Source organism: Xiphophorus hellerii, chromosome 4 (assembly GCF_003331165.1).
Source record: "Xiphophorus hellerii strain 12219 chromosome 4, Xiphophorus_hellerii-4.1, whole genome shotgun sequence".
In the NCBI taxonomy this organism is placed as follows: Eukaryota; Metazoa; Chordata; class Actinopteri; order Cyprinodontiformes; family Poeciliidae; genus Xiphophorus; species Xiphophorus hellerii.
Window position 1 is genome coordinate 25,366,627 of NC_045675.1, and position 72,089 is coordinate 25,438,715.

Sequence of the window (72,089 nt, forward strand, 5' to 3'; positions counted from 1 at the left end):
GGCCAAAGCACGCTGAATCCAGATCAGGCAGTGACCAACAGAATTTCGAAGCCTCACTCGAGCATTTCCTAACTCCTATGATTGAAATGTGGGTATTTTTGGAAATCTGCATGAATATAAGTTCTTCCATCCATTCATTGAATAATCTATTCTTCTTACCTCTGTTTACTGAAACCTGGTAAAATCTGAGTTTGCGGGAGACTAGAGCTAGAGATCTATGGGCTGACCTGCTAAGAAAGACAGATTCAAGAAGAGAAACCAATCAGAATTTTTTAAGACTGATTTTAGTCTTGAAACTGACTCTTAACAAAGAAACTTAACTACACAACAGGATACACAAAGATCAACAATGAGAAAATTCAGACTGTCCAGACTGCACCACAGAGCTAACAGCATCCCCGTCTCAGTGGAGTCTGAGGACACAGACAGACAGACAGACAGAGAGAGAGAGAGAGAGAGAGAGAGAACGGCGTTTGAAGTTAAGTCTGCTAAGCACCAGTACATCTGGCTGACAAGCAGAGAACAGAGATCCGACAGAACCAGAGCAGAAACCCAAGTTGCTTTGGAGAGAGTAAAGAGTCATCTAACCCCACAGCAGGAACGCTCACCCTGTTTTATAATTCAGATTGTTTCCTGGTATCAGAAGCAAATGATGCAAATTTGGAAGTAAATAGAATCAAACATTATTCATGCTGTTTTCCAGACTATTTTCTAGCACAACCTCTTTAATAATTCAGGAGGAAAAACAGACCATTTTAATTTCTGATTATTTTATAAGAGCAGTAAGACCAAAGCTGTATAATGCAAAATAAAGAATCTCTAAATGTTTCAAGAAGGAATTCATAAAGGTTGACAATTGATTTAAAAAAATATGAATCACTACAACACAATGTAACAGACCTCTTTCAGTATTTTTCAACTAAAGTTTGTAACTTGGCCATCTTAGTTCATCTTAACTAAGTGGTGGCTAAACAAAGAGACATTTTGAACATCTGTAATAAAAGTAAACCTATTTGAAATAACCAGTAACAATGATTATGCGGAGTAGCTTAAGAAAACAAAATCCACCCGTCATCCTCCCTACGTGCAATGAAGTCAAGTCAGATATTTGGCTCTAAATTCACTCTGTGTGTACGGAAATGGCAGACTCTTTAAAAGAGGGCCTAAAATGATAATTCCAGTTAATAAAAAGAGCCTTGATCTTTATTTAACCACTTCAAAGACAAATCTGCTGATGTTTGGGATGGAGCTTGTTCCACAGGCAGGAACTCTTGTTGCACAAGGCTGTGCTTCCAGCTGTTTGCTTCTGAACAGGAGATGTGAATAAGTAATTACACTTCCTGCATAAAGAGGGTTTAAGTCTGTTTACATGGAATACATAAATCAGCTACTGTATTAAACTTCATAGAATGACTTTAATGATTCATGTACTCATTGCGGGCCTATGGCAGTGTCAATACAGCTTTTAAGTATTTCAACGGTTGTATAACATTGAGTTCTTCTCAAAGCAAAGCAGAAATAATTTAGCCCTGCTTAAAGAGGGCAATAAATTAGCCATACTTGTGCAAATTCTCTGGAACATGTTTGCATTGAATTTAGAATTTTGTCATCAGGAAACAACCAGAGAATTTTTAAATATTTAAATTTAAGTTCAATAGACTCTCTTGTTGTTTAATTAGAAGTTCTGACTAGCTAATTGGTTAATATATAATGCATGACAATATTAAATTTTTGCAACAATTTTTGGGGTAAATATACCACCTTTTATCAAGTCGTATGCTGTAAGTTGCTTTAAAATTATGCATGTTTTCAACTTAGTCCTACTCACCAGTCATAGCACTTCTACACTAGCTAATGTAGCAGACTGTCTGAGAAGATGCAATGGAGTGCTAGTTTAGAGTCTCCTAAAGGAAAATACTTTATACCTCCAGTTATTTTTTGTTTTTTTTATTCAGGGATAAAATTGTTACATTTTGCACAAACTGACTTGTAAATTCTGAAGTTTATGTGGATTTGCTTTTTCAAGAAATAAAATGCAATAAAAAAAAATCATAAAGATTTTAAATAAAATCACTTAAAATGTAAATGAAAGTTTATAATGGCCATTTTTCCTGCAAAAATCAGCCAATATTTCATTAACACAAAAATATTGTCAGGGATTGAAACTTAACAAATTGGTGATAATCTTTAAATAGCATTCTTTAAATCCTCTCAAAAACAGGAAATGTAAACATTACAGTGCAAAACTTTATTAAGTTACACATAAAAACTAAGAGTGAATCAATCAGTCCTCTTTAGAAATAGTCTATCTTGATGCTATCATTTTCTCTGCATTCTGCTGGAATTATCTGAGGCTGTAAGTGAAAAGACAGGAAAACATATTACTGCCTATTGCAATTGTTGCAATATTTTAGACACATTGTTAACTTTAGATCAGGTTATTTGGGAATAACCACTACGACGTGGCACAATAATGAAGCCACTAAGCAGGTTTATGGAGCTGATTGCTACCAATGAGTTCATGCATTTCAGCTGAAGGTAAAAGTGAAAAAAGAAAACAATATTTTTCAGGTAAACAAAGTAATGAAGGTCAGAGACTGTTGTACTGGGAATGTTAGTCTGGGAATTAGATTCTCCCAGATCAGCAAACAGGGGAGCTGCTGTTTGTTTCCAGCTACTTCTTCATTAATAACATTAACACCAAAGTGTTTGTCAGTTTTCAGCTTGTAAAACAGCAAGGTACATCAGGTTATAAATGACTCACGCAAATATCCCAGGATGACCTGCTTCCTGATGTCACGTCGTGTTTGCTTTCCTTCAGTCTGTTGTTGCCAACTCTCCACTCTTTGGAAGAAGACTCTCTTTTTGTGTTTTGCTGCAGACTGGTTAGAAACTTCCCTGCACACATGTGACCTTCACCTTGCACTGGATGCATACTGTCTTTAACTTTTCAGTAGCCACAACAAGAAAGTCTCATAGTCTATTTCTACAAACCCACAAGCATTTGATTATCAAAATACTCATCGTCCTAAAGATCAAATTGCTTCATTATCATTAAGACCTTCAAGACTGTTCAAAAATAACCAGATCTCAGCCAACAAAAACTTTATTCCACAACTGATGGAACCATAATACTTTTCCGCCTAGAGTACTGACCAAAAAGCATCATGGATTTTCATGAATATCTGTCTAAGCAACCCGTCAATGTCCAATTTGGAGTTGTGTGCGCTGCACAAAAGGTGGAAGCCCTCTTCCACTAGGAACACAGTCCATACTGATCTTTGTGTTTAAGTGGCAGGATCATAGCACTGAACCTGTTGGCTTGTGCATCGCGGATTGTGAGGTTCAGATACTCGAGAACCTTTTGGTTGCAGCTGAAGCTGGCTTGCTTGGCTTTCATTTGGTTGGGAAGTAAATTTAGTTGTGATCTCATTAAATAAATATTAGGCTTCTTTTTAGACTGGTGGAAAGTGATGGTACATGTGGTTGCAATGGTAATAAATGTAACTTAAATGTTTTAATCAAGTAATGGGACAGAAATATTGAGTCAACTTAAGTTAGTTTATTTTTCATTTATGTCTGTTGTTGAGCTCTGGTTAAATAAAAAGATAGTAAAAACAAATGTGTCGGGAATCCTAAACCCGAACCACATTTCTCTGGATGAAGAAGAGCATGTTTTCTTCTGTATCTGGGAATAAAAACCTCTGGTTTCTGCCCCTGTCGCGTTTTTTGATGAGCACAGACCTGTCTGATCACAGTAATGGATCGTTGCTGGCAGCGCTGTCGCTGTGATGTTGTGTGTTTTGTTTTTTACTCTGAGCAGAAACAGAAAATCTTTCATTTGACCGGTCAAGAGTAGCATATTTGCTACATCAGAGTGAGTCTACACGTCGCTGCAGGACGCATTTCCATCTGTCCTGATCTGCGTCAGCTCCGTTTTCCACAAAGGCACGACCCAAATCAAGAAAAGCACTCGATCTGTTCTGCATACTCAAGGATGTTTTTGTTTTATTTCGACTGTAAAATTTTGAAGCACACCGTCGACAATCTTTGTGGGAAAAGAAATTGCTCTGTTGCTTCTGCATGTTAGCCGTAATGTTGTTGTTGTGAAAAATGTAGACAAGAAACATTGGGTTAGCATAAAGTGTATGCCCTCGTAGAGCATCCCTGACCTTAGACCAGCCCAGATGAACCATTACCATCAAACTGACGTGAAACGGCTGTAAGGTGCATTAACAGCATGTTCCTCCTTTAATGAGGAGCACTGTATCTTGCCCAGTTCCTTTCATTAACATAATATTAGCATTGAAAAGGCTCAAAGTAAGTGCATTTTTCTGAATAATGCAAGTAAAAGACATGTCGTCCTCTATGCGTCTTTTCCACACGCTTTTGAGCTGCTTTTCCTCTCTGAAGTAAATGTCTCTAAAAGCTTTTTTGGGGGGGGGGGTGCAGTGCAGTGGAGTGGACAACAAAGCAGAGCAAGAGGAGGCTATAGTGCCAAAAGAAACAGAATGGTGACAAATTATGAACAACTCATTACACTGAGATGGTAGATTGTAGCAAAACACAATCAGACATGGAGGGGGCATCTCCTGGGAGTGTCGAAAGGTGCTAATAACTCTGTCAACGACGAAACGAGTCGCATTCAATTTCCCTACAGAACAAAAACCTCGTTAATACTTTAATGTCTGAAGAAATAGGATTTTTCTCCGGTCTTTCCACTCCGCTTGGTTTAGTAATTTAAATTGTTTGAAAAACATAATTAAGATAAACTGATGTAGAAAAGGCATGATGTGCAAGTACTGTTGAGTCCATAATTATTCATACCCCTTGGGAGATTTAGGTTTAAAGTGACCCAGCCTGATTTCTGGCTGGATCTGATTGAGAATCTGTGGAAAGAGCTAAAGATGAGGGAGATGGCGAGAGGCCTTCCAACCTCGAAGACTTAAAAGTAAATTAAATAGCTTTGATGTAAATAAAGGACTCGTTATTGATTCTATATTGCATTGTGATTTTGTGTTTGTTATGATGTAAAGCACTTTGAAATGCCTTGCTGCTGAAATGTGCTATACAAATAAAATTTGATTGATTGATTGATTGATTGTTATTGATTATTAAGAAGGGCATAAGTACTTGTCAATGTTTTTTTTTCAATATGTCAATAAAAATTGACATTGCTTTATTGTAAATTATACCTGCTTATTTCCTTCCAGAAACAAACTTCTTGGCTAAATGAAAATTAATTCAAATCCCGATCTGGCAGTAGAAGAAGTTTTTGGGGGATTGTTTTTAGATATAAACATTTTGCCGACGAGTCGTTTCAGCTTTCAGTTTAGGTTTTAAACGACTTTTTGTTCAGACTACAAGGAAGGCCAGCTTTACCTCTGAAATCCAAACATTTGGATGATTTGCACTGTTTTGACTATGTGATCACATTGATTTTCTGTGATCACACGCCATCAACCAGTCTACAGTTTATAGCGATTTTTTATTTTTTTTCTAGAGTGTGCAAAAATCTTTTTTGAAAGTGCCAGCGGACAATTTATGTCTGTTTCTTTGAACAGCTGGTGTCCATGTTGTCCTCCAGAGTTCTCCGCTCTATCAGCATCAACATTGTTCAGGACGTCTGCTTTCAGTTTTTTGCTGGATTTTTGGTGCACTGAAGATATTCAGATTTTTAAAAAAAAATCACATTTAAAAATAGCCTCAGTTTTGGTTTGCAGCTACATTATCTGTGAATTTATATGTTCTAATTTTTTAACACATAAGAATACCAAAGAATATGAAACCAGGCTATAACCTAGATACCTCATACTATCCTGAAATATTCATAACTCTTTATTTTTACCCACCAAATTACTCATAATACTACTCTGTCTACAATATTAACAATAAATCCTTATCACCAGGTTTTTCTGTTTCCACCAAAAAGCTTTGGTCTCTCCTGATCTTAAGGAAAGAAAATTTGTCTGATGGTGTGTCAATGGAGATACGTAACCATTTAAAATATTGCAGGAAAGTTTAAAATGCTGCACTTCTGCTTTTAATCTGCTTTAGCTGGGAGATAATCAAGTCAAAATATAAGATTCAACATTTATCAAAAGTGAGGTTTGCATTTGAAGAGCACAAGAGCCCCATCTCTAATATTCTATTTGCTTTAATATTGCCACGTAAAGCTACAGTGTCATGAATCGATACTTGATGCAGAGCTGGGTTCGCAGCCGCTATTTATCTGTAAGTGCTGACGTTTGTTAGCTTTGATAAATCCCGTTTGAAATGTTTGTGTAACCTCAGTTTGGAGCGCTGCTCATAAGTGATAAGAGATCAAAAGTACAGGCTGGGATTGTAAACAGCGTTGCCTGATTCTCTCGGGTCTGCTGAGATAAAATTCAGAAAACAACAGAGGAAGAACCAAACATGTATTTAAACAATATTCTTGCCCCTACCTTAATTGCTGGTTGTGAAGAGCAAGGCGGTTTTCAGGTGTGTTTACTTATTAAGCCAGTGGAAAATGTAAGCCCTGGTTTTGTCTTAAAATAGCTGAGTTGTATTTCAATTACATAAAAGCATTCATTTTTGATTCATATACTTTAATTTATATCATCGATTAGAAAACATAACTATGACACTGTGCTGCACTCTGTATTGGTGGATAAAATGAGGTCATTTTTTCCCTTTTTAATTTAAATTTAATTTTCCATAGAAGAATAACAAAGTGATGTTTGCTAAAGGAACGTTGAACTGATAATAAGTCCATCCATATTGTTCTTGACATATCGGAACAATATGGATTGACTGGACGGCTATCATATTGTTTATTCTTATTGGATAAAATCCATCAATCATAAGATTAGTCATGTTGACAATAAACTTTAACTTATGCTTGTTTTGGTGTTTTTTAATTTGTTGGTACTGAGAGCATCACTAAATCTCGATATACTGAAAGATATGATCAAATATGCTGTTCAGTGATAAAAATGCATGGCTTAAAATAACAGCTGTACTGAAGCAGCATGCTTGATCTCAAGTTTTATTTTCAGAAAAGTAGTTGTAATTTTGGGGATATGTGCAGTGACTGGTCTGTTGCCAAGAATTTTTAACACTTGGTCATTTTTATCATTGCTTCAATAAATATAGCCAATCTCAAATCAACACTACTGTACTTTATCATCTTCTTTCTTCCAGTTTTAGTTTTAGGGAAATAAAAAGAAAAAAAATCCCACGTCATTAAACTTAAAATACAGTTACCTAGAAGGTGAAAACAGACTAATAAATGTGGTTTTGAAGAGTTTCCTCGCTCAGCGAAGCATGATTAGTTAGATCAGATGAAGTGGAAATAAGCAGCCACTAAGACAAAATAATATTTGAGGTTTTGGTTTGGCTCTTGCATCCGGAAAGGTCACGTTCCCAGAGCTGTGGTTGAGTTGGAAGCAGCAGTGAAGGAAATAAAAAAGGACCAGCCAAAAACTTTATTTAAAAAGAGAGATATTAGCATTAGAAGAAAGGTACCATGAGTCCACTCTCTGCCGTTTAGCTACGGAGCTTAACGATCAGCCTCTCTGAGGGCCTGCAATGCCCCCCAATGCCCGCCCATGCCTCTGGGCCTGGCCTCTCAGTTTCTCTCGTGTCTGGTGAAACGGTGTAACCCTCTACTCGTCTCTCGGATTGAGTTATCAGCTGTTTGGATGCCATGGTGTGAAAGAGAGCCTCCGTGTGGGCCAGCACATGTTTCCCTGGTGGCATCATCAAATCCCTGTGGCTGGACTCCCCACTTTGCTTAATATCCCTTGTCAACAACTGCTTTGGGTTCACTTCTCGCCACTGGTATTCTAATCAGTGACTATTATGAGCTAAACAGTTACACCGGCCCTGAGGCCAGCTGCTGGCCATGTTTAGATGGGCTTGGATGCACGCCTGAATTGCGAGGGCCTGCCAGCATGGGGGCAGTGCAGTTTGTCAGACGCTTCACAAATGGACTCAGACTCACCTTAAAAACACTTAGAAATTTATTCGTCTTTGGTGTAAGGGCCAGAAGAAGATTCCTGCTTCAGTGGTTAAAAGTTTACTCTTGCCATGATTAGTCTGGGCAGTTTGTCATGCAATAATTGACTTTTGTGACCTGGTTAAAAATAGAAATACACCATTTGCTACATATGCAGGAGTATTATTTGCTACTTTAAGTAGCACTGTACTAGTAAAGAATTGATCTTAAACTCTTTCTGATTAAAAATGAGTTAAAGTGTCTAACTGTGTTTCTCTAAATTTGTTCTGTATGTTATCAAACATTTATGAGATTTGACTCTATAATGACAAAACACACAAAGCTATAGCATTTAGAAAATAATAGATTTATCTTTTTACCTAATGTTTGTAGAACAAGAATATTTCATTGTTTCTCTTTTATTTATTCTTCATTGCTAGTAAGGGAGGTTTACAGTCAGAAATCTCTTGATATTTATTACCTTATTTGTATCATGAAGTGACGGTAAATTAACATTTATAATCTGTTGATAAACTTATTATTCTGCTGGAAACAGTCATGAGAATAAGCAGACATGATGTAGCTTTAAATCATATTTCTGTTTCAATAAAAAATCACATTGACTTTTATTGGAGTTGTTCCCATCAGTGTTTCTTTCTTCATATTACATTTTTGTTTTCATGGCCAGTTTTTGTTTCTAACTATATTTTCTATTTTCTTGCCAATATCTGTTTACTGTTTGTTTATTTCTTGCAGCACTGGAGGAATAATCAAATTGAAGAGAACAGAAACGGTGTACTCAGTAAATATTATATGACAAAAAGGTTTAAAAAGAAAACTCAAACCTGCCCACCCACTTCACCTCACTAAGATCAACACCATCCACACTAAGACTTTTCAATATTTTATTGATCAACTTAGAACAATTAAAACATAATGCACAATAATAGTATATCATACCATTAGCCACATTGGCCATGATTTCCATTATATACATGAGATGTTTCCTATGTGCCAAATAAGCTTCAATATAATAACAGATGAAAATAACATTGCAACATGATAGCTGCTCTAACTACATGTTTTAGCATTTCTCTGTGAAATGTAACCCGCTAACTGCTTCTTCTACAAAAGAAAGAATCTTCTTTGTTCACTTGAGTGTTCACTTTACTGGTCGCCCTCCCCAATATGGTGGACATGTTGATGCGAGACACTCAATGTGGCATCTAGTCATTCTTTCTCCAATGGGCCACAATGCAGCTTCTGCTAAGATGCACTGCCTTGTTGCTACTGTAGCCCAACCTTTCAGGATTTGTATGCAGCCATGGATGGAAGTAGATGAGTATTTCTTCAGCTTTAATACACATAATGTGGAGGGCAGTGAATAACTCTATTCCATAATAATTAAAATCATCATTTATAAACTTAAATTTGTTGATCTGAAACGATAAAGCAAAAACTGAAGAAATCTAGAAGGGTAAGAAAACCTTTTTGGTCCTCACGTCAAACTATCCTGCATGTCAGTCCTTCTTAGTTACTAATTTCCCTTCAGAGTTGCATGAAAACATCACTTGCCACAATTTAATTGATCTATCAAAGATGTGTTTTTTTGTCACATTGCTCAGCTTAAGAATTTGCACACTTGAGCTGTTTCCTCTCACCGAATGAGAGACTGTGTGAAAGTCAGAAAGTGATGGGCAGTGGGCGGCTTGCCAGCGTCTGTGATAAGTGGTCTACTGCAGGGCTATGAGTGTGGAGAAACCAGATAGTGGAGCCGGCAGCACTCAGCATGTTAGAGGTGAGAGACTGAGGCAGCAAGGGCAAAACACTGACAACAGCATTACTTCTAAGTGGACAGCTTGAAGATATTAACGCGAGACACTGTTTGGCCGTGTGTAGCGTTAATGATACATGAAGCAGAAGTGGTGCTGAGAGAAAATTTAACTAGGCGATTGTAAGTCAAGGTGAAACTCCCAACAGCGAGTCCCAGACTTCCGTTTGCGCTCTGGCCTTTTTTGTTTCTAACTGTCTCAGAAAGCACAAACCACGTTTGCGACTGTGGCAGGGTTTTTATCTCACAGTGAGTTTCTGTTACAAGTTTCAAGTCATGCAACATCTTTGAAACCACGCTCTGCTTTGATTGGCCGCCTTTAGAAACATCCTGTGGTGCTGCGTTTAGCTTTTCGCTCTCATTCTGACAGCAGCTAACGGGCACTTTTGAAGCTTTTCTCGATGTCTGAAACATGTCACTTATTGTCAATAACTTTTCTTAAAAGACTGTTTCACATAACCTTTGTAGATGTATAGAATAGTCAGAAATGTTGCAGAAGGGATCAGCTGCAGCAAATCTTTAATTGAAATAGCCAGTCGTTGTTAATGTGGAGATGTTTAAAGTTTAGTCCAGAGCTCTGGAACGCGGATGTGATTTGATCGCATTCCAGATCCTTGGAAGACTGCGTGCTGTCCTGAATTTATTGCAGTGGGTGGAGTGAGGTAATTAGAGCTATCGATCTGGCTAAATGATAGCCTTCTTAGTGCTGAAGGGCATGCGCTCAGCAAGCCCTGGTGTTATCTGATGACCCATAAAATCAATGGCGTGGCAGGTGATTTACCTCATTCGATTTAGTTCAGAACCGAGTGGGTTCGCATGAACGAAAACAGCACACAACGCCGTGCACTGTGTACCGCACTCAATATAGGCATGCACGAACTCTGCACAGTTCCCTCTGCGGTATACATGAATACAAAAAACCTCATCTCGTCTTCAGTCCTGCATGTAGGTGCTTGTTCCCTTGGAAACCACATTTTGCTCTGGTCCATAATGAACTCAGTTCTTTAGTTTCCTGCTGAGCAGCTGATGAAAAAAAAAAAAAAAAGATCATTACATGGAGGAGACATTTAAAATGTCAGTAAGATGTCAGGCTGCTCTCACCTACTTTGTACATCCCTCTTCCTTTTTTTAATAGACAGTTTACATTGTAATAACAAGGCAGTACTTCTCTGCAAACCACGGATACTTATAAACCTGCAATTTTCAGGATTGCAGTCTAACCTTTATTTTATCATCTTAAAGTTGCACCTGGTTCCCCCCGGTAAAGATGAGTAAAAGAAAAACCTTAAAGTAAAACACATTTCTTATTGCAGTAACATAATCTTACACTGAGAAATTGAGAAAAACCCAGGCTTTAAATTAAGAATATTGATTGAGTTGGGGAGAAATACATGTGTAGAAATAATTATTTTTAACAGAATTACTAGGGGCTCAAGAACAGTATTATTTAATTTGTGAATTCATCTATTTGCAGATTTTTCTGTGGAATGTCTCTCCAAGCTGTTTGCAGGAAATCTGCCTATCTGTGGTTAATTTTGTAATGCATATCTAAACTATTAGAAAGAAGATGCAGCTTGTGAATGCAATGCTAGTTGATATTCACAGAACTACAATTATTTTCCTTGGTGCTGATTGGCTGTACCCTAAGAGCAGAAATAAGGAAGACCACACATATTGGCATCCATGCTAGTGCCAAGAAAGTTTCCACTCTGTGTATTAATAAATATATTTTCCCTAAAACTGCCTATTAAAATAGGCAGATTTAAGCATTTTTGTAGGGGGTCTGAAAATAGCTGTATGCGGTATTTGTACCCTTAAAAATCTATTTTAAATAAACAAAACTGAACTATTTTTTTCAAAATATGCTTTTTACTGTTGGACAATGCCTCCTATGTTGCAAATTAAATTGTTGCAGAACTGGAAAACTCCTCCATTGACAGAGTGCTGCATCCTAGGAGCACAAAGGAATGTTATCATAGATCCTTCCTCCCAGCAAACTCAGTAATGCCTTATTTCTGCTGAGCAGTACGGATTTTGTAAATTTTCTGTTGGGGGTTTTTTATATGCAAATATACATGCATATACTGTATATACTTTTTCTTAAATTTCTACTCAGCGGCTCATTTCTGTGAATCAAAGTATGGTACGCTATTTTGAATAACTGCACAGCATTTTGTCTTATGCTATACAAACCTCCTATTCGTTACGTTTTTCATATTATTACTTTTGTGTGAATCTGCATACTTTGACTTGCCTGTCACTGTTCTGATGGTACACCTGAATTCCCCCACTGAGGGACAATGAGGATTATTTCTACTCTAGATTTATTTTATTTTTTTAAGTTGAACTTCTAATTAGTAATCCGTGACTCTCTGATCTCTGGAGTATAAATAATACATGTCACTGAGACTCATTTTTTTTAGCCACATAGTTCTAAATTTATTAATCTGTGCTTTCAGCAGCCCACCCACATCGTGGCCACTGTCCCAGTTGGGAATAGAGTGAAGGTTGTAATTTTATTGGCTGTGGTCTGCCAGAAAGGTTTATGTACCCGTGCTTCCTTTGGAGGTTAACTTTTGCCGCTTCTTGCTCTGCCGTTAAATCAGTCTGACAGTTAGTGAGAAAAAGATGAAGTATTATCAATCTCCACCTGAGGCAGCTTCATATAAACTCATCAGAACTTAAAAATTGCATTACAGAAATTCTCCAAAGCCTTATGCAACTGCCAATGGCACCAGGTCTTGTTTGACTTCAAAACTTAAAACCTGGCATTTTCTAGTTTGGAGGTAGCCATCCATGTTGATTTCATCCTTCCCAGACTGGAGTTTCCCTGTTATTATAGCATTGGAAAGTCACAAAAGAGCTGCCACAACAGAGTCTCTGATGCTTGTTGTTGTTTAGTGACTGAATTTAGCATGAGCAAACCAAAAAGCAAATGAAACACAGACAAGAAACTGCAGTAAAAGAGCTTTACATTCTTTTTACTTCACCACCAAACCACCACTTTGTTCATTGTAATTTATAGTAGGCCAAGAGTCAGTTTTCCTTTTCACCAGTTAGTCTGCCCAATTTGTACCCATTAACAAACCATTTAGCATACATGTACTGAGTTATTGCAAATCTCGTTAAATATTTTTATTGGATTACAGACATAAATATTCATATACAGTAAGTGCTGAAATGTCACATTTATGATATATTGTATATTTTCTACAGATTTTATCTTGCACTGTGGCTCTGATCCCCAGTTGGGGCAGTCAACTTCTATTTATTTAGATACAATAGATTATCACCCATAAGCACCCTCTTCTTTGAAGATATGATTTGCTGGACCACATCTTCTTACAGCAGACTATAAACAAAATTTATGGGAAAATGACGTTATATCATTGGTAGTCATTTTGTGCGTGAAATGTCTATAAGAAGATGCGAAGTGATTCGTGGTCAGAATCAAATGCACCAATGTTTTCAGGTAAAAACAGCAAACGTATGCGGCGGCCAATTGACCAGCACCACTTATTGTTTCCATACCAACGTCACCAACAAAAAACCAGCAGCAATTACCAGATTGTTCCACTTACTCCTGAGGCCGCCACAGAATGGCAGATACATGTAGGGGTGCACCACCACAAAGCATGTTTAAGCCTCGAGTTATTCTCCATAAAACCACCTTAACGCCCGGATGTAAGCAACTCATTTCTCTGGAAATCGAAAGAGTTGGTGTGGCCCGGAGCCAGGGTTTCTCTGGTCAAAACAGAAAGGATTGGTTCTCAGTTAGACACCGGCTCTAACCACAGCTGTGGAAAAGGCTCCCGTGTTGGCCGTGTGTGTGTGTGTGGGTAAAACACTCATTCGCTTGTTAAAAGCAGAGAAGGTCTCTCCATCGTCATGAGGTCCTCTTTCACTCTCCGGCTGATGGACAGGATCAGGTCACTTTGTTGACCTTCTTTTCCAACGGCAGCCACTTGGATGGTAATCACAAAAAATAACACCAGCCCCCTAAAGAGCGTTAGCCTGAGCCGGCCTGTGGACCTGGTCACAATGAGAGCTCTCTAAATGGGCTTATTAATCACAAACAGCACAAGAAGCAAAGCCGTTCTGAATTCATTATGGATCTGTTATAGCAGACTCAATCATTAGGTATCAACAAGGGTGGACGGCAAACACTGACACCTCATGAGCGCCTCGTGCCACATTCCAGCGCCATGAAGCACAATAACACTTCATCTAAGCACCATTTACAAAACGCTGCTGTGAAAATATTCTAATTATGTTTCATATCAAGGTATTACAGTGCATTATCATTTTGCATTTAAAGACCAAACTTAAACCAAAAGACCTGGCTCTGTTAAAAACAGATTTTTTTCTGTTTTCATAGTGTATCTTTTCAGCTGCTTCTCAGCTTTGATTAGGCCCCGTACCTACACACCAGCCAACAGCACATGCTAATGTAGAGATTACACAAAAAAGGCCTTCACCTTTTTTGATCAGGCACTGCTCATGTCTGTGTTTGTCTCTTTTGATAAGGTCCTTTCATCTTGTTTGCATTGATTAGAGGCTGACGAGTCACAGTGATACTTAAGGGCTCTATTCATGTCTGCTGCCCCCACGACACACACTGGGCCCATTGTGGCGAGGAATGTCTCCTTTCAAGGCCTGAACTCGCTTGTGAAAGCATGTCAATAATCCTGAGTCAGTGGGCGCTTTAGACCGCCACAGCGACCGTCCAACTGAACACACCGCGGTGGAAATCCAGCCCCCAGTGCTGCACTCCTCTAATTCAAAGCAACTGGGATGGCTGGAAGTGGCGGCAGTTGAATGGATGAAGTAATTAATCTCATGGATGCTGGAATATAAACAGCCTCACAAAGGTGATGTCACTCTCAAAGGAAGAGAAAAACAGCATTAATCAATTTCACCCCTTGCTTATAGCCCACAACGTCCAAAAAAGGGTCTTCAGGCTAGATTTTTTTTTTTTAGCAGTGCAGAGACAATTTGTTTTTTACACTTCAGTCCTCCATCAGAGTGAGCATGGTGCGATTTTGTTAAGGATTCCTACACCGCCTGGAAACACTGAGAAAGTCTGGGTCTGATTTAAGCATGTTCAATGTCTTGATGAGCATCCATCCATCCACATTTGTCTTTAGCCGTTCGTTTGTTCGTTCGTTCGTTCAATCATCAGTTTGTCTGCTTTTGACATTAGCCATCAATCTAACTACTTTTGATATTATCCGTCCGTCTGTCCATACATCCATTTGTCCTCTTTAGACATAAGCCATCCATCCATCCATCCATCCATCCATCCATCCATCCATCCATCCATCCATCCATCCAGTGGTAATCCTAGGCTGAGTTTTATAGACCCCTATTTCTTGTACAAAATGAGAAGAAGAAAGTATAACCAACTGAAACTGTGGTTTGGATTATTTATTTGCGCAGAGAATGTGATATCATAAGCCGATTAAATGTGAATTTACTCTTTAGAGGCCACTAACCCTATTAAAAATATACATCAATCATATTTATTTAATGGCTGCTTTAAGTTGGTGTTGGGGTGGCGAGGCAGTGGAGGCCAAAGGAATCCACTGACGAAGCTTCTGCAGAGATGAGGGTGCAAAGAACCAATCATTGCTCTGTAAAGAATTAAAAGCACCTCTGCAAATAGCCTCAATATTTGTGCAGTGCCTCGGAGTGGGAGTTTCACAGCGTCTGGGTTTCCAGTGCAAATAAACAGTGCAGAGGTCTAGAAGGGCGGAGCGGCCCCACTTCTCCCAGCGGTGAAGCCCACTTCTTTGTTGTTCCTTAATCTAGGCCACTCTCTATTGAGTGGGATGAAAAGTGAATCTTTGTGTGTGTGCGTGTGTGTGTGTGTGTGTGTGTTTGTGTGAATACGCGTGTGTTTGTGCGTGTGTGACGCATCCATGACCGGCTACGTGTCAGATGAAGCCGTACGATAATGTCTGTTTGTATGCGGTTCTTGAATCAGAGGCTCGGGCCTGTGGAGACCGTCGCTGTGTTTGCCAGTTCCCAGATAACCCACATCCTTACACAGGGCCTACACATACCAATCCCAGGAAGCTCAGCGCAGAGCAAACTGTCAAATATCTGCGCCACTGACCAACAGCTCCACTTAAATCAACACTACAAGCCCACTTGACTACAGATATGATGAATGGATGATGATGTTGGAAATCTAGCAGCTCTCCATCCTCTGCCCACCGAGGCACCGATCTTATGAATATGTGTCCCATGTTTGTGTGTTAATGCTCCTCTTGAGTAGTGTATGTAATAATGTCTTTCACGCTGATTCTGTTGAAATAGTGTGTAGTGTTAAAGTAAAGGAGAAGTAAACGTCCTGCAACTGTTGATTCATTAGTGGAACTCCAATCTGCAGTCTCGTTTTTGCAAACTGGACTTGACTCTCTTTTTTTGCATGCTATGTCTTGTGCCTAGTTGTGAAGATTTGTATGCACACCCCAAATAAAAATCCCATTTGGATCTAATAATATATAAGCAGGATAAGCTCAAATGTATGATGAGATTTATTTTACTTTCAAATTAAAATAAAATGATTCGTACAGGCAAAAGTGACAACGGAAACCGTCAGCAAATACAAAAATAAGCCAATCTGAGAAGTGGTTTCTGAGCATGACACAGGCTTCCTCAAATCATCTTGCCATCGTTTTGCAAGAGAAGTGAACTAAACAGTTGAAATTGTGCAAATGATTGGGAACACATTGAGCAATGCGGTTTTATTGGATTTTAGTGCCACTGCTCTTTTCAGGAACTGGAAAGAAAAAATGAACTGTGGTCTAACACCATTAATTCGTTTAGCGCACACAGTCACACTTGGCTATTTAATCACTTTAAGGGTGCTAGTAGAGTAAAAGAGCCTAGGTAGCAGGTGGATATCTTTGAATCTATGAAGAAATTGAAACTGTTGACTAAATTACAGCAGGAAATGTAATTAGTGGAACCTTGTTAACGAGCTGAGTGCTGTAGCCTCACTTGTAGTGCTGCCATGTATTGCCAAATGCACTCATAACACAGAATAACATAACAAAACGTAAACTTTTACCTGTTATCCGTTTCAATGCTTAAGATGCCTGACATTGCAGGGATTCTGAAATTTTCATTCAGACATTATGTCCTCTGAGGAAACTTGGATGTTCAAAAGCAGACTTGAGTTTAATCTTGTTCAAATGTCTGTTGCCTCTTAGAGTCTGTGATTGCGACTGCTACTGGAACAATTAATCATTTGCAGAAGTTTTATGTGAAACCCTTCTTTAAAGTCTCCCAGCCAGTGTGTCACCCTGCGACATGCCCTCAGTACATGAGTTATTATCCCAACTGATGTCGCCACATCTGCAGGAGGGATCCATTTGTTGCTAGGCAGCAGCCGAAGCACGCAGCGTGCTAGCTACAGCTCAAATGCAGTACTTTGCGCACTTCATTGTGCTTCATAAAAATGATGAAGTATTCCAAAGCGGTGTTTTGGTCTGGGAAGAACAAAATGTTCCAAAGTGAATCCAATTGCATTATTTTTATTAGCATCTTGATTTTCATTATATAATATTTGATTTATTTTCCACAATCCTCTAATCTGTAGCTTAGGTTTGTTGTGATGAGTATAGGGGATTTTTCACTTACAAACCATATTCTTAAGAGGTGTGCATTCATTTTAGATAAAAATAATCAATGTGTCTATTTTCATTTATTTTTTTTACACCAGATTAAGTTCAACATTTAACAGCCTTTATAAACCAGTAAAGCCACAAATGTCGTGAAGGCCAACCAAACCTGGTCCACTAACAGAAATCCAGTGCTTAAATCAAAACACGAGGAGCCTAAATGGACTCCTAGATAAACAAACAAATGCAGTTTTAAAGGAAATTGAGGGCAGAAACAGATGAGCGAAAGGAGCCAATGTTTGAGTGAGGTAAAAGCTTTGTTTTGCAGCAAATGTTTTCATGGGGGATGGGGGGTTGAAGAGTGAGGGGCATGGGGGGAATCAAACTGATATTTAAGCCCCTACTAGCTTTTTTTTTTCCTGCTTTTGTTTTATGCAGGGCTCTTTTTACCACATGGTAGTGACAGATTGTTTGAGCTGAAAGGAAAAGCCATTCGAAGCTAATTAAGCAGCCATTCCAGGCACTGTTCGCAGGCAGGAGGGAGAGTAGCACAGGCATTTGTCAGCGCGGTACCCAACGTGGGTTTAATTGACAACGGCGACTCATGACTGACAGCGCTTCCAGCACTCAGCCAATCGTAAGCGGCGCAGGAGGACAGCTGGGTTCCCATTGGATAGAGAGCAGTGAGGCGGAGGTAGAGGCCCCCACGTGGGGTGTGTAGAGTGAGCAGCACATGATAGGCGGAGGCACGGAGGTGTTGTAGTCTTCCTATTGATGGTGATAGGAAAGCTTGTACACGCTTAAGTTCTCGTTAGAAATAGGTCGATCAATTCAAGTCACTCAAAGGGCGCTCTGCTGTAGATAAAGCATCTTTTTATATTCTGCGAATTTGAGGTTTTAATAAATTGAGTTGAGTTGTTTTTGGTTTGATAGCCAAGGGAGCATGTTTTTTTTCCTTTGTATATTTTTCTCTTTCTTGTAGAAGTGTTATCGTCACGTTCCAATACTAATATTTATTTTAGGGTGACGTTGCTTTAATTTATATATGTTCACCTGGCATTTTATTTGCTTAAATAAGCATACCTCTTGGGGTGACGTTCACACCACAGACGTCCTTGGACGACCAGAGTTTAATAGATGTAGACGGCATTTGCTCTGCTTCGCTGAAATGGACGAACATATAAATTATTACCTTTGTTTTGAACAAGTTGTTGAACGCTCAGAATGTCACTTCACATCCAAAATGGCGACCGTGTGAGGTCACTGTATTTGTCCAATGAGGACGTCTGTTTTTCTTCCAACCCCACGTGGGGACGCCGCTCAGTGATTGGTTGCTCGTGCTGAGCTCCGACGAGGAGCCTGATTGGTTGGTGCGGGGCCCTCTCTCAGCAGTGAGGTCCTCGTGTCAGTGCACAGTCTGTGTGTGGTACAGCGCGCGGCGGAGGAACTGGGTACCCAACGGCAGGCTGGCGGTGAATTTCACAACGCTCGATATTTTAACACAAAATAACTGGTTCGGTCGACAGTTCATACTATCAGGAGCTACTGGAGAGCTGGCGTACTGCTGCAGGATCTAACTTGGCCTGTTTTGAAGTTGTCTGCGGTCGAGGACTCGTCCAGCGTCCGATCGGACGGACGGACGGAGCGACGCTCTCCGCTTCGGAATCGCCGGGCTTTTAAAGGACTCTCAAGGGGCCGAACAAGACGAAGCGTACGAACACAGGAACGACGGAAAGACATCTTTGTTTTGCTTTTTAAGTCTCCAGTGGCGGTGGAAAGTCGACGATATTCCGCAGTGTGTGGATACTATTTCTTACCTGTATAGAGGAGGGAGGAATCGGTCGAGACAAAGGTAAAAAAAAAAGGGCTTCACGGAGAGAGCCGCTAACGAGGCGAGTGGTGGTGAGGCTTTTATGGGAGCAGACTTCTTGTTTTCTGATCACCTCGGACCACCAAAACACTGTAGATGTTCTCTCGTATTATGAAGGAGAACTCAGTGCATTTATAAGAAAAGCGAAGCATCGTGTTCCTGTGGGTGTATTCAAAACTAAAACTTTGGGATTTATTCTTATACTTGAGGAAATTTATCACGTTTTTCTCACTGCGATGCACACTAAACCGACTGGTAAAGAATCTGTCATATCTAGGGAAATATTTTCAAAATCGCCCCCAAAGAGCGACTTTATTTTATTTATTTTTTTACGTAACCGACTCCGCGGTTAGGTCACTAAGGTGAAATTGGTGTCGCTTTGTGTTTTTGTTTATGTGATCCAGCTCCTGAGCGGTGCCCCGTTTTCTTGTTTGTTTAGGTCCAAAGCGAGGCTGAGGAGGGGACACGTCCACTGGTCGGGGTCTGAAAGTGCGCCTGGCAGCCCAGAGAAAGGCTTTGTCCTGCCGCCATCCTGCGTTTACAGGGGAGGGGGTGGCGGTGATTTACCGCACCTTCTCTGGGATTTACGACAAAAAAAACAAAAAAACAAAAAAAAAGGTGGGGGGGAGAAAAACACATCGATTCCCTTGTGTAAAAGGCTCGACATGTATCCACAAGGCCGGCATCCGGTGAGTAGCTGTCTTTGTCACTGTTTGTGCATTGATGCAAATAAAGCACCCTTTTAAAAAAATAGCTTATTGCCTGAGAATTGAGCTGTTGCTATTTGTGGCTTGAGTTGGTGCCAAGGGGTGTTGCACCTTGTGTATGGTTTAAATCCTTGTGCAATTTGTTGTCAAAACGACAAAAGCCATTTATGCAGTAGTTCTGTGTGGATGGATTAAGTGGGTGACTTATTGGTAGATCACAGATGAAGGCAGCCTTCTTTCTGTTCTGCTTCTTGAGGCTCGGCATACGCATAAAAAGCCACGAAGAGATAAAGAACTGGGTTTAGCGAGAAAAAGCAGGAGGTGGTGGCAGGAAAGTTATCTGCTCATGATGTTTACACCTGCGGTGTTTCCACTCTTTCAGGCACCTCACCAACCAGGGCAGCCTGGCTTCAAGTTCACGGTGGCAGAGTCCTGCGATAGGATCAAAGACGAATTTCAGTTCCTGCAGGCCCAGTACCACAGGTAATGACTAACTAACTGTAAACAGCTCTGGCTTCCTGGAAACAATAGGAAGAGGAAGCTGCTACTGGTCGCTCCTTTATTGTAGCCTCATGCACCCCAAGCCGACACTTGCGGCGTATAAAATCTAAACTGCTTTCTCACGTTTACTATAAACAGTTGATGGTGTTTGCTTTTCTAATGGCTCTCTGTTCGGGTCATAATCAGTAAACACCTTCTCTCTTTTTGTTTTTCTTTCTTCCTACAAGTCTCAAAGTTGAGTACGATAAACTTGCCAACGAAAAGACTGAAATGCAGCGCCACTATGTCATGGTAAGTGCAATAATTGTAAGCCATGAATCTGATTTAATGCCGTGCCCTCCCATTTGCCTCGGGTGAAAAGTCACAGGTGGTGCAACCTAGTTGTTTTTCCAAGATCTTGTTAGATTGTTGACTCACGCTTGTTTTCATTGGACGAGGAGGAGCAGGGTGGGGGTTAAGGGCCCGTTGAAATTCTAGACAGGGTCAAATGTCCAGCTATTGATCGTAGGGTGTGCTGACCCCGTCCCATCTGTCTCTCTGGGTTCCTCCAATTCCCCCCACCTCCACCCTAACACACCTAACAGGATCCAAAGGAAGTTAATGGCTCCTCTGCTGGCTTTGTGCATGAATCAGTGGGTTTCCTGTGTGTGTCTTATTGTTTTATTTTAGTAACCTCCTCAGAGTGAAACAAGTGTCACAACCACAGCTTTCTCAGACAGGGGAAGAGTGTGAGTCTGCTCAGACTTGCTGCCAACATGCTTCCTGTTTGATCAGATGTCAAGTGGACAGCTCTAAGTACATGTGTTAGAGCCGCATGTGCCCCAAGTGACCACCTTTGAACAGCTTTTGTTATTCTCCCCCTCTGGTGAAACTCCCAACAATTATTTTCATCAAAATTTCTAACCTAAGAATCATAATTCATGTGCAGTCTCTCAGATTGATGTTGCAAAATTTTAAGTTAGTCAACAGCTGGGCCTAGTAATATTAGCTGTAATTTGTCCAAGATTCAGTTTAATTAGAAGTTTTCCTGCTGCTCAGTGTAAAACAGTGAACGAAACATGGTGGGATATTACTGCTTGTATTAAAAGATTATTAGTATTTTAAGTCATAAATGCTTGCAACTGCTTTTAAGACAAGGTTTAATGTAAAAGTACACTCAGATAATTTGTACTATACTCAGTTCAGAGTTCATAACAGGGACAAAAACAGATGGTTTTGTAAACATGACCCAACTCAAAGGTTCTTGCCAACACAAGCTTCACAGAGCAATCTGTCTCCCTACTGGTGTATCCATATAATATTATTGTTTGTGATAAAGAACTAATGACGGACAAGGTGTCGATTTCACTTTTTTGAATCTACTTTTTGTTCTGGTAGGGTGTTATTAGCAGCTATAAATTGTGTATCTTTGGTAAACAACTACACTTTAGTTTGGATCTGGTCAGTTTGGCTTTTGACCATTACAGAAAGTGGGGTTTTTTTTTGTCAGGTCTTTGAGGTCATAGGTTGGGGTTGTGTTTAAAGACATACTGTCACTCAGACGAAACCAGTCCTCTGTTGCTGCTACAGTAAAAAGTACACAAATATCGTCGACTGTTTTGGTCAAAGTTGTTCTGCTTTTTTCGTTCACTCCTTTCCTAAAGCATCTGATCAGCATCTCCTTTATCCTCCTGAGACCCAGCAATACATTTTTGTCCTCTGTGGAGGACATAGGTTTTTTTGTTCATAACTCTGAAACCATACATGCCACTGTGTTAAATCCTGTTGGTCCTTAGAGAGGACATCCTGGGCCTCGAAATGTGTTCATATTTGCCACAAGAGAGTCCCGATGTCCTCTCCAAAGGACATACTGTAATAAATAAATAATAACATGTTTTGAAACTTTTTCAATTGTAGTGATGTTTTTTCACTCCAAAGAGTCATGTAGTGAAAAAAAAAAAAAATTCAAAAACTTTTTTTTTTCTGGGTCTCAGGAGGATAAGGTTAAATAAAATAAAAATATCTTAGTCTTTCATTTTCTCATTACTGGGTCAAAACGAATTACCTACAACCACTTGTGTTAAACCTATTAGGGTGTGTATTTGAGGATAAATACCTGCCTTTGAGTCTGACGTATTTTTGAAGTGAAAAGTTTGAGGTTTAATGTTTTGTCTCTCTTTATTTTTCAGTACTATGAGATGTCCTATGGACTCAACATTGAGATGCACAAACAGGTATGTGGCCACATCAGATATGGTCTATGTACATCCAAAACACTTATGTTTTTGTTTTTTCCTCCCCTAGTGTTTGAAGAGTATAAACATGTGCATGCATGCATATCTGACCTTAGTTCCTGCCCTTATCCCTAAATGCTTTTCAGAGGCGTACCCATACAGGCTTCCTGTTGTAGAAATGCTGACAGGTTAAACAACATTAAGGGCACACTCTCTGATGAGGCGGTTGATGAGATTAAAGTAGCTGGCAGACAAACTGGCGATGTATGCTTTCGAGTGGTTTGTCTTAAGCTGCTGGGGGTTTTTTCTACCAGTAGATGTTTGAATTTCCATGGCTAAGGAATTTAAAAGCTCACCTAATTAGCGGACAAGCTGCTATCACCCCATAGATGAACTGGAAGAATATCCAGTTTGTTTCACACCACCTAAAGAGTCTTTTCGGTAGAAGAGAAGTCGTTTCTGTGTTTCACAGCCATCTTGTTAGTTTGTTTCTGTCTTGTTTCACACGTCGAAAGAAGCAACAGTAACTTCAGTGGAGCTTTACAGAAATGCGTGAACAATAGAATATAATAGTGACTCATTTAGATGGCTTGCTGAAATTCATTATTCACAATCCTCTACCTGAAACTGCCCTGGAGCTCCCAGGAGTTGAGGCAGCACACACAACGACTTTGGTGTGCAGCTCAGTGACGTCTCATTAGAAATGTTTAGCATGCAACGCCCTCATCAGGCTCCAACGAATGGATAAGAGACAGTTGTTGATTCAAGTTAAGTTTTTTAATAGTTTGTCAAAAGAAAAGAGGAAAAAAATTCAATTTGTGGCATAAATAATACAAAGGCTCATGATGTGAAGAGAACTGAGTCAACGCTAATGAGGGAAATGCCAAGATACTTGAAAGAATCTGGATAAAGAATCAAATGAACCGCTGAATGGACTTTTGCTTTCTGCAGGAATACCTTAGAGAAATGGGAAGCTTGATAGATGGTGACTTAGTTTGACTTTTGGACTTTTTATGTAAATGATCAATGTGTCAACATGAAGTTAGCTTTCCCTGGCTTCTGGTGAATTTTTATTTTTGTAAGCCTTGGCTTAAATTATCTGGGTTACAGCCTAGTGGAAACTGTGGACAAGCAAAAATTGCATCATCTGTTTATCTTTCCCACACTGCCCCCTCATGCATTCATTCACATAAATGTGCCCACATACTCGTCGTTTTCCAAGTATTCGGTTTGCGAATACTGATGCATGGCTTATTGTAGTAGATGCTTTTATAATAGTAGGAAGTAATCAGCTTAAATTAAGTCAACATAATCAGTAAAACTTGTGGTTTTTCTCTGCCCAGTGGTAGCTTTATGACCACTATACAGAAAATGTAAGAAAAAAAGAGTAAAAAAAGATCGGTGACCTAATCATTCTGTACCTCATAACTTAAGACAGACCTACAGATATCACACCAGTAACAAATCTCTTCATGACATGTTGAAGAGGTAAATTCAACCAATTGATTCAGGTATGTTGGAGCAGGGATGCATCTAAAAGTTTCAGGACAGTATTTCTGAAGTTGGAGACCCCCTCACTCAACCTTTTTTTTAATTAATTTTTTTATTTTAAGCGTCTACTACAGACGGTGGCGTTGTGTCGTGAAACTCGTAGAAGTGAATCATTTAAGACTGTAAGTGGTGTGTTATGTCAATGGAAGATATAAGCAGGGGATTTAAAACTCAGTTCATGGCTGTTGTTGAGCATGAGATCAAAAGTATAAACAAATAAAAGTATGTTGGCTGTAGTGGAATAGATAAACCTGTGAGTTTGTGAGGATTGCCAACCTCATCTCTCCTGTTTGCACCAAAAATAAAAGTTTCTCACCCCGAATGTGACATGATGTCATGTAAAAACCAAAGACGACATTCTTTTAGACCCCGTTAACTCCTCTGTTAACATTTTCAGAAGCAGACCTATCTTTTTTCAGGGGCAGTATTATGTAAAGTAGACTCATTTTCTTTAGCTTTACATTCATGTTATAATGTTATTGTAAAGTTACTCCATGTTATCCAAAACCTAGATGGAGTGTTACTTAGATTTTTTTCGTGCATATTTGAGAAATCCTTGAATCTCCCTGAATCAACCATTCAGTTGTGCAAAAATGAAAGATGGAGATCCTCCTTTGTGACTCCCCCACTCAGCTCCTTCAGACTAGCCAGCAGCAATTGGCAAACACCTGGTGCAATTGCACATCAGCTTAGCTCATTATATGAGCTACTTCTCAGTTCAGCACCGGCTTAAAACGTTGTTAAAGGGTCAATAGAGGAGCCATGTTGGGATGACATCCTGAAGGTGGACTTTCAGAAAGAGCAGTAGTTTTTTTTTTTTTTTTTAAGAGATAGAGGCCCGATTTCAAGGCGTTAAATTATAAAGTCAAATTTCTTTCAAGTCATATTAGATGTATGTAGTATTTTTATAACAACTGAAGTTAACATAGTTACTTCATTGTGCTATAAAATGGCACTATGTGCCTGGAAAACACATAATACTTCCCCTTTTTAAACTTTTTATTGCTTCCTTAGATCTATTTTTTTTGCCTCCCCGTTTGTACCGTCGTATTTTTTCATCGCCTCTCCCACCACCGCAGCAAGGGGACGTGAAAGATGGCCCCCGTGTCATTAGCCGCACAATATGATGTACGAGAGTGGCAGTACGTGAGAGAGGCGGGGGGCGAGATGAAGAATGGTGGGGTGGAGGCCTTGTGGCCGTGAGATCCAGAAGGTTAATGGCATCGGCGGGAGGGGAGCCCGGTTGGAGGAGCAGCATGTTGCTCTAGTTGGCGCGCGCTACGCTAACTAGATGCGTTTTCTGATCATCAAGGCAGCCAAGCCTGCCCCTTTCTGGGTTTTTTATCAACATTAAAGCAGGTAGGAGTGATACGTGGCCCAAACGAGTGGGAAGAAAGCGTGGATGTAATCTGGAGACTAGGCGTTCCGGGGTAAATGGGTTAATCGACTTGTCCTGTGCATCTCCTTTGTTTGTCAATAAGCCCAGCGGAGAGCTCTCTGAATAATTTATTGCTCCTGCCACCCTCCTTCCTTTTTCTTTCTCCCTCTCCCTTCCCTGCTGAACAAGTGTTTGTGATGACATCAGCGAGAGGTAAACAGACGGCCCCTCGCCGTCACCGTTGTTCATACGAACGGCTGCAGGCTGGATTATTGGAAGCAGGCGGGCGTGTTACTTTGCTTGCGTTGAAGATTTATTGTAATGTGAAAAAAAAAAAAAACACATTATAAATTCACTTTGTTGTTACCCCAACAAATCTGGACTAAAAAGGAACTCATGCATAAACACAAACACACACACATATCTATAAATATCCCAACATAGAAACACTGTTTGTGTCTACTTCACAAACATACAGTAATTGAGGTTCCAGCACACTGTTTCCCCTCTGTGCTGCTGCTGCTGAGCAGAGCGGTTGTCATGAAAGGGAAGGTGCATGTGTATGCGAGTGTGTGGCTGCGGCTGCCGGGAGGTAATTTGTTTTGACAGTGTCTCTTATGATGGCAAAAAGTGCAGGGTGGAGGTAATCACCCTTGCTTGCTGTCAATAAGTGATTTTAATTAGCGCAGCTCATTAGGCTGCCTCAGCAACATGCCCTGCTGACTGTGGTGGAGGTGTGTGTGAGTGGGGTGGACGGGTGTGGGGGGGTTGCTTTGTTTTCAACTCCCTCTGCTCTCTGTCTGTCTGGATGTTTATCACTTTCATGCCTCCTTATGTTTTAAGCTTAGCTTTTTGCCTGTCCATTCCAATTAGAGCTAGGATTAAATGGAATCATAGGGATTCAAAGTGAACTTATAGCATTTTCATAGATACACCGATTATCCGATTCGTCACTTGTTGAATGAGCGAAGGCGGTGGTGGGAGAAAGTGTTTTATCGGGTCTGTTTCCTGGAGAAAGGAGGAACAGGGAGGAAGGAGAAACGGAGCTTGTGCAAATGAATAATTTATAGTGGATTCCTGGAATTGTTTGCCAAGGTGATGATGGTCGATCTGTCTCAAAGCCAAAACAAACTGAGTAGGAGAACACACACACACACGCACACGCCCACACACACACACCCACGCTCAGGGGAGTTTGATGAGGTTACTCGGGGCTGTGAGACGTGCTTTATTTTGATAGCAAGGCCGAAGAAGTTGGTGAAGGAGTGTTGCACTATTATTGTTTGGGGTGTATGTTTCCTAACTGGCTGGTGTTAGGATTCAAACGGAGGAATGTTATCTGTCACAGATGCTCTGCTTCCATAGGTTTCCCTGCAGAAATGTTGCTTCTTTCTCTGCATATTGGCTCTAACTAAATTGTCACGCACATGCAAAATGTTCCTCATGCATTCGTAATGAACAAGGTACCTCTAAGTGGCTCTTTCTTCCTCTTGCCCTGGCTGAGAAGATAATTCCCAAACAGCCATCTCTGCCTCCTCATCATATGCCACTTGTTTTCCTCGCCAATTGAATTCTCGTCAGAGACTCGGCTCTCCACTCGGGGGGCTAATGCCTGGAGCGACAAACAGCCAAACGGCTTTCAACGCGCCATTGACAGAGGGATGCGGTGGAGAGAGCGGGCCTCTCCAAGCTCTGGTGCTCCTAGACAACGCTGAGTACCTGTAATTGTGGAGCAGCAGAGAAAAGCTTCAGCTGGCTCAAAGGCCTCTGTTTCCAGCGGCTTTAAGTGACTATAAACCTGTCTCTGCTGCTGAAAGCTCTGTGGAAAAATGGTTACTTCAAAAAAAAAAAATGAAGTGGTCCTGTTTTGGCTTCTGTAAGCCCACAGCGGGTGTTTTCTGCATGTTCATGTTTAGCTGTCAGGAATCTGTCCAAACACACTTGTCCTCATTACCCTCACTGGGTGGGTGAACAGAGGAACGAAATCGGGAAAGGACGGAGAAAATAGTGCAACTAAGTACATTGACTCTTTCTATTTATTTTTTACTTTAAAGCCACATATAGAGGTGGGCAGTATGGACTTGGGATCTTATTATGATATTTTATTGAACTATTATGCTCATCATGAAGATTACAATAAAAAAAAACAACTTATTTTTTAGGTAACTGTATGTTTGTGACTGCATGGCACAGCAATCGTAGTGCCACAAACAAATATTATCCTTAAAAATATTACCATTTGAAATAGGCTTTTTCACTTGTCCACTTAAAGTGTGAGTTTTATCACTAAACTGTTCACAGTAACTGCCTTTTATCATATTTTCAAAGTCATTGATACTTACTGATACAGAACAAACAGTGGACAAAATAACAAATATGACATTTCCTATCGTACTGCCGGCTTCCTTTTATATCTACCATCAGTAAGTGAAAGCTTATCCATGAATCAAAATTGTTACCACTCTAATCCCCAGATGAGTTTTGGGCTGAAGTCAACATGGGGGTCAAAAGTCTTCAGAACATTTAACTACAAATAGCAGCTTTTTTTTTTCACGTTACTCCAGTACTTTTCTCTGCCACACCACCAGATAATAAATTCAACAAAAAACGGCGGAGTGCAGCGCCTGAATTCCACAAACGTTTCTGGCCTCAAACGGTGGCCCTGAAGTGGTGATTGGCTGTGAGCAAATGGATGTCTTTGTGCGTAATGCAGTTGCGTTAATAGCCGAGTGTATCAGCATACAGCTGTTTCTACAAGCCCCGTGCTGCTCCCCCTGCAGCCATTTCCAGGCAAGTGGCGTAACACTGAAACACATTCACCCTGCCAGTGTCATTGTATAAACCCCCCACCCCCCAGTAATGATGATGCTTTATGAGTCTCCATAGAGTCCCCCACCCTTCCTCCATGTCAGCTTGCCATCCTCCCGCCCCCCACACCGCCTCCTCGGCCGCCTCCGCATTCCCAGTTATCCCTCATTAATTTCCCGTGCCGATCAGATCGACAGGCCGAAAATTCAATTTAATGACCTGCCTCTGTGCTGCTCCTAATATGATTTTACAGGCTGTTCTGGTCAGAGCCCCTCAGCCCAATTTACATAACGATAAGCCGTGCCAGATAGCGTTGCCCCGGCAACAGAAGAGGGGAGGACAAGAGAAGGAAAAAGGAAGAGGAAGGGCATAGAAGAGAGGAGTGGAATTAGCATGAAAGGGGTGTGAAGAAGCTTTGGGAGGGAGAAAGCGCCGTCCGTTTGAGGTCAAACAGGGGTTGTGAGATAAATCCTGACAGGACAGCAAAGGTCTGCCCCTCTCCTCCCTCCCCTCTTCGTCTCCTGCTCCCCCTGAAAATGAAAAGGGTGACAGAGGTTTTCCAGAAAGCTACTGGCACCTCCTGTGTCTCCAGCCTTTTCACATTCAAACAAGGTTAAGGAGTAAATGAGCGGAATGCAGCGGCGTCCAAAATGGCGGGAAGGATCTCTTCAACCCACACACACCTGCTGGGCCTCCACCCCTAATCTCTCAGAATCAATTAGTTCACCTCCCCTGGTTCAGTCAAACCGCATTACCTTAGTGTCAAATCAGAGGATTTCTCTCCTCCATTCATCACCACTTCCACCCCCTTTCACTCCGCTTCCCACTTTTGTGTTCCTCTTGTGCTCGACTCTGTTCCTCGACTCTGCGGAAAGTGCAGGATTTAAAAAGGGAAATTGGCTCGGGCAAAATGTCATGGGACCTCCGAGTGCAGTAAGACGGGCAGCGCAGCATATCCATTTGCCCAAATGCGCTGTAAAGTGCATTATGTACATTGAGCCCCCGCAGTATCAGCTTACTCTGCCGGCTAATATTATGTGGTCGATACCAAAGATGGCTCTGATAGATAGGGCTGGAGAGTTAACCTGTCTGCTTCAGCATGCCCTCCCCCTGCCCCCCTCTCTCTTTATAGGCCATAATTATGAAGTATGGACCTCATTAGGCTCTCTCCAGCCAGATGGTATTAGCATATTTCAGCCTCCTAATGAAATAAAGACTTGAGCTTAATGGAAGCATCGGAGAGGAAGGGGGGGGGGAGTAAATTTGTTCTTGGGCGGTCCCAATTTAGTTAGAAATATAATTTGGTTAGAAAGTGCACGTTTTACCCAGATGGACGCTGCAAACAGTTTGGTTTTATAGGTAATTAAACTGTTCAGTCTGTTGGTGCATGCAGCGCATCGTAAGCGTGCTCTTCTAATATTTTCTTTCTTCTCTCCCGCAGACGGAAATTGCCAAACGCCTCAATGCAATTCTGGCTCAGATCATGCCGTTCTTGTCACAAGAGGTGAGTTTTAGCCGTGCAAGCTGCACCTTAAAGGAAATAAGCTAGTTTCTGCCATGCTGTACATGAGGAATTCAAAATATTAAAATAGAGGTTGTTGCTCAATAGCTGATTGGTTGCTTCCAACAGATTAAGTTTTAACAGAGATGGGTAGAGAATCCAAAAATCGTACTTGAGTATGAGTAGCAGTACTTCAGCATGTTACTCAAGTGAAAGTAAAAAGTAGCTGTCCAAGAAATTACTCAAGTAAGAGTAGAAAAGTATTTGGTAAAAATGAAACCCCAGTACTGAGTAACTGATTAAAATAGCAATAATTTAATATTTTAAGATTATGTCATCAGATCAAAGTATAAATTTATCAAGGTCAAAATGAAAATAATTCATTACAAAGTAACAAAACCAGGCAAAAGAGAAAAAAAAAAATCCAAATTAGCTTCTTTCATTATCAATATAAACATCGTTCATTTATCATGATAACGATCAAATCTAAATCTTATAATTGTATCATGATAAATGATAAACAATGCAATAAATGCCCAGCCCTGGCATTTGCAGTAAAAATACTCCTAAAAGTACATTTTTTCCCCATAAAGTTAATTAACTTAAAGTAAACAACTCTGATTATTAATTTTACTGTTCTGACCTCAGTTTATTCCCACCTGGGTTTACTTTTGTGCATATCCTTTAGATTTAAGCACATATTATAGACTTTTCTTCCTTGTTTTAAGGCGGAGTGAAGGGTCTATTTTCTACTTCGAGAAGCAGCAGACGTCTGAATGTGTTCTCTTTAGCTGCACTCTTCTCTATCTTGTGTCTGATCTTTTGTGTTTGTGTCCTGCAGCATCAACAGCAGGTGGCTCAAGCTGTTGAGAGGGCTAAGCAGGTGACAATGACTGAGCTGAATGCTATCATCGGGGTACGTGGACTTCCCAATCTGCCTCTGACTGTGTGTATACCCCCTCTTCTTCTTTCATTTAATCCAGAAGCAGGGACAAAACTGCATTCACAGAGGAGGAGCGGCACTTCTCATACATTTATCGACCACTAAAGGGTGCTACATTATGCTTTTGGATTAATTTCAACCCTATCTTCATCTGAAGGGCTACATTTAAGAGAAATTTTGGAAAGGAGTTCTAATCTGGTAGAAAAATTGGAATAATTGATACAAATCTGCAGCAGTGTTGCTGTTTCTGTTTATTTTTAAGCTGTGCCATGGTCCTTTCACTTGTGCAGACTTGTCCCTGTCTTGAGTGGTTTATTAATTTTAGAACATAAAATGTTTGCCATGATCTGTCAATGTGGCGTTCACCACTGTAATTTCTCTGATTGTTGCCATTTTCAGCTCATAGGGAGCCTCTGCTCTGAAGCGGTCTTCCAGCTGGTATCAGATTATAGAGTTTCTCACATTTCACTTTGCTTGCTCTTTAATTACATGAAGGTTTTCAGCCAACTGGCTTACCTTTACCTCTTGACCAGAGAATTAAAGTGTTCAGGTCAGGACTAGGTTTGGGATTGCAGCCGAGATAACAGGGACTGCGCAGGTGTTGAACATCTGTAAAATAGATGGGATTAAAGTTTAGGTTGCGCAGATTGACCCAGTGTGGAGAGCGGGGACGTCTCCTGTTGGTCGCACTTGTGAGAAATGTCTATTTACTTGATGGTTTGTACAGCTGCGGGTCTAACATTTACAAGGTTTAATGTTTCTTCCGTTCCAGGTTTACAATGATGGCTTAACTGACCTGTGAAGTAAATCCAGTCTTTTGATTTTACAGGTTTTAATCAGAAAACCTCAAACTTTTTATCTAAAATGTCGTTGGTTGTAGCTTTTCTCACTCTATTTACAATACAGGAAAATATCTGGATTTCAATGGACTGGAGTTTATTATCAAAAACTTTGAACCAAATGTGACCAAAACAATTACTGACCCTTAGTTTCCACTAAAGGATGGTCACTTTCAGACAAGTAGACTTTAGATACGCTCTGGTTTTATTTGAAGCTTGAAATCTGCGCGGCTGCAGCGAGGACTGCAGACTACAAAGCAGACACCGAGAAATTGTTCTGCCTTCTTCTCCTCCGTTTTGCATAGTTTTCTAGCCAGGGGCAACACATGATTGAATCTTACTTGACAAGTGTCAGAGGTGCTGCGTCATTTGCATGCTCCTACCTTCATTTCCATAAGTCCTACATTAAACAAGATAGTAGCAGGATACTGGTTGATGGGGCAGCTACAGGTGGTGTGCTGCTCTTCACGTCATGTAAATTCTAATCGGTGGGAGACGGCACAAACCTCTACACCTGGCTGCTTTTAATATCACTACTGCTCATTTGCTTACCACGATGGCCTCTTCTTTACATATTTTGTTTGGATATAGTTACGGTAGTTTTTTTTTTTTTTTACTTTTTAAAAAGTGTTTGAAAGCTATACTAGAATTTTATCTTTAAGGTGCAACAAGTTGGATGAGTTTTTTCACTGTTTAACAATCAAAATAAGTGAAAACCTTTTTTATTTTCATACAGAAATGATGCAAATGACCAACAGGTTTATTCCTGCTGTGGCTCAATTCTCCCATCAAACTCATAGTGTCTGCTTAGTTGGGCTGCGGTCGGCTTTCTAACGTTGTTTGTCCCTTTAAAGGGAAAGTAAAATTTAACTTGGTTTGTTTCTTCCTTTTCTTCTGGCCAATATGGATGCCATGGATTCTCCAGAACCTTCGCTGCCAAGCTGGAATCTCTTTGTCCTACCTCTCGGCCCCATTTGTTGTTTTTAAAATGTCTTGCGGTCTAATTTTCTTTTCTTTCGATGACTGAAGAAATGCTGATGAGCTGCAGAACCTGTTGTAAGCCACAGTGGGTAATGCGCCGATCATTGCCAGACTTATTAAGCCAGTCTGCCAGCTGGTTTGTGCCGGGTTCTGTTGATGCTTGTTCCACCTGACAGTACTGTTCTGCAGGGAGCCAGCTTCGCCTAGTTAACTTTAATTGCCTGTTTCCTGTGGAAGTTGCCAGAGCTGCAGCAGCATTTACACATAATGAAAAAAGATATGTGTGAAAGAGAGCTAGCTCTTTATCCATGAATATTGAATTGGAAGCAATTTATTTTCTGAAAATTCCCCCCCTCCCCTTTTTTTTTTCCTCCCTTTCTCTCTCTCGCCCCTCATGACTTCCCTCCCTCTCCTCTCTTCTCCTCAGTCATAGCACGCTAATGAGGCTTCTTGATAATGATCCCTGCACGCTTTTCCTCATTAGGCACACTCAATAGGGACGTCCCTGCCTCAATCCCTCGCCCACTCTCTCTTTTATTCTCTTGTTATTTTTGTGATTCTGCCTCTCCTTCTTCGTCTTGTTCTGGCTGCCCTTTCCTTTCTCGTTTTTTTTCTTTTTTTTTTCTGCTCGCCTTTCCGTTTTTGCAAGAAACGGGCAGCTCTGCTCACCGGTGCAAAAATCGATTAAGAACGCTGGCCCTTATTTGCTTGCATCCATCTGACGGGTCCAGGTCTAGCGTGACATAATGGGCCGACTGAATAATGGCCAGCTGTTAAATAGACTTTTGAATGTGGTAACCCACCCTATGTACTTTGGTCTACTTTCTCCATTTTGTATAATGAATGTATGGATCAAGTTATTGGAGTTCTATCTTGCAAGCAGAGAGGCAATCTTTTTTTTCCCTCGATTTTTTTGAAGAGGCAGTTGATGGATGTGCTAAGTGTTATTTAACCTTGTTTTAAAGCACTTGCTTCCCTCTTGCCTGAGTGGCTATTTAACTCCTGTCTATCTACTCTCTTGGCTCTGACTGCCTCTCACAGACATTCATGGCCTCTTGGGAGACGTGTGTGTGTTCTCCACTGTCTTCTGCTTAGTGGTATTTTGCTGAGGCGGGGCATGCTGGCTTGGTTTTCCAGAGTGTTGAAAGGATTTGAGGCTTTCATGAGCAGACCTATTGATTTTTTTTCTTCTTCTTTTTGTCCCAGTTATGATTGAAGCAGTTTGGGAATGAGCATAGCTGTTTGGTACCATATCTGGTGGCCAGAGGTAATGTGATGTTCAATCAAAACATAGCTGATTGAAGGTCATGCACCATCACAGAAGAAAATGGGACAAACATGAAAGTCGCTGGCATGTGAGGACAGGATGTAAAGAAAAACCAGTCCTCTACACTAAACCAAGTCAAGAAGTCATCATTGGTCATCTGGATGAAAACCCAAAAACAAAGATATTTCAGTCTAATTTAATGTAGCTCTGAACTGAAATATTTCATGTCTCTAAACAAACCATATTGCGCCCATGTTGTCAGTCATTGTTTATCTGTTTTTCTCTTGGTAGCTCCAGTATTTTTGGAGAAAAAGCTCAAATGATTTGGTCTAGTTGGCTAATTTTTTTTAAAGGATTTATATGGCACCTTACATTCTGGTTGTAACAGCTGTTTGGGGCAGTATAAATTATGATTGACTGACTGCTGATGAAACCAAAATAACTCTCCTTCATCTCCTGCTGGTTGCTCTGATTCATTGGAGTCACATAACTACATTCCCTTCCAGCGGAGTTTAGAAAATAGCTTAATCATTTTTTGACAAAGCGAGAATAAAATGCCTCATGGTCTTTTTCATAATGGAAAAGGTGAGTCAGAAAAAAAGATATCCAAAAGCAGAAAATGATGAAACGTTGATTAGATTCAGGTTTCTTTCAGTTTGATTCACAAAAACGTCTTGAATCTCAGGGGGCATGTTGGATAAAATATTGTCATTACACATGAGTTCAAACTCGTTAACGGTCACATTGACTAACATAAACTTTTTGAGAGCGACCACCAAAGAGTTAACAAATGTTGCAGATGTCCAAAAATAAAATATTCAGTTGTTTTTAGTTTCTCTGGTTTGATGTTGGTATATTATTAATTTAGTATTTTACACTGCAGGTTTAATTTAACTTGGAAAACATACAATTTGTTTTTTGACATATTTTTAGTTACATAAATATTATGCTTAAATATTAGTTGTATTAGTTTACCCTTAGCTATCAAGTAAACATGAATTCGTTTTAATATTGGAACATGAATAGCACTGCTTCGTCCTGCTGTCATATTTCAGCTACCATGCTGCAGAACTGGAAAGTATAACACAGAGGTTTTGGAGTGAATGTATTCTACTCTATTGAGCCAAATGATTCATTGAACACATGAAAACAGTTCTGTCCCTCAGACAGCAGGTCAGCAGCAGCAGTAAGCCAGCACTGCATGTTGATCCACAGCTAAATCCAGATTGTTTGGCTTTGAGCAAAAACGTCTCCAAAGCCAACCTGGGCAGAGCACGGTCACTCATAGAGGAGTCATTTCCCAGCTGACCCACTTGTCCTTTGTCTCGTCTCTTGTCTCTCTGTGTTTGTTTACAGCAGCAGCAGCTTCAGGCCCAGCACCTCTCTCACGCTGCCCACGGCCCCCCGGTCCAGCTGCCCCCTCACCCCTCAGGCCTGCAGCCACCCGGCCTCCCCCCGGTGACAGGTGCTGGATCCGGTTTGCTGGCTCTGGGCGCTCTTGGCAGCCAGACCCACCTGCCTGTGAAGGATGAGAAGAACCACCACGACCTGGAGCACCGAGGTGAGGAGCACAGCCTGCCACACAAACGGCCTGCAGCACTTCACTGTTGCTGACAGGAGCGCTTTCTACCGGCTTCAATATATTCCATCCAATAAACACCGTTTTCAAGGCCAAACTGTAAACAGAGCTACTATGAGGGAAAATGTTGTGGTTTAGCAGATATCCTTCTTCTTAATGTAGGGGTGGGCATTTAAAATATTTAAAAATACCTCAAAACGTATTGTTGGGATTATTTTCGCTATTTTCTCCACTGTTTGTTCAATGAGAGTATCAAAACATTCAAAAATATGATTAAATGCATGTTTAGTGCAGTTCAGTGTCACAGATCACACTTCTTTATGTGTATTACATAAAAAACTAATGTTTTTCAAGATTAGTATTTGATTTTGGGTCTATGTTATATAGTCAAGCCATACGGTTACCTAAAAGAAAGAAAGTAATAAATAGTTTTTATCGTCATATTTATTGTTATCACAACTGTGCAACAAACTATTGTGATAAAACTTAAAGTCCATATCGCCCACCCTTACCTTAATGTTCTGATTTGATGTGAAAATAGGTTAATCAAATAATAGGAAAGCAGAAAAATGAAAACTATTATAATATACAGTACAGACCAAAAGTTTGGACACACCTTTTGATTCAATGAGTTTCCTTTATTTTCATGACTATTCACATTGTAGATTCACACTGAAGGCATCAAAACTATGAATAACACATGTGGAAATATGCACTAAACAAAAAAGTGTAAAACAACTGAAAATACCCCTTATATTCTAGTTTCTTCAAAGTAGCAACCTTTTGCTGTGATTACTGCTTTGCACACACTCTGCATTTTCTTGATGAGCTTCAAGAGGTCGTCACCTGAAATGGTTTTCACTTCATAGGTGTGCCCTGTCAGGTTAATAAGTGGGATTTCTTGCCTTATAAATAGTCATGAAAATAAAGAAAACCCATTGAATTAGAAAGGTGTGTCCAAACTTTTGGTCTGTACTGTATATAAAATGTTATAGGATGCTACTTTTAAATGCTGCTTCATTTGGTCTCCATAGCATCAAAAAGTACATTTTTGGTCGTTAAATTCTCTCTGAAAGCGTTTCCTCTTGATCACGTTGTAGCTAACCTGATGGGTTACACCATGCATTTGATTGCTGCTCTTTGATTGCAGTCTTTGTTGCCCTCCCATACTAATTTGTGTTTTGTTTTCCTCCCTCTTGGCCCCTCATCTTTTCACTCGCCTCTGGCCATTCCTCTGAAAGAACGCGAGTCCAGCACGGTATGTTGACTCTACGGCTCTCCGTCCTCCTGTGTGTCTGTCTGTCTCTCCCCCGACTCGCTCTGTTCCTAGCTCATCGTGTTTGGTCATTAGGTGTACTTAACGTAGACCTGAGCTCACCGTTCAATAGACATTCATGCTGTCTGTGTAAGAACACACACTTTTATACTCGGGGGCTGTGTACGGTGCCTGAATCCAAATGACTTCTGGCTAAATAAGCCACTGCCTTCTAATCCAGGTGGAAAATGACTCCAATCACTGGACGAGGATTAGTAGTCTGCTACCTCCTTTAATTTCAGCACAATTAAAAGTGACTTTGACTCGCCTTCCATTTCTACTTTAGAGGATTTACCATTACAAGAGTCCTTGTCATAGCTCGTTGTTATTCCTCATTCAGTAAACATTGTATTTCTCTGCTGCCTTCCTCTTCCTGGTGTTTGGTATCTTCTCATCACTTTGTCTCTTCCTTCGTCTTGTGTCGTCCCCATCTCGCCATCTCTTCTCATGTTATAGTCCTTGTTTTATCAGACTGGCTTAAAGCTCTCAGTTAGCTGGAGTGTAACGCTCTGTTGGATCTGCTCAAACAGATTAAGTTCCCATTGACTGGCCATCCTGAATGGGCTCACTCATGTCAGAAGGAAACCCTAACCCCCCCCCCACCTTCTCATTTGGTGACAAGCGGCTGCAGTACCACCTTACCTGCTCTCTCAGCCAGCCTCTCCTCCCTATTTTTGTTCACGCGCGCACCCCCCCGCCCACACACACACACCCACGACACACACACACACACACAAAGTCTGCTTGTTCTGTTGTCTCAGGTCATCTGATACCACAGTTAAAGGGAAGTGCATGGTTACTGAGACTAAGCAATCTTTGAAAGGCCTCCGGCTCAGATTCAGACGGGCTGTAATACTGTAAGAGACAGCATCTCGCCAAGCTAGACTGGTGGCTTTGTTTTTGCAGCAGGAGCTGAACGCATCGGCCCGTTTTGACCTGAGGAGGAGGCGAAAAATTGGCCCAACTCATTTGGGAAAGCTCTACTCCTTTATAAAGGCGGCTGCTATCCATTAGCTGCTCTACCTCGGTTTAATCCTCCATCTTTCTGATAATTGTTTCGATTTATTAAGTCGATTCACAACAAGAATTGACCTCTAGATGTGCTTACCCCACCTACCCACTCGTTGACCTTCAGTCTGCCTGGCAGGGCCGCTCCACCATCTCGGACAACAAAAACCCTGTTTGCAGCTTTTGAGAAAGTGCCAACGTGTCTGAACGTTCCCACTGGTCGGGGAGAACTCATGGCTTTACTGCTAGACTGGTGTTGCTTGCCAAGTTCCTTTCCTGTTTTTAGTCTCTTGTCTCGTCCTTCTTTTTTCCCCCCCACTAATTTTCTCACTCTGCCCCTGTCAGGACTCTTCTCTGCAGGCGGCACACTTTGTCTCGCCACATTGATCCTGTCCTGGATTCCTCAATGGTCTCTTTCTTTCCCCTTTTCTTAATCCTGTTCATTTTCATGCCAGTTGCTTTGATTTTTAGTTGTTTTGTAAACGTGTTGGGAATCCAGAGTAAGTTTGATTATAAAAAGTTAATCTAGTTTTCTACTGGCTTTTGCCCTGGCTGCAGTGGCAGGCCATAATATTGTCAAGTTTTATTTAGAGTTCATGTTTTCTCTCCAGTTTGACTCGTGACGAGTCACCTTCCCAGTTAGTGTTTTTGCGGCTTTGTGGTTTTGCTCAGCTGCCTCGTCTGTTTCCTCTGTGCTCCAGTGCTTTGGCAGCAGCAACAGGGCTGAGCTTTCCAAGAATCCTCTTCAACCCCCCCTTTTTTATTCCAAATCAGTCCAGCAGCATTGTGCAGTTTGCTTACTGTCAATATTATCGCTGACCCCACAAAGGAAAATACTACCTTCCCTTCATGATTGGTCATGAGCTGCATTTATGTCTTAAACATTAACAGCTGACATGCATAACACGGCGGCTCCAGTTTTGCTCTGCATTAGCGGCTTAGAGTCCAACATCTATGGAGAAATGTTGACACACTTTATCCACATTTGTTTTCCAAGAAGATTCTCAGTTGAATATTTGTTGAGGCTGTAAATCTATACTGTACACACAGTGTACCAGTGGATACTGATTTAAAACGAACAGAGCATGCCAAGGTAACTCGATGAGAACTCCGGTCTCATGCGGTCGTTGTCGGTGTGTTTGTGGCAGAATAACTCGGTGTCGCCATCAGACAGCCTGCGGGTAGCGAGCGAGAAGCACCGCAGCTCTTCAGACTACGGCCTGGACTCGAAGAAACGCAAAGTGGACGACAAAGACAGCAACAGAGGATATGTGAGTGTTTTTTAAAGACCGACTGTCTATTCAGGCTCTTTTATGAAATGTTCGCCTTTCAGAAAACAAACGTACAAATTGGATTAATATATACAAGGGTTGGACAATATGGCTGAAGAACGTATTGTCTTCAATACGTTCGACAGTTATTGATTCGTTTTTTTGTTTTAAATCTCTGAAATACATCCAAACTGGTACATGCCTTTTCCTGTTTTATCCAGTTTTCATTCCACATCATTTTTTATTTTTAAGCAGTTATGAGGCGACGCATTAAACTGCGCCTGCGCAAGTTACTCATCAGCTTGTTGCTAGGTGACCAAAGAGTGAGCGAGTGTGTTGATGTCACCAATCTTGACATCAAGGCGCGAGAGGTTGAGCAGCCAAAGCCTTTCCTCTGCCTACATCCCCCAGAATCCCTTGCAATTCTGGATCAGAGTTCAGTGAAATTATTGAACATTCAATCAGACGTATTATCTGCTGGTATTGATCACATGTCTATTGCAATATATATAGTTATTGATTTATTGTCCAGCCTTAATATCCATCTAAATAGTTATGTGTTTTTGTGCATGTAGGTCAAATAAATCCCTTCCCACTAATGTTGCTCCTCTATTTCAGGACAGTGACGGAGAGAAAAGTGACGACTTGGTGGTGGACGTGTCCAATGAGGTAAGACGGGCATTTAGCTGCTCAGACACATTCTTAAACAGGAAGGCTGCAAAGAACCCAAACACAGCCCTCTTTTGTCTGTCCAAGCCTCAGCACCTTTCACTGTGTTGCCAAAACGTCTGACATAATATTGGTTGTGTGCTTTGAGACTGTTTACTTGGTGAATTTCCCTCTGCCATTCATGCAGAATATAAGACAAAGAACACAAAGAGAAAAGGGTGTGACAGGTGAATGAGAAGTGCATGCATATGTGTGAGGTGGGGGACGAAGGGGAGCATGAGCATACATCGGGATATTTATCTGTGTTTGCACATGAGGCCCCAGCTTGTTTGACCTACATGTAAATGCCAGTGGCTTTCCTCCGGCCTGTTTGCTCAGTCTTGCACTCCGTCCGTCTCGTTTAACTCTGCAGGACCCAGCCACCCCTCGAGTCAGCCCCGCCCATTCCCCTCCGGAAAACGGCCTGGATAAGTCCCGGGTGCTGAAGAAAGACGCCACCCCCAACAGCCCCGCCTCCGTTGCGTCTTCGGGCAGCACGCCGTCGTCTAAGGCGAAGGACCACACCCATGTGAGTGTATCAGGATGATGAAACGAGGGGAGAAGGGAGGCTTATGGTGGAGGTGATGAAGCCTGAACTGACAGACTAAAGGAGCATTTGTCAAATGAAGTGGGTGGCTGTGTGAAAGAGTAATATGGAGGCTTAGGAGTTGGCTGCTGTGTAGGATTTGAGGGAGCAAAGGGGTGGATGTCTTTTCAGGAAATCAAACTCTATGGCTCAGTCCTATCAATCTCCTTTATGGCTTACCCAGTAAATGGTCATTTCTCCGTTGCTCTGAGGCTGTAAATAACCCAGAGTCTCTGCAGAGGGATATGTGCTGTCTGGTTTTTGTTCGCCGTGTCCATAATCTGCTCCTCTTCCATCCTTATAAAAACCGACATTTAACCTGGCTTGAAATTTTTCACTACATAAACCATTTTACTGAATATTGCTAAAGATAATCAACACAGTGGCCATCTTACTACTTCCTCTTACCATCATTATAAAACCCAGTTTCTTTCATTCCCTTATTAACATTAACTGGCAAGGGATGAATAAATAATTATTTGGGCCAACATCTTCCATAAGTCCTGACAAGCTTAGCTTCTAAGCAAAGGTTTATACCCTCATCCTGACACACTATCACACACTCACAACCACGGCTGTGACGAGCGCCCATGTTAGATTGGATTAACTCAAACTGTTCGCTCAGATTGTCACTCTGGATTTTCCTGCCTGTGGGGTGTTTTCGACTCAAACTTGGACAAAATAATTTCTCTGTTACAGAATGACAAGTCGTCGACACCGAGCCTAAAGTCCAACACGCCTACACCGAGGAACGAGGCCCCCACACCGGGGACCAGCACGACGCCTGGACTGCGGCCTTTATCGATGGGAAAACCGCCCGGCATGGAGGCACTAGGTAATTACTGACAAATCGGTTATTCTCCTCATTATTCACTATGTTTCCTGTAACAAAGCACCCTTTTTAACAAGCAAGTACACACAAGTTTCACTGTTAATGCTTGTGAAAAAAAATCTACCACAGTCTCACTATGTGGCTCCTGTGACCTTTCCTTTCACTGCTACAACAATTTTACTGCACTGACACTCATAAAACTAAAACCTAGGAAGAGTTTAGTAATCAGTTAAAGGGCATTTCCTTCTCACCATCAGCTGCCCCGGCCCTCCGTACTCCCCTGTCGATCGCTGGTTCTTATGCCTCTCCATTTGCCATGATGGGTCATCATGAAATGAACGGATCGCTGACCAGCCCCGGTGTCTATCCGGGTCTCATCTCACCCCAGATGAGCGCTGCTGCAGCCGCAGCCGCCTACGGACGGTCACCAATCGTAAGTCCCACAGATTTTATGCTGAAATTCTCACCCAAGATGTAGAAAAAGAGATGCAACAAAGATCCTCCTCCAAACATCTGCACCACCATCTGCAGTAGGTTAAAATATTTGACTAAACATGGAGAAGCAACATTTAGTTTTATACCTCACTAATTCAGAACAAACTTAAGATCCAGACGAAAATCCTACTCGTTTATAGACTGTGGAGTATGTAAGAATGTAATATGAACATTCTTGTTCATATTACTAATCGAGAACAAACTTTAGATCTAGAGAAACTCCTATTAGTTTAAATTGTGTAGAACTTTTGTCTTTTTTTGTTATCTTTGCCATTTTGCATTTTGAACTGCTCTTCCTGCTGCAGTGTTTTACTTGTTTGTCAGACTTCATCTGCATATTTCAAGGGATTTTCCTGGAAATTATAGCTTGACCTCAAGATTTAGGCGTCTAAATCTACAGATTTGTTTCTACTTGAAAATAAACTTAAGCTTATTTGATTTCTTTATTTTTTTGTGCAGGCGGGGTTTGACCCCCATCCTCACATGCGAGCTCCAGGCCTGCCGGCCAGCCTCACCTCCATTTCAGGAGGAAAACCGTATGTTTAAATTTTTGCTTTCGCTCTTTAACTACCGTAGATTTTATTCCCAGAACTTGACTCTCTTCCATCTCTGTTGTCGTTTCCAGAGCTTACTCTTTCCACGTGAGTGCAGACGGTCAGATGCAGCCCGTGCCCTTCCCTCCAGACGCTCTCATAGGCCCTGGCATCCCGCGCCACGCTCGTCAGATCAACACGCTGAGCCACGGCGAAGTAGTGTGCGCCGTCACCATCAGCAACCCCACGCGTCACGTCTACACTGGTGGAAAGGGTTGCGTCAAGATCTGGGACATCAGTCAGCCAGGCAGCAAGAGTCCTGTGTCCCAACTTGACTGTCTGGTAATCAGATGATTTCACATTTTAAGATGGAGAAACTGAGTCGAGTTAGCCTTACTCTACATTTATTTCAGGATGTGCAGCCATAAGGGGATCCCAGTGTGCTAATGAGATCTCAAAGTAATACATTAAGGCTTTTCTTGAGCATTAAATGTAGCCTGACTCTCCATCCCTCTACAGCTGTCCACAGATCCCAACAGATAGAGAAGTGAATAATTCAGTAAAATGTCTCGCTGCTGTGCTGAAATTATCCTTGGTGAAGGGGGAAAAAAAACCCTGCTGAGTAATGAAGTTCTGATTGGCCAACCCTGTCTGCCATTACGCAGCTCATTACTTTCTCCCAACTGCCTCCCGTTTCTCATTTTGACTCGGTGTCTTCATGCTGTTCAGCTCATATGGCATTCCTACGCCCTTAAGGTGTGTCCAGAGTGCAGTTTGGTTTTATAAAGCCATCAGGGTGCTATTTTAATTTGACCAATAGCTTCTACAGCACTGTTGATTTGTCTTTCTGCTCTTGTGGAGCCGGCAGCCCAACTGTCTCTCGTTAAAGTTGACATTCACATCTTCACTAGATAAAGTCAGCTGCCTCACCTGGTAAAAGAAAAGGTCTTAAAAGTGGATGTACTGCAATATGTTGGTTTCTCTATGATTTTTTTTTTCTCATCTGGAATTTGCACATGTATACAAATTTATTCCAACCATTTTCATTCTTTTATCTTTTCCAGAACAGAGACAATTACATCCGCTCCTGCAAGCTGTTGCCCGATGGCCGCACCCTAATCGTCGGCGGCGAGGCGAGCACGCTGACCATCTGGGATCTGGCCTCGCAGACGCCCCGCATCAAGGCTGAGCTCACTTCCTCTGCTCCGGCCTGCTATGCTCTGGCCATCAGCCCCGATGCCAAGGTCTGCTTCTCCTGCTGCTCCGATGGAAACATCGCCGTGTGGGACCTCCATAACCAGACCCTGGTCAGGTCGGTACTTCGCTTAAACGGCTGTGTTTTGTGACACAAGCCTGAGGGAAAACAATACATTGCACCGTTTCTTTTTATTATTGTGAAGAGTCAAAAGAAGGGCAAGAAATGTTTGGCAAATGTTGTATTCTCTAAATGGTAAATATAGGTTGTTGTTTTTTTTTTAGTTTAAAAAAATAAACGCAAAATTATACAAATTTACTCAGACATATTCTTGATGCATCTAATGCTGAAATGATTAATTGCAAAGAATCGAAATAATCATCAACTAATTTTGTAATCGATTAATTGTAATATACAGACCAAAAAAACTAAAAACTTTTTTCATAATTATGTTCTATCAGTGTTTCTCAAGCGGCATAGTTTGGCTTCACCTGGTTGAAGCTTTGTTAAAAATAAAATCTCCTGTTAAGCACCTTTTCTAATCCGATTATTAATTGCTTAATCCAACAGATCAGCAGGCTAGTCCTACACTGTTTTGATGCAAAGTCAAGCAGAAAGGGGTTGAGCTTTTCACATGTTAATGTTAGAAGTATTTTTTTATCTGCAGACTCATCCTTTGCTACAGATTATGACGCGTTCACTAAAGGAATGCCATGCCACTTCATTTTAGGCAATAAAATGTTTATTTGCATTTTAAGTAAAATAGGTTTAAGTGGTTAAATGAAAAATCTTTTTATTTGAATAAACAATTACTAAAATAATTGTTAGTTGCAGCTCTAGATACATTCATGTCTTTTTTCAAGCGGTGAAAAAGTCATGTCTCACTTGTCTTCATGTGTTTTGTGCATTTCAGGCAGTTCCAGGGCCACACAGACGGAGCCAGCTGTATCGATATTTCCCACGACGGGACCAAACTGTGGACCGGAGGGCTGGACAACACGGTCCGCTCCTGGGATTTGAGGGAGGGCCGGCAGCTTCAGCAACACGACTTTACCTCACAGGTACAACTTGAACAATTTGCATTTCCTGCAAAAATGCAGTGTGAATGTTGTCAGCTGAATATTTTTAGTGGAAATTGCAGAAGCATTTAAAGTCAATTGCAGCAGACTTGCAGAAATGTAAAAAGTAGGTAAAAGCCTGCAGAAGGCTTCTACCTATAGAAGCTCTTCTATAGAAAAACTATAGAAGAGTGAAAATTGTCTGTAAATGCAAAAATCCCACCCAGAGTGTTATAAGTTCATACAGAACACTGTTTACAAAGCTAAACACTATCGATTGTCTACTTGACTAGCATGTTGCTCTACCATTCAATGTTAAAGCCCCCAGAAATGTAATGAGCAGAAACATTATAAAATAAAACAGTCTGCTTTGATAGAAGATTGCAAAGCGTTCTGCTTATATCATATGTTGAATATAAACGGCAAGAAAAATAATTTTTAGCTCATCTAGGGCAGGGCAGCTTATATGCTGAAATTAGCTAAAGCATATTATAGATTATGCTAGATTATGATCTATAATTATGATTATAGATCATAATCTATTAGCATAATCTATAACATGGGTCACTACCATGGTTCCCAACATTAAATTGTTCCATCAAGTGTGATAACAGCAATGTGCAAGATGTTAGCTAAAAAGCTAATGTTAAATGAAATGCTGTCAATGCTAACCATCACTAGCATGTTTTCTAACATTGACTAAATTTAATAGATTTTTATAAAATGTAGTCAAAATAATTTTAGCTTAAATTTTAGCCTTGCAGCACTTACACTAATTAAACACACAGTGACATTTATTGGCAGTGAAGTAGACTTGCTCCAAGGTTCATTTATGTTTTTGTTGCAGATCTTCTCATTGGGCTACTGTCCCACTGGAGAATGGCTGGCTGTGGGAATGGAGAGCAGCAATGTGGAAGTGCTCCACCACACCAAGCCAGACAAGTACCAGCTGCATCTACATGAAAGCTGTGTCCTCTCACTCAAGTTTGCCTACTGTGGTAAGTGACCTGCAAAGAGCTGGAGAAAGTCCTACGGCGAAGGACAATCTTTAAGTATCCAGAAGGAAACTGTTGGGGCGTGTAGACATATTTACAAATTAAAACTTCCAACCCAAACTCTAGTCAGAGCCTGTGCTACTATATCTGGTTGTTCAAATCATAAGTGAACAGTTTCTTTCCCATCAGCTATGTTCTTTTGCTTTTATATATAAAATATTAATAACATGCAACATTCAATGTCACAGTACAGAAAGTGAATATTTTATGGATTCATAAGGGTGAAATATTTCAAGTCTCCATTTCTTTTCATTTTGATTATGACTTACAGACAATGAATACTCTGAAAAGGTTACAGCATATTCATAAAAAAGTTATGCACCAGCAACAGGGATTATGGCACCATTGTTGAGCAAAAAAAAAAAAAAATCAAGAATACATCTTTAAGACCAAACACTAGATAAGATGAAAGCATGAAATATTTTATTATTTACGGAATTTCTACAAAATGAAGGCTTCACTTTGAGTCTGGCGAGGAATATTGCACTTTTATAGATTCTAATTTTTATGTCAAGTCGGACAAATTCTGAGACTGAATTGATCAGGTTACAGCAACAACACATTGCATCTTCCCATGCCTGCAGCAGACTGTAGCTGGGTGGAAGATGGAAAAAAAAAAACAACTGAATACCTGAATTTGATGATATTTTGATAATTTTATGTGAGCAGAGTTTTAATAGTCTCTTCATTATCTGGCAGCACAGGGAAGACTTCAAAACCTATAATAACAAAAGGAGATGATTCTGCACAATTTTACTTTTAATGAGCTGTAAATTACACCGGTTGTCAGACACCAGTGGGCTGGTGGTGGTTTAAGTGTCACTTCCCTGATGTGTGTAGGGCTAGTGATTAAAAATTTCAAACAACGATCATTTAACAGCAAATCAAGCGCTTCGAAAATGTTCGTTCGCATTAATTTATCCTCAGAAACCAATGAGCACAGCCTCATCTCCTCCACCAGCGAACTGATTCATTCAAATGAGACCAGAGCTCTTAGTGTCACTGATTAAATCAGCAGCCAGCTAGCGAGTTGGTTAATTAATCAGAGGGTCATTTGAATAATTAACTGGGTTAGAGCTGCAAGTCTCCTTCATTATGTGTTTTATGATTGTTGATGAGGTAATTAAAGTAGCACATTTAAAACGATTCCAGTTGCTCTGTTATGTCTGCGAGGACCCTTACCTGCAGTGTGTTAAAGGTGTCTCATCTGTGCCTGTAGGTAAATGGTTCGTGAGCACGGGGAAGGACAACCTGCTGAACGCGTGGAGGACTCCTTACGGTGCCAGCATTTTCCAGGTGATGATCGCAGTTCTGTAATATTTGACCAAATGCTGCTAAATCAATACAATCACATGAAAAACATTAGTGGCTTAGTGGCATGTTGTTGTCCTGAAATAAAGAAAACAGTACTACAGCTATTTCAAACAGAGATCGATGGGGTTAAAGGTTTCTCGGATCGGGGCGGTCTGCGTAAATAAACCAGCTGTTTGTGACGACTGAAAATGAAGTCAGTAAAAGTGTGTGGAGCCAACAGTGAACAGGAGTCACTCGCACTGAAATTTAGTGTTTGCTTGGCAAACCAGTTTAACCTTGACGATATGTCACGACCACGATGAGCAAACTAAACGTTTTGACTGTTTGTGTTTACTTCCAGTCGAAGGAGTCGTCGTCCGTCCTGAGCTGTGACATTTCTGCAGATGACAAATACATCGTGACAGGATCTGGTGACAAGAAGGCGACAGTCTATGAGGTCATCTACTGAGATTATTGTCCTGCTTTAACATGGGCTGCAACAGATTGAAGCAAACGACATTTTTCTCTGACTTATTTTGGAATTCAGCTGTGCTATTGGCCTGTGGAAACTCATACTGGAAGGATTTTTTTAAATCCCTTGTTTTAGGGTTGTACTTTTTTTTTTTTTTAGATGTGACGGGATGGAGCGGAGCTTCATCTCTGAGAAATTAATTCCTCAAAACATGTACATTGTGTACATACTGGATTAAATAAGACATTTTATATATTATTAAAGTATATATATATATATATATTTTCATGTCCTGGGTGTACTTGTGACCATTGTTTTGGTCGCTCTCGTCTGAGAGAGAAACCAGAACACGAACTGAAACTTTTTCAATTATTGCACCCTGATTGTTTTCTAAAGCACATTCTGCAGGCTGATCTTTCCAGGAGTCAAACAGAGGAGCCTGAATCTTGCAATGTTGAACATTTCATGGAGATTTCTTTTTTTTTTTTTTAAACCGGCCTTACGTCACAACGCTCTTAAAGGACAAAGCATGGTCGGATTCAGGCGGACCCTCCACAGGAACAAGTGGGACGTTGATTCAGGAGAAGAGACGGATGTAAATTTCCTTCCTGTATAAAGAACTGTACACGTGTCCTAATGTTCTGGTCTGTGTGTGCTTTCCCTGTTTTTGTTGATCGCCTGTGGCAGATGGGGGATGTTACAGCTCAGTCTAACCCTTGGACCTCAGTTGGCAGCAGATGCCACGAACTGAATGACTGTGCGCTTTTTTTTTTTCTTTCTAACTTGACGTACTGATCTCTCGCTGCTCCACTGATTTCTATTCAAACTGAACTCCAGCAATCCGGTCCGTGCTGCTGGGATTCCTGTGCCCTTTGCATCCCACCGATATTCCTGGAATATGTGTATTTGGCTGTGATGGAGAGGAAGGCAGAGTCGGTCTGTCTTCACAGAAATGTTCAGTGCCTGAAAATGCTTTCAAGGACAGAGGGAAGCACACTTACATGTAAACACATGCGGTAGTTAGCGAACGAAGCTGAGGGTTAATACTTCTGGTTTGTTTTACTGTGCTTCTCATCCTGCCGGCATTTACAACTTAAGGGGCAAACTGCACCTCTGATTCACACCAAAGTATGTAGCAACTGCTGTCAGCACTGAAAATAAATGTACAGTTGTTAATGACTCAATAAAACAGTTTTTTTCTAGAAGGGCTTGCCTCTTTGTGGCTTTGAGCTGGGATTACTGATGAAGGTAACTTCTTTTGAGCCGATTATGGCCGACTCAACAGGTTTCTAGACTCAGACCAAGATTCTGATTGTGTTTAGGTTAGAACACATTTTCTCTTCATAAAATAACACATGATTTGTGGTAAAGAGGTTCAACACCATATTATGTATATAAAGAAACTTCCACAGCAGGAGATCTGAGCTTCAGTGTTTTATTGTAACTGTGGCTTGAATTCATAGTTTTGGATAAAATGTTCACCACCAGGTCATTTTCTCAGAACTTCAGCAGCTTTTTGGTGAGAGCTTGACTTTACGCTACCATTTCCTAATTGGTGCAGTATTCACTGTTATTGTTAGACCTGGACTTAATCATTGGCTATTCAGCTATCCCAAAGATGAGCCTTAAATTTTCCTCCAAATATTTCTGCGTTTAAAATTATTTTAGTTGAGCACTTTCTAGGCCCGTTTATACATTTCCCGTTCTCTAATTATCAAGGCACCCTGTTCTGAACAACCTGTTCTACCCAGATTTCCAGGGTGGAGCGCATCATGTACAACATGTGCTGCCTTGTCTGTCAGTAAGGCCCGAATGTCTGACTCCAATTTATAAGCCAGCTGCACAGAATCAGCAGCGTGCATGTCACGACTGATTAACTACCTACAACTATTAGGAAATTATTCGCCATATAATTTCCGCCAAAACTGGATGGATCTGGTTCGAGATGTTATTCTTTTGCACACAGCTGTCCTGGCAAGAATCAGTTCTCAGTTTTAACATCGCTAACATGGTGCCTGGTGGACCAAGGCGAAGTTCAGCAGAAAGAAAGTAAAGCGGGATTGTTTTGACTCACCTCAGTGTGACGACCCAACTCCTGCTGCATCGTTTCCATGGAGCCGACAACATGGGCTTTGTTTGGCTCTGTGCAGCTTTGATCTGTTGGGGGGGGAAAAAGATTGAGAATGTTCTGTTGAGAGAGTTCATTGGTCAAGAACACAGACGGATTTGAAACATGAGTTTCGGCACTGTCACCTGAACTGGTCACAGATAAACATCTTCACCTGTTCTCACGTTTTTCTGTTTTCAGTTTTCGTTTTTTATAAATACAAAAGTTCAATACAAAACTACCATAGATAGTTTTGCTAAGCGTGCGAACTATAAATATGACAAACCAAGACTCGATGACAGTAGGAACAAAAGGCTTTCACAGTAAAAAGATCAGTACACAAAACATTTACGTTTACCATGAAACAGCTGGCGTTACATTAGAAAAACTTTCTCCCAATTTTTAGAATAAACCCCAACAACTGGCTAGACTATTTCAATAAGAGAAGCTATTCAGATATTTAATTAAAATAGAAATATATACATATTTTCATTTCTAGACATTTCATTGATTATTACAATAATATGGTAATTATTCCAAGTTATTACTTAAGACATAAATACTGGAAATTAGTTTTTGGGTCTAATATTATTGTGACCACACACCAGACAACGGCAAATAAGAAATGGAAAACATTTAAAACAATGGGAGCAGATTTAAAACGGTCATGCAAACATTGTTTATAGTTTAGAAACTCAAAAGAAGAGAATTCTGGGTGATTATCTTTGTGGATATATGTGTAGATATTCTGTCTAGCAGGATTCTGATCATGCATGTTAGTTTGTTTTTCAGCTGAGACGATATGAATATTAGATATTCATACTGAGGTCATGAACTCTGAGCTTCATGACCAGATGCATTATGTTGATGAAAACATCCATCAAAAATGGATCATTGATAAATGGATGTGGTTGACAACAAGACTCAGGAAGGTAGTGTGTGAGAACCAAAGCGCACCAAGAAAATATTGTCAATATCATCACAGCCTGAACTGTTGATGCACTTCTAATATAGTTTTAAAAAGTCTGCTTGGATGTAAATAAGAAGCATAATATTAATAATGCATAAAAAAAAAGCTGAACTCCTTATTCTCCCCAACAGGCTAACTCATCTTTTTGTGCCTCAAATATGAGTTTATTAGTTTTTCCTGCTTATTTTATTGTTTTTCTTATCGTTTCCTTCTTTGTGTTTTCAAAAGGTTCAAATCAGAACCGGTTCTGGAAGCCCAGAAGGGAGAGTCTGTGGTTTCAGGCTTGCTGACAGGAGTCGCAGTGGGAGGGATGAGGCACAGCTATAGATCAGTGCGGTTGGCCAAACCACAATCACAGAGAGACACGGTGACTGATTACTCCTGCTTCACTTGAATCACACGAGCAGCAGAAACACGTTCGGTCACACTCCCGTTTCACACACTCCCACACACCTCAGGAGAAGACGCAGCACTTTGGGAATTTGCAGCCGAGCGCTGATTTCAGAGGTGATCCTGCAACGTGATGTGTGGGTTTAAAAAAAAAAAGTCTCCCTAAATCAGAAACATGCAAATGGCGACCAACCCCGCGACTAGGAGGTTGCAACTTCTCGGGGATCCATTTCATCAAGCGTTCGTGGCGTCTACTGATAATGTCTGTGAGTCGTGTTGAACTGACTCGACGCCCTGAACGGTTGCCATGTCTTTCCTTCTCCCACACTCTCGCTCTGCTGCCACTGCAGGAGGTGAGTACATTCATTTTCACTTTTGTGGGGGTGCTGGCTGCAAGGCTGTGATTTCTGACTGTGCCTGTGAGAGAAGGGGGTGGAGGGGCGGAGGAGGAGGAACAGGGTGGGGTTGGAGTGTAATATGGGGTGATTTTAGCCGAGCATGTGGGATGAAGGTGATGCACATATGGCTGAGCTACGAATGCAGACAGGGACATATTTTGCTCAAGTACCTTCAGCACATTCACCAGCAGAAAAAAAAGAAAGAAAGAAACTAAGCCAACTGAGTCAAACTTGTCAGATGGAAATGTTTGTTTTGCTGAAGTGCTTTAGGAAGACATTTTGTGGCCTGTGCTTTTTCAAACCTTTCAGCTTTCCATCAACAAAACATCAGTGGAAAATACCAACCGTTGCTACGAGCAGATTGAAAACTATGCCACAATCATCAGTTTTGATTATCATATCCAGTCCAGCAGCTCACGTGGCATGAACCACACATTAATGTGTACAGTGAGAGGTCAATTACTAGATGTACAGCTGGGATAAAACATCTAAAAATCTCCAACACAAACACCGAATTGGTTACAAATAATCTTGACTAAAAGAGCGAGTGACAATTTGTGTTCACCACTGCAACTTTCAGAAGGCTGAACTGGAAACATTACAGCTTACAGAGATCAGGACATGCTTCTCTTACAGATTATCAAAGAAAAATATTAGTTGTTTTAAAAACGTTTCCTCATAAAGTTTATGTATCAGGTTTATTTTAAACTGGTAATTTATTACACTGGTTGTGAAAACAACCAAATAATCTCGTGCGACTTTATTCTGTTTACTCCCCTTGTCCTACAGGCCCCAACAAAAGCCCCAAAATAAAGCAGCTTGCTTGAATTTGAAATCCAAAATCTATTTTGCATGATGAAGCAATCTGTTATTTATCAATTCAACTCAATAGAATTCATTGTTACACAACACAAAAAGATGATCAACAGTATTACACTTTTCTTTTCTTTTTACGACAAACCAACTGTCATAAGTTTTCTTTTACACAGTAAAGGTTTATTATTGTAATTACATAAATGTGAAGTCATTACTGCTGAATTAACTATACTGAAAGGGAAAAAAGTCAACAGTCGGTAACTTTTTTGTCAACAGTTCGTTCTTTTATACCGTTTAGGATGTAAATTATGAAAATATTTCTCTCATACAACATCCTTCAACGTGAAATGTTGAAGATGTTCGACATAAGACCATAAGATGTTCAAAATCTTATGTTTAACATCCTGCCAAATTAAATAAGATGTTCAACATCTTGTGTCAGACAGTATGTGTGAACGTATAACCTATGACCTGTTGGACAGTGAAACATCTACTCACGGCTTCAGCAAGGAATCAACTAGGAGTACTTTGATTTAGGGCACCTTTATATCCTCTATACTGACTTTGTTTTTATTATGTCTGAAATTGTTTTGTTGTGTTTGGGAGCTTGTGTTATGTGAGGGGTTAGCTGTAGGTGCAGGTCAAATACAAGTTCAATTCATGCATCAATCCAGTTTATTTGATGTGTGTACATGGGTGCATCTACAGTTTCTGTGTGACCTTTGAACTTTTTTTTAATTTTTTGCTGTTTAAATGGTTTTATATTTCACGGGTCAGAAATTACCCATAAGACTATCTTTGTACCCTAGTGGTGTACAGCCCAAATGGAAACATAAACAAAAACAAAGTGTCACTTTTTCTAATGATGGGATCAATTTAGGAAAAGTCATTAAATTTCAAGTTGGAAAAAGATAGTCTAAGGTATTTTTTCTACACCTAAACATGCTTGTGGGTCGCTTTTGACCCGCAAGACAACACAAGGGTTAAATAGTGTTCATTTTGAAGTGATCATTTTATATAGATTTCCCAGAAGCAGCTTCTGAATCTATCCATAAGCAGCACTTTGCCCAAGTTTCTTCCTGAACGCTTCCTACGCTCCCACAAAGAAATGCAGCCACTCTGAAAGGCTGCGCCTGTAAAGAAACTTGTTTCCATTTCCCTGACAGAGCAGAGCTTTTTCCTGTGAAGGAGAAGTGATGCAGGTCACTCTCATTTCTCTCCTCGCTCCGCTGCAGCAGGAGGCCAAGGTTTTACTCCCTTTAACTGACAGCCGTGGGATTTTCATCTCTCGTTTAAAGCACCACCAGAAGTCATGGAGAACAAAACGAAAGTGTTTTTTTTTTTCTTCTTCTCCTCCTCACAGAGGCAGGACTTGAATGTTTTTGTATTTTATTTGCTTCTCTTCCTCATGCCATCCTCTCAGCACTTACAGCTTCTTCTGCTGCAACTTCTTCTTCTTCTTCTTCTTCTTCTTCTTCGCATTTGTGCATCTGAGATAGGAGCTTCCTATGACTTTTCAGAGACCCTGAAGGAGAGCTGAGAATGCTTGAAGAAAACATAAGGCATAAGGCTGCCTCTTCCTCCTCCTCCTCCTCCACCTCTCCTTCTCCAGCCACAGAATAACCAAGTGCTCACAGAGAGCAGGAGAAGATTAAAGGGAGGTTGTGTGGAGGCAGAGAGCGTTGGTGCTTTAGCTACCGGAGGTCATTTGGGCGTCTTTGAAAGCATTCAGGCCTCGCTGCATCTGACCTGTCCTCAAGATGAGAAGCTTTCATCAGACTTCGCAGGGACACAAGAGCCCACTCAGGATCAGCGTCACAAATTGGAGGAGGTCTCCGTGTGTGCGTTTCATATTGTTATGTATAATTCAATGCTTTTACTCCCATAAAAGCCGCTGCCTTGATCTCTGATCACACAGGCCATCGAGAGCGATACTCGAACTGGAGTTTTCCACCTTCTTTTGTGTTTGAGGAGACCGCAGTGAGATCTTTTGAGATGAAAACAATCAAAACTGTGGAGGAGGCCGTGCTGCAGGATGATACCGTAGTTTCCAGACTATACGATGCTACTCACTCCCCCCCCCCAAAAAAAACATGCTTCGAACATTGCGATGCGGCTAATATACGGCTTTCCGCAGCAGGTTTCGAAAGGCTGGACGGTTACATGACGAAAAGTTTCGGATGAGAGAGACAACAAAACTGAGTGTGTGTGTGAGGCCTGCAGGATATTAAGAGAGGGCTTTCACAAAAACCATCACTGCACCTGACCCACGCGAACAAAACCACATCCCCAACGCGCAGCAGAACCAGAACAATGCAAACGTCACTTAATTTCTACTCTTTTTGGCAAATGTTTCGATAATATTTAACTACTTAATATAAACGAGTAGATTTGTTTCTACTACTTTAGAACACATCTACAAAATATAAAATTGCATCTTCCTTTTAGTTTAGTCATTTTTAGTTAGCTTCATCCCACAGTCACAATATGACGAGGCAAAAAGTGCCAGCCGGCAAATAAAAGTTTATAACATTTTTATTTAGGATGTACGCGTGCCCACACCCACACACACACACACACACGCAAATATGTTTTGACACACAAAAAAACATTAACAATATTTGTCCACAATTTTGTAAATAATAAACAGGGAAAAATGTCATATAATAATTATAAAAATAATAATAATAAAAACTCAAAGGAAAACCTAATCATCTGAACTTCTGGTGATATTCATATTTATAAAACTTGTAATTACACTCTTGTAAATTGCTGTGGTTTATAAATTTATTATACAAAAAACACACAAATCATTTCAGGTCCCTTTTTGACATTAAAATAAAACTAACCAACCTGAGTTTTTTTTTTTTTTTTTGAGGATTTTAGCCATTTTAAATAAAAGAAAGCAAGCAAGAAAGAATGATTACATTATGCCCAAATAAAGCCTAAAAGTTTAGAAAAATAAACAGAAAGTAAACACGACACCTTTGATTGTGTTTTCACTGGATGTCATCCTAACAATTACTTGGCAACACGCAGCAGAAATAGTGTCTCGCAGTCAGACGCCAACAACAGAAATCAGATCTTCATTTTGTGTTACAAGCAAAAGAGGAAGTGTGAACGACTTCTACCAGCACTGCTGGGGTGAACACGTGGGTTAACAAGCTCAGCAAGGCAAATAATTGGTACAAATAAGTCATTAGCACAGTGGAAAGCCTCAGATAAAATGTGAAGGAGCACTAATTGAACATGATTATAAACTTCCTTCCTTCCACCTCTGCCGGTTGAAGCTGTAACGACGAGGGCCTCACAGATAATTAGGATCACGGGGCAAAAGTGGCACCAGGGAGGAACTCCGAGGGTTCCCCGCTCTCTGCAGTCAGACGGCATAAATGCTCCAACAACAAGAGTTGATCATCTGCACATTTTCTCAAGCCGCGCTTTTTAATTAACCCTTGATCACATTACACCGGGGTTAGTAAGCTCTGAAAAGCTGCAGAGAACTCCCCTGAGAATTGAATGGTAGATTTTCAGATTTTCTTGCTCTTTAGCAGGATTTTGTGTGCGTGAGGAGCTCAAAAAATAGCATGTAAAAAAAAAAAAAAAAAACCACTGACTGTACCTGGGGGCATTATGACCGCTAATAAACTTTCATCAGTCTGTTTGTTACTCGCTTTAAGTCTTTATAACTAAATCAAACCAGTTCATGTCCAGTAAAGGAGACAAAATCCACTTTTTTAGCCCTTAAATACATTTTGTTGGAATCTCTAGCAGTGCAAAGACGTTTAATTTAGTCTTTCCTAGTGCTGCTTACATATCTTTATATTCTGTTTGGGTCATATCTTTCAATCAGTTCAGTTTACTCTGATCCCCATCATGTTTCTTGAAAAATAATGTGCAAATAAATATTTGCATCAGTTCATAACCAATTTTGTGAATCCACCATTTTTATTTCTCACAGTGATTTTGTCTTCCAAGTTCAGGGAGGCCCAGATTACTAGTGTCGAAATGTTCAGTTGTTGCGCGTATTAACCCACCGTCCCCAAGCACCAGAACTTGTTCGAAGTGCCTGGTTAAACTTGATATTTCTTGTAAGCAGCGCTCTTTGATTTCATGAAGCACTTCTAGTGCTTCAGCAAGCTCTGCCAGCATTAAAATGGATTTACCAAAAGACTGACTGAGGGGTCAGTTCCTTCTGTCTGGAGAAACAACAGACAGCAAAGCGGTAAGCTGTAAATAACACTAACATGCTAAAACTTTATTTTAGACATGAATTTATTGTGTCGATGTCCTTGCCTTGTGCGTATGTTAGCTCTGTCTGTTCACTTGCAGCTTCTTGAGGACGTAACCATACTGTGTGTTTTGAATAGTATTATTACATAACAGCTCGATATTGTTTCTCTTGGGGAACACATGGCCCACACATGGTGGTTTTGCTGCTAGCGTTAGCCAACCCTTTAACAATGTTCAGGCTTTGTTTACAAGAAGTGTTCATTTATATTTTTATATATTTTTTGTTGACATCGTTTTATCAATGTGTGAACATAAGGTCTTGACAGTTGCAAAATCTCACACATCTTCTGCTGGACTGTCAATAAACTCTAGTCATGTTTTTCCATTAATAACATAATTTGTCAAATCTGAGTTTTTGCTTGATTTTTTTTTTTATCTGCAAAAAAGCAGAAAACAACTGGCTGAATATCCTCCACTGATTAATTGCATATTTTCTGTCAGGGTTCAAGACATTGGGTTTGACGAAACAGATTGGGCCTGTAAGGGGAAAAACGTAACTTTACTTACAGCAGACAAACACAGAGACTAATGACGCTCTTCTTTCTTATAATCATATTAGCCTTTTGACATTTTGTACTTTTGCAGTTTTGCTTTCTTCCAAGTTTTTCAAGTAAACATTTCATACTAATTATTCAAAGTCATTTTAGATGCTTTGCTCATCGTAGTCTTCTGTGAACGAATGTGGTTATGTGGTTCAGGAAATCTTGCTCAGATGATTTCTCAGAGTTATTTGGAATTTGATCACAAGTCGTAATTTCTCATATTTCTGAAGAGTCGACGGCTCCGCTGGGGGATCAGAACCACAATCAATACGAAATGGCGTGTCTTCAGAAAATTATGGAAGTGCACTCCACGTCATATCACATTATAACAAAACTTTGCCATGTTTTTTCATAATCTTTTCACATTCTCACATAGTAACACTCATTTATTTAACACTCATATATATATATATGTATATATATATATATTAGCAAAGAGAGAGGAGGAGGAAGGAAAGGTCACGGGAGGTTAGAGAGGAGGTGAAGTGAAGCCGGAAGCCTGACAGAGAAGGAGACGGGCTTTGTGCTCCATGAACAGGTCATTTGTTTGGGTGGGTCAGTGTGGTAAAAAGCCCCAAGGGAAACGAGTTAATGTGACAGGCAAATGAGTGTGAGCCTGTTCCTGAAATTTCGACAGGCTTTATGCAAAGTGAGAGGCAAAAGGGGAAACTCATTCAGTGTAGGATCTCAATGTGGCAGCAGCGTGTAGAGGTAGAGGGTATTAGTGCTTTGAAAGCTGAGTAACAAATTAACAAATGGTAGCAAAAATAGACAGTATAGTTTGCAAAGTGATGATGCTGGAATATGTACATATTTCACTATTTTTTAAGAGTTTTCCTGGAACATTCATAAAAATATCCATCAACAAATCACTTCAATTATACACAACCCCAAATGATGCAAAACTCCAGATGGTTTAGCTGGGAGTAAAAAACGAAGCAGAGGAAATGAAATCATCAGACAGACACTGAAGCTCTCAGGATGATGATGGATGAATGTCAAGTGGCGTTACAATGTCTCATTTGTTGGTTTATCGTTCTTATGGAGGCTGATTTGGTTAATGATCCAAACACTGAGCACAAATTCTCCAGATGCCGGGTGTAGTTAAAACAGCTATCATGTGCCAGCTCAGCTTTTTACAAAAGCAAAACAAAATACACTCGGAAAAAGGCTTTTGCAGAGGGACCCATCTTGTATTTATCTGAGATTGAGTTGCTTTATAATCAGCTGAAATAAACTTTCATTATAGTGTAATAAAGAAAATCTTCATTCCTAATTTCTCTTAATTGCTAGATTTATGATTGTTTGGTTTGATTGGACTATTAATAAAATGCTAAAATTCCACGAGAGTTAATATTGCGATTCTCAAAATAAATATATTTTTCTTTACATAGTTGTTTAGAGAATATAAAAAGAGAAATCTAAATAAGCGGTTGGACTAATTTTTTTAATCAAAAACCATTTATTGAGAAAATAAGCAATATTCTCAATTCAAAAACCCCATTTGCTGCTAATTAAGAGACATATGAAATCAAAAACAAAGATATTTATTGTTTTTAATCTGTTATTTAGGCTATTCTACCATCATATTGGTGCAAAGTGCTATACATAATTATAATATTTAGATTTCAAGTGTTTAAATAACCCCTAATCATTTCTTTGTAAATGTTTGATGCTAGCATTAGCATTGGGGACGTTTGTGCTGCTGCTACATGTTTTGCATTGAGAATCTATTTTAGGTTTGAATAATTTCGATGATGGGCCAACTCCTTTTAGCACGACTTGAACAAAACAAAAGTCTTTTCCAGCGTCCCGTTAGATTATTTTTGAAGCCAAATTAGCCCCCAGTGGGCCAAGAGAAGCAGCTTTGTCGTTCATCACTGCTGTTTGCGGATAACGCTTTACTTTAGATTTATGGACATACCAGTAGTACGCAAACACATTTAGGTTCAAGCAACATGACTACAAGTTTTTACAACATATTTTCAAGAAAAAGCAATTTAAATCTGAAGATTTTCATTAAATTGGACGATACTGGTTTTAAAACTTAACATAACTGTACTGGTTTGGGCCTTGGTTTGATTGAGTCCTTTAAGGCTAAATTTGTTTGGATTTTACTTGTTTTTCGTTTCCACCCTGAAATAAATTTTGATTGTAAATACCTGCAATTTTAAATGTAATTTTGAGTTAAATTACATTCAAGTAATTTCTATAGTGCCAACACACAACAGAAATTATCTCAAGATACAGTTTTTTATCTTTATTAAACTTTTCTTTTACCAGGCAAATAGTGTAAGAACCAGTTGTCGTGCATGACCTGACCAAGGCACTCCAGGTCAGGACATGTAATTGTTCTCAAACAAATATTGAGACCAATTTCAGTAATTTCAGTTTGCTCAGTCAGCTGAAATTCTGTTAGAAAAAGATTGAGTGCTAAATTGTTTGAGGAAACCAGAAAGTTTCACCTGCTTGACAGCAATCCCTCAACCTGAACAACCAGAGTGACTATAGCAACCAATGAAACAGAACTATAGCCAGAAAAATACCGACCCTGTCAAGAATGTGCAACATGTTACAGTCAAAGGTTAATTTTAACTTATAGAGCAGACCATTCTTTCTAGAAGGTCTGACCATTAAAGTTTTATCAAACAAAGATGTTGCAGTGATATACGAAAAACTAAATAAGTAAACAGCTTCAGCCATAGCCGTCCTGACTCCTGGATGCATCAGGGCTTTCAGAGCATTTGTAAGGACATTTGTAAACACTAACGCATTTTATATTTGGCCCTGTTAGTGGGAAAAACTGCCTCAGGAAAAACAGACAAACGGGCAATTTCTAGAACTACACAAGCAAAATGACTTCCTCTCTGTTCGCCCTGTTTCTCAGGCTGAGTCCTCCTCCGCCGCCCCCCCGTCACGTACACACAGACGAACAGACACCAACACAGTCACAGCGTATTCCCTCTCTCGACCTGTCTCACACACCATTACCCCTGTGAGGCGAGCAGACAACCCGAGCCAGCAGGGAGGAGGAGCGGGAGCAGCATCATGGGTAATGTCAGTAGACACATGTCAAAAGTACAGCCTGTGTCTTGAAAAAGCTGTGTGTGGTGTGACAGCGGTCCGCCCGCCGCTAGCTCTGCGCCCCCACCACCACCCTGACTCCATCCAGCCGACACAAAAGCATCCTCTGTCGGCCCAGAGGGAGAAAGAGGGCAAGAGAGGAGCCAGCAGGGAGGGTCATCAGCACTGCTCCGCTGGGATAAATGCTTTTCCTCTTGTGGTCTCACCTCACTGCACAGCTATTGTCCTCAGGTGGAGGGAAGGAAAAAAAAAAGGTTTTGTCTGTGTGTCACTGAAAAGCAAAGTGTTAGAGAGAGGTTTTATGTGTGTGTCAGATTATAGGAGCTGTGTGTGGGGGTGTGTGTGAGTGTGTGTTGCTGTTTTCCCCTCAGCACAAACTGAAGCAAAAATAAAAAACAAAAATCACTTGACAAACCTCTAAAACCCTGAAACTCCTGCAAGGCATCTACAGATGGGATTCATACAAAACGATATTTAATCAGAAATTTATCAATTGTAAGGACGACTATCTGAACAGGTTACAGGAATCCATGTAGAAAATCACATGAACAAGGAGAGGGACTCGATGTGAGGACACAGAGTCCGGCTCATGGTTGTTTACAATGAAGAAAAACTACAAAATAATTGGGTCTACTTTTTTAAACATCTGACCATGGACATGTTTCTTCTAACCTGAATCTGATGGAGAATCTGTGGAGGGAGCCAAAGATTAGGGTGATGACAAGGAGGCCTTACAAGCTCATTAATGTGGAGCTCATCAGTTAGCAAACGTGGCCCGATCCATCGGGGGACGGTTCTGCCCGGCTCTGCCTCTCTCATGCATCACTCTGAGGGATTAGCTTTCTCTGTGCTGCTGTAGGCGTAGGCTGCTGGAGGACAAACTGACCACTTCTCCTCACTTTTTTTCCTCTACTACTCTCCAGTTTACGGAGTGAATGCCACAAGTCAATGACCTTACACAATCACCTGGGTTTCCTTAGAAGACTATTAAAACTACTTTGAATGATTAACAGATCTTGTTGTATTGATTGATAAGTAGGACTAACTGGAAAGTTTGTGTGCATGAATTAAATGAGATTTTCTTTGCAAGTGCTTCAGGATGATATTTGTTGTGAATTGGGACTAAGGAAATAAAAATAATTGAAATTGATTGGCATAAAACCAAAAAAAAGTTTGCTCATTGATTATAAACTTAATCTATTAAAAGTAATAGATTAATACATTTTTGAAAAGTTGACACCTCTTTCACATTATTTTTGTTTTAATACTTCTGTCTAGTTTGCTATCAGAGCAAACGTCTTGGTCTAATAAAACAGTTTTATATTTGAAATGGAGTATGAATAGCTGTGAACCTCTAAACACATCTCCTTATTCTCTCTTTTTCTCACACATAAAATATTCCAGACTATTTCACATTTGTTTTTCTTCACTGGTGTTGTCAGGCTATTATAAACAGACCTCAGAATGAAGTTATTTGTTAAATAGTCTCGTTTCGCCAGCAGACAATGAGCGTAATCTACAAATACCATCAGTTACTTGTGTTTTTTCCTTTGGCTGCACTTAGCATGATAGTTCTCCAGTAAAATTATTTGCAGCTAACTTAATGCTTCAAGTAAATTTGTTTATACATAGCGTTTGCAGTTTCCTTGACTCAACAGATTTGTGTATCTACAGTTTGGCCACCCAGTAGTGAGTTTCTACTCGCAGCCAAACGCAGACCATCACTAAAAGAGTGAAACTATACCTAAATCCTCAGTGAAGGACCATACTGACCTCTAAAATCTCACTCCCAAACAAGAGAAAGTGCTTTGTTTCTCGAGCGAGCGTTCGATGCTCTCAAGTCGGCCTTTATATTTCCCTTTCAGCTTCTCCACAGCAAGATTACAGAAGACAGAGAGGATTATAAGAGGCAGAGGTAATTGCCCTCATTTCTGCAGCAGACAAAGGCCAATGTTCTGACTGCTCTTATGTAAACTGTTAAGTGTCACTCAAGTAGTTTTCAAGGCTGCAGAAAATTGTATGTCTCTCCTTTTCCCATGACAACCACCAATCTGAGGATATTATGAGTTTCCGTATTTTGAAGAGAGAGAGAGAGAAAAAAAAAACTATTGACAGACTGCTTCTATTTAATGACATATTTTTCTTTTTTTTTGTAGAATTGTTCACATCAGAATCAATTTGTTGGACAGGATGAAAATTACTGCACCTCAAAGCGATTCAAGTTTCTCACTCTGAGCAATTTACCAACCCAAACTAAAAGTGCATTGTCGGCCAAGGCCATATTGTCATGCCAATATTGGTTTTAGATACCGTAGATGTAAAGCATCATATTTGCACCACCGTGTTATAAGCTAACTTTCTGTAACGGTACTTTTCAGCAGATTTATGTGAGCCTGTGGATGTGCTTGGTGTCGCTAAGTGCTCACCGGCTTTTAACATCAACCTACATCGTGTGCCTTTGTTTTTTTTATGTTTTTTTGGACCTAACCTCTTTAGCGAACATAGAGGGCATTAGTTTGCGATTCAGGTCCTGATGAATGGATTGCCACGGCATACCCGCATGGATGTGTCCCCATAAACACACACTAATCCATCAGTGAATTGTAACTAAGCATTAGCCTCGCCACAAATCCTTCTGCGTGCCACGCTAAACACCAGTTCACGGGACACCATCTGGTCTTCTTCCCTCCAAAAAAAGAAAGAAAAAAGAAAAAAATGAGCTCTTGTCAACCAGCATGAATGAGCACACAATGCTAAAACCCCAAAGAACAATCAAAGACTCCAAAAGCTAACGGAAGATGAGAAACCCAAATACGGCCCCATTACTCATCCTCTGATCCCAAATGGGATGTCCATTATAGCACATCGACCACAGGGGTAGAACCAATCATAACCCAGATTTTATTTGCATATGAAAGGATTTTGCCTCGGTATATAGCATCCAGAGAGAGATGGCTCTGGCTCTGATATCAAAAGATATTTAGCCCTCTATTCAGCCATCAACAAAGAATGGCCATTCAGACAGGCGAGGAGGGAAGCAGTGCTTGCTGAGCCATCACAGAGCTCATTTGTTCTCCGCTATTTACTTTAGTCTCCCCTTCTCCTTCCCTCCGCCCTGCAGAAGCTGCCAGCAGGGATGGGTGGGTGACTGACTGGGAGCCCTCCTTCTATCGCTCCATCCCAGTGGGAGAGATAAACAGCAATTTGAATTGTACTCAGGAAGAAAAAAAAAAAAAGAAAACGGTTTTGATTTGCATTCATTTATCGGTCAATCAGCCCTGCTGACAATCATCATCAAACTGTCAGTGTGCCGTTGTGTAGAATTATTCATTTGGTTTAACTTCCTCAATCGGTGTCTAGTTGTTTCTTTGTCTCTGCATCTGTGAGAAACAAAATCTATTTGCTGTGTGTGTGTGTGTGTGTGTGTGCTCTTTCATTTATTCTTTCAGTCTATTTAGTCTCCTACAGAGAAAAATGATGATCTGAGAGGAATCCTAATGTGTGCCACCACCCATAAACAACCTTCAGTGTATTTTCTTGGAGGCTGTCTGAGAGGAGGGGCATTTGTAATTACAGAGGTGGATTAAGGGGTAAAGTGGAGGCCAAATGCACTTGCTTTGTCATCTAGGAGAAGTAAGGGCAGGTCAAGTCTCACTGCTCCAGCTCAGGTATTAAACAATTGATTGCTAGGAGAAGGAGTGGAGGGAATTAATAGGTGGCTCCATCTAAAGATGGGTGTGGTGCGGCAGAAGACAAAGGGATTGGAGGGGAGCAGCTGTAATAATTACTATATAAGTAAAATCTAGATTGAGAGATGGAAATTACAAAACATTAAAAAATTTTTTAATAAAGCCAGTAAGTATATGAAGAATTCAGGACATCTGCAGTGAAAAAATAAAATAAAATTAAAGTAAGTTGTTTAATATTTGGGATATTTAATTTTAGTTGAGACATATTGCTAGTAGTAGACTGTTTTAAATCTATGTATACACTACTTGCACGGTGTATGAGTAAGATTCATACTGTTTTGACAATATTTCATACAGTCAATTCAAATTAACTGAATACAAAAAATGATTTATTTATTTCACAGGGAAATTAAACGCTGTCATAACTCAGACCATTCCACTAACATAAGCAAGTTGTTGTGGAAGGTGATAACATTGTGACTCTTTCCTTAGAGCTGTGATTAGAAATTTAATCTTAAGCTTTACTCTGAGTGTGCAAATTATTCGTTTTCATAATAACGACATGATTGTACAAATTCTCACAATATTTTGCATGTGCTAATGTCCTTTTGTTTTTGTGACTTTCTGACATTCATCTTGTAGTTCTGAATGCTTAGCAGCTTCTGCACGTTCCCGTCACAATTTTCAAACTAAAAACAAACAAGTGCAAACCTTGTGACAAAGTGCGGATGCTTTGTAGCAGAGCCTCTTCTTTGTGCCTCAATCTCTTTATCCCTGGACTGAGCTGGCCCTGGCCTGAGGCCCGTTCCCAGGCTGTGTGTGTATATCTTTATCCTCCCAGCGTGGAGTAATCTGGGGGTAAAAGGCTCACTACTGTTTTTACATAAACAAAGACTTTGGGATGAAACAGAGAGAGCGCCATGGCCAAATCCCATGCCTGGCTGTCGGCCACTGCTCCATGTGGCTTTCACCTTGTGGACACCACGCTGGTCCTGGTAATTACACAGCACAGGCAGGCACCGTGATTAAACTAAGTGACACCAGAGGCCAAGGCAGGGTCACCACACAAAGTACTGGTTAGAGCCATCAGTGGGGTGTAGCCATCGGATCAGACTCCGCTTCAAACCGCAGATTAAACAAACAAATAACTGGAAGCGTAAAGACCTGCTATATCAATTTTTCTTGAGTTCAGAGCCCCCTACAGGTTCACAGAAGAACTGTGTTGAACTTTGCATCATGATTACTGTAACCCATAACGCTTTGCGTGAATTGATTTCATGCAACCAAAATGTCTCACAGAGAAAATACAGAGCACACTTTTACACTTGAAATGGGATAATGTAATCACAGCTGCACTTTGGTTTAGATTCACAGATAAAATTATTAGATAAGAGCATGAGATGAATCATGAGGTATATCATGTCACTACAGTGTTTTTCACTGTGCTGGTTCAGAAGAAACACTTTTTTTTTTTTTTAAAGAAACTTTGTTGAACTTATTTATTCACTTAATGGCCTTAAAGTTGTGGGAGGCCATGTATTCAATTTGCCCAATTAAAAACAGAACAGTGAAGTCTATCACGAATAAAACCTCTGATTAGCACCAGAAGACACTTCCCTTTTTATTTACCAATTAACTAATGTTTTTTTCTTATAGTAATGTTTAAAAAAAAAAACAGTAAACAGGAAGTGGAGCAGAAGCAGTCCTCACTAATCAATGAAAATCTCTGAATTATTACTGAAAGCTTCTGAAATTACAGTTTTTGCTTTTCTACATCTTACCAGCCAAATCCTCTTCTATGGGTAAAATATATTGATTAATGGCTCATCGTCTTGACAAAGTACAAAAATAGGAACACTTCTGAAAGGTGATCACAAACAAGGCAAGAGGAAGTCATTTGAGTAAAAAAAAAACAAACAAAAAAAACTTTTTATCTTATTATTTTACTGCCGTTAGTTTAGATTTGACCTGTATAGAGAATCAGACAAAAAACTCACAGGTTGCATTGTTTTAGCAGACAACATTGGATGATTTCTATAACAACTCAATACTTGCCTGGTTATGGGTCATTCTCACCTGGTGCTGATCTCAGGTGAGAATGAAGCTACATCCTAAACCGGCTTTCCTTTCATCACAATACAACCAAGAGACGCACTGGACACACAAGTATTCCTGCACACACCTAAGGGCATGTAAAAGTTACAAATTAACCTCACATGCATAGATTTAGTATATGTGCTAAAATCTGTAAGATCTAAATCTAAACAATTTGCATTGTTTTCTATTTCTGCTTTAACTGTTATATGAAATGTCTTAAAATCTCCTTTTTTTGAACCTCGATTCGGACCAATAATTGAACCCTTCTGAAACAGAAATCTTTTAAGTGACACAGTGAGTAGCTGATTATTCAAAGGTAACTAACTTGGTGACAAAGCATTTCTCCAGCAAGAGCGTCCAAACTATTTGACAAGGAAATCCAAGCGTTGACCTTTTCAAACATTTTTGCGTGGGACTAATGACTTTAGTGTTTTACCAGTGGGCAAGATGCGAACACCTTCCTTCACAGCGCTACATCACAGAGAACAGTCATGCCAGCAAACTCCCAGTACAGTTATAGGAGCTATAAAAACACAAACTAAACCCTGAACCAATGACAAAAATAGCTGCCATGAATGAATGTTAGTCTTGGGTCTATGTGGTCTGCATGCTCAGTGATACTCTGCACTTTTCAGTGTAATTTCAGACCGGGCTCTTCCCGCTGTGTCTTCTGTGTGTTCATGTGTGGGCATGTAGCTGTGAAACGTTTATTTGCAATACTCCCCTTCTGTTCCTGTAACAGTGTCAGCTATATCCCGCTGTATTTAGTAGCCGTTTATGTGAAAATTTACTAGCAGCCATCTGTCATCTGCTATCTATGCAAATAGCAAGCCAGCAGCACCTTTTTTTTCCCTTTTTTCCCCCCTGTTTTTTGCATTCAAAGGACTTTGTTTGCATTTAGGCTGTCGGTGATCAAACAAGCATGCCGTCATAACCGAACACGCCGTACCTGAGCGGTCCGCAGGCCGCCACCGGCCTTGAGTCAGACTGCCCACGCCGACACACACACACACACACATCAGTGGAGTAAGATAAGCATGTGCAGTTGCAAGATTGTGCGTGTGTTTATACGACAGTGACTGTTTAACCCGTTGCAACTGCCAGACTAAAAGCAGAGGACGCAAACGATATTTACAGAACTCAGATAACGCCATGTTCAGCAGATGCCTGCACCGCCTATGAGTTATCGCCGTTACAGACACACCCTTTATCACGCACAGCTGGATGAAGCATTGAATTCCTACCAGACAGCGGGGTTATAAAGCCAATCTCTCTAGATTTACCAAGTTCGGCTTTGCTGCGACTCACTGTCAGCCGTGAAGGTAAAGATAGTTTTAAGAGAGGAGAACAAGAAGTACAGAGGCAAATGAAGAATCTGTGAGTAGGTGGTTCACTGAGGTGGCAGTAGAGGTGTGGTATGAATATAATAATAGGAAGAGCAGTGTGATGATGAGATAACCTGCAATATAACAGTATCTTTTTGTTACACACACTTATTTTAACAGCCAACGCCAAACCACGTCAAATAAGAAAGATGGTTGACATATTTGAATAAAACAGGCTGTCGGTCTCCAGGGAGTGAATTTCTTGATTTATTAAAATACATTTAAAATACATTTGTTGTTGATCTCTAACAAATAAATTATGTTTCTCACACCGCTGACATGGTATAACTAAGTTATTCTATCACCAGAAATGCTTGACTCCTTTGACAGAAAACAAGACTTTATTTAAAATAATAATACGTTTGTTTTAACTGTGATGTGCTTTCTTATATTTAATAATTTACTATATAAGTTTTTGCTGTTTCTTTGTGTAACTTTGTTAGGAAAGTTAACAACTAAAGCCTTTTGTCATATGAGCTCCAAAATCATAAATTCTCAAATTTATAATTCCAGATTCTCACTAGAAATACATCTAAATGCTTCCTGGGCTCATTCAGGATGCAGTACAACTATTATTAGTACTGTTTTGCTCAATATCTTTGAAAAATATATTAAAATATCAATTTTCAGAACCTCCCTTCTGTTCACGTTTCTAAAGATTTTCTGAGGATTTCTCAAACAAACTTAATTTATCTTTTTATTGGAATGAAATTACATCAGATTTGGTTGGGATGGGTTTATAAACAGATAAGTCAAACATTATTCATAACTGTGAAAGAAATTACACAGTTATGAAATCTTTTAATTTTGCCAACATGTTTCATCTGAATAGAAGTGATATTCACATCGGAGTGGCCCATCCAAAGTCCTGACTTAGATCTGATGAAGAGCTTAAGACTTAACAGTATCTAATTAATTCATTGTTTAGAAATACAGATATAAAGAAAGATATTTTTATTTTAAGGTCAACATCAGAAATCCTACTTTTCCTCAAGTTTACAATTAGTTTTCTTCTTATTTTATTCCAAGTCATTTCTGTTTTCCTGAACTTGTTGAATTACCAGCTAGGCAAAGAAAAAGGCAGAGCTGTTTATTAATCTCTGTAAAATAGAGCATTTCTGCAGGCATAAAAGGGTTTATGAAGGCGAGAACACTGCTGAAGGGGTCAGTGATCTGAAGTAAGTCAACAGATATGAACCAAGTGATCAGATGACCTGAGGGCAGATTTAATACTTTCCAAACCCAGAGGACCTTGAATGCAGCAGCTGAGGTAAATCCCCTCAGCAGGTAATCGCTCTCTGATGAACTGCATGTCTGCAGGCTCTCTCATCCACACTGTAAGATGCAACTAGAGAGGTGTTGACACGTCTAGTTCCTGTCCTGTTTCAAAAAGAAAACAGGATCCAGATGTTTACGGCACATTTAGACGGTGGACGGAGAGATTAGGCCACAGTTGGGTGGAAATGCACCATCCACCCATGTGTGTCATTTTCCATTTACTTGCAGACTCCACTTGTCTAGATAGTGAGAGACAGTAAATGAAACAGAGGATTACCTCCTCTCTTCAACCAAAAGCAAATAAAAAGACAAATTGATCTTGGCTGGGTTGCATGACACTGGATGATGTCACCCTTTGGTTTTGTGAAGCGCTGTTTTACAGTAACAGGCTCACATCAGAAGAGATTAGAGCTCATTTTAATCATTTTAGATTTGGATAAACTTTAATTAATGAATTAATATCAGCTCCCTCCATGACTTTGACTACATAGCTCATTAAAATGCAAACAGAACCTTTTGGGATTACTTTTAATAACCATCTCCTTGATGTGGCGTACCTCTAGGGTTGGTCCTTGGTTCTCTTCTGTTTTCTTTAAGTCACCTTAAAATAATAATAAAACATACAATTAAAATAATAATCACAAACCACTCACTGGCTGATGACACCCAGTGATACATGCACATAAATTTGTTTGCTTTTCAGGCATTAAAGCTGAATCCTATTCTTCTTAACTGTACATCTCTGAGGGGTAAAGTATCTCAACTGTCCTTTTGGAGAAGTGAATTAAATCTCTTAAAAAGAGACTTATCACTATTGGAAGCAAAAGGCTGGGAGCTTTAATTACCGATCTCCAGAAAATAATATTTATTTTCTCAAGTAATGTATTTCCTATTCCACTGTGTGCTCAGTAATTAACTCTGTTAAATCTTGTGGGGAAAAAAAATCAAAGATAAAATTGCCCTTCATTTAAAATATTTTACAATATCTTCAACAATTAGATTTTGATGTTTTTTAATGTTAAAGCAGCTTTCCACAGATTTATTTCCAGCTTTAAGCAGCTATGGTTTTACTGTGCTAAAAAATGTTTACTATAATCCCCTATTTTTCTAATTAGATTTACATTTTTAACTTAAATTGTCATTACATGATTTTATATGTTAAATCAACTAGAAAGAAATTGTTATTTTTGGAAAACGTAAATTTTCCATCAGAACATAAAATGAAAAGACCACACATAACACAGATTAGAGCAACAAACACAAAAACTGTGACAGCCTCAGATGCTTTTCTGCATATTCCTCTCCTCATCATGCAAGAAATGAGAAGATTTGGCTGGAATCAATCCCTAATCTGGGGCTAAAATAATCTGTCTCAGAATGTAATATAATTCACATGGTATGTCTTTTGATTTGGATTAGTGACCCACAATCCTCTTAGTCTGATATCTCAGTAGAACCTCTTAGTTGTAAGCTCACAGGTCCACACAGCTTGCCTAGACTCCCTCTTTTGACCATTAAATCTTCCAATATAAAGGTAATCTGCTTATATTGACAGTTTTGCTCATCTTCTGTAAACACGTTCAAACAATAACCAGGTTCACAGCTGCATTGATTCAGGATAAAAATGTAAAGTTATGCAGCAAAAATTCAAGCAAAAAAAAAAAAAAAAATCTCTGCAGAGACTTTGAATTAGATTTGTCTCATGTCTCTGTTTAAAAGTTGTCACAGGGATCAGTGACACTCCGGATTAGTGGAATGTGGGAAAACACTTTACACTTTAATACCCCACAGTCAGGGCCAAGGCTGAGCCTGTGCTTAATGAAGGTTTCTACTAGGAGAGGAGAGCGCTCCATTTGCAAAAATAAAGTCTGTCACAGCTTTTCCCTGCTGCCATCTTTCAACATGATCCAGAGCTATCAAATAAACACTACGACAGTGCAGGAAGGAAAAAAATAACCCTGAATCATTTAAATCCACGACTCAATATTCTTTATCTTTATCCTTTAAGGTTCTTTATAATTTAATAAACAGGATTAAAGTCATTGGGTAGAACTGAGCTAAGCGAGGCTCGTTCCACATTTTCTGTTTTAGCCTCCACTCCGCACACTGAGTCTTATTAAGCCTTCGCAAGATTACAGGGCCTTAATCTCTGGGAACACATGTTGTGAAGAATAAAAGCAATTTTATTTGGGAAGCCAGAGTCCAAGTTTAGCAGGAAATGAGCTTTCTCCATAATCTCATCTTTTTGCTTTTTCTTTTTTTCTTCTTCCCCCTCCAGAGTAAATGAAAAGTGCGACGTTTCACAACTGCGCTCTCTCTGTCTGAGAGTGTTGAGGAATTAACTGTGCATTGTGTGTCATATGAAGCTGTCTTCCACTTACACACACACACACACACACACACCCCTTCACTCAGACTATGCTCACTGGTTCATAAATACCACCGCAGCAGGCCAGATTTCACCCACCGTGGAAGGTTTGATTTCATAGGAATGTAAATCCACCTGCTTCCGAACAGACGGGTCTGTAGATTAATGTATTTATCGTCACTCTTCCCCCTCCACCCTCTTTTTCTCCCCTCCCCTAAAACAACCAAACTCCACAGTGAATCATGCCCGGCTCAGTCTCCTCTCCCCGGCCCGCCCCGCTCTTTAAATTCTATGCAGATTGCTGGTCCACGCTTACTGCACTTTGCAGAGAAAGCTTCATAAAGATGACGATAAGCTAAAGCTCTAAATCCTAGACTTAGCTTTCTTATCGAGAGCTGCAGGAGCACTTTAATAGAAGACGTGCACAGTTGCAGAATGTACAATATGCGAGTGTTTGTGTGTATGAGAGAGGGCGTTATCTGGGTTGTAAATGCAAATGCGTCAAGTCTTTCTTTTTTTCTTCCTTTTTGCCATCATTTCAGGAATCCTACATAGGTTTTCTTAAACTCCAACCATTCCTACATGAATTAAGACACTCAGCTCTGCTAAATATGATTGACTGTGCTGTCATTCTGATACTAGTGTGGCTATTTGAGAACACAGAAAACCCCATGAAAGAGAGATTAAGATTTGTTTATCAAATATGATTTACGCTAAGTAGTGGTTTCCCATCTGTAATATCCTGACCAAGATGTCATCCCGGTTTTCAGAGGAACAAAACGAAAAAAAGCCTGAAGGTGATTCGGCTCATCCCAGGAGATTAGAGAATTACAGTCAAAGCCTTTGAGACTGTCCTCTAGTACGGACGCAGCAGGATGTTTGCCAAGACGCTTCAAATAAATGATTTTCCTTCACTGATACAAGCTTTTCTGAGTTTGGCACCTTGTCCTTCTTTTGAATAATCGTTACTAAGTTAATCATGACATTGTTTTACAAGGGTAGTAGTGAGTTAGTCTGTCTCTTAGGTATTTCATTATGAATTATAATCCTGTCAGAGATGCACGGGATCCTCCACCCCCCAAAAAAGGACATTTATAGCATTGCTTAGAATGGACATTCTTCCTAAGAGCCATCACTGCTGCATTATAGCCTGTTTGTAAATATCGCTGCTGTGTTAGTTATGGCTTTAATACACGTGCCTGCCTCAAATATAGTTGTATGGAGGGGTGTAGCTATAGGGGTGGAGGGAGAACAATATCTTTCAAGTTAT

The 72,089-nt window shown here is 40.2% G+C and overlaps 1 protein-coding gene across 6 annotated transcripts; it reads left to right on the forward strand.

Annotated features, from left to right (window-relative positions):
* Positions 1-18,850: 18,850 nt before the first annotated feature.
* Positions 18,851-48,607, forward strand: LOC116718545 (transducin-like enhancer protein 3-B). 6 transcript variants are annotated; one of them, XM_032560576.1, is made up of 21 exons: positions 18,851-19,295; positions 19,753-20,002; positions 20,403-20,503; positions 20,749-20,812; positions 22,690-22,734; positions 29,913-29,975; positions 30,814-30,918; positions 35,359-35,563; positions 36,781-36,839; positions 39,053-39,175; positions 39,794-39,844; positions 40,257-40,412; positions 41,169-41,304; positions 41,559-41,734; positions 42,256-42,332; positions 42,422-42,671; positions 43,394-43,641; positions 44,438-44,585; positions 45,430-45,580; positions 46,857-46,933; positions 47,292-48,607. In XM_032560576.1, exons 2-21 carry the CDS (start codon positions 19,979-19,981, stop codon positions 47,397-47,399), a joined length of 2,367 nt encoding a protein of 788 aa, XP_032416467.1. In that variant the 5' UTR covers positions 18,851-19,295; positions 19,753-19,978; the 3' UTR covers positions 47,400-48,607. The 6 variants fall into 6 exon arrangements, with proteins under 6 accessions (XP_032416467.1, XP_032416471.1, XP_032416468.1 ...); XM_032560580.1 differs by having other exon boundaries at positions 36,823-36,839; XM_032560577.1 differs by having other exon boundaries at positions 35,362-35,563.
* Positions 48,608-72,089: the final 23,482 nt, after the last annotated feature.

Coding starts and splice junctions, on each gene's coding strand:
- LOC116718545 (XM_032560576.1), top strand. CDS start 19,979: ATGTATCCACAAGGCCGGCATCCG. Junction 30,919..35,358: donor TTCCCAATCTGCCTCTGACT/GTGTGTATACCC, acceptor GTTTGTTTACAG/CAGCAGCAGCTTCAGGCCCA. Junction 36,840..39,052: donor AAGAACGCGAGTCCAGCACG/GTATGTTGACTC, acceptor TGTTTGTGGCAG/AATAACTCGGTGTCGCCATC.